Here is a 57,241-nt window from a genome sequence, read left to right as displayed (position 1 = left end):
CAAGGAACAACCAACACAAGCTGGAACCCAGCAGGTTCCACCTCAACAGGAGGAGAAACTCCCTTGGTGTGAGGCTGCTGGAGGCCTGGAGCAGGCTGCCCAGAGAGGTTGTGGAGTCTCCTCCTCTGGAGGCTTTCCAACCTCCCCTGGCTGTGTCCCTGTGTGCCCTGCCCTGGCAGGAGCATTGGACTGATGATCTCCAGAGGTCCTTTCCAACCTCTCCCATTCTGGGATTCCACTTTGAGTGCACAGTGCTGCAGGAAGCCTCTCCAGCCAGCTGCAGCCCAGGGCAGATGTGCAGCTGGGTTTCCACTCCTCTTCCCAGCAGGGAGCCTCCTGCTGGCTCTTGTTTGTGCAGGATGAGGCAGTAGCTGTACAGAGCCCAACCAGCCTGCATTGTATCCCCTCTGGAAGGGGCAGGGTGAGTGATCCCTCCTGAGATGCCACTCTCTGCTCTCAAGGAGCTGTGGCATCTCCAGAGGGCTGTGGTGTGCTTGAGGCACAAGGATGTAGCTGAAGTGGCCAATGTGGGTCTGAGCAGCTGGATCCTGAAACTCACAAGTCTCAAGCCCTGGAGAGAAGCAGCTTCTGTGGGGTTCAGTGTAGGAGCCAGTCCAGCACCAGCAGCAGCCTGAAGCCCAACCTGTGCAAGGAAGCCAGAGCTGTGCCTGCAGGAGCTGAGTGCTGCTTGCTTTGCCCTTTGCAGGCCTCTGGGACTCGAGCAGCAGCTTGGAAAGCCACAGCCACAGGCTGCCTTTGCTCTCTGGTGCCAGCACGGGGGGGGCTGGCCCCCAGGCAAGGTTGAGTTTATGGCTGCAGGCTTAGGCTTTGTGTGACACCTTCAGTGGCTCCCCAAGTGTCCTGTGCAGCTGAGCAGGGTTTGAACTTCTCCTCCAGAGCCAGATCAGGTGGGTGGGCAGCTGAGGAGGTGTTTGCTGCCCTTTCTCTGCCCCCTCCTCCTCCAAGCCAGCTGCAATAAGGGAATGGGGGGACCCCCAGCTTTGTGGGAGTGAGGTTCTGCTCCAGCTCCCAGCTCAAAGCACCAAGCAAAGGCATTCTGAAGCCTGGCACCTGCCTGCCAGCTTCTCTTAGGAGGAAGTCCTCCAGCTCCCAAAGTATTTCAAGTGTGAGACAAAAATCTTTTGCCCTCTAGAGCTTTCTTTTCATCTTTGCCTCTGGCAGTGAGGAGCTGCAGCCCTCTCCAAGCCCTGCCTCTCCCCACCAGTGATTCATTGATGAGGTTGCTTGCTTTACTGAGGCCTTAGCAGGGGAATGCCCAGCAAGGTGCTGTGCTGGGGCCCTGCAGGGGCTGTGGTACCTGTGAGAAAGGTAAGGTTCAGGCTGCTGCAGGAGGAAGCTCAGCCCTGTGGAGCTGCAGGAGAAGCTGATGTGGAGGGATGGTGCTGAGAGCAGCCCCTGGAGCCGTGCTGGGGGAGGATGCAGGAGTGGTGCACCCAGCCCTGCTGCTCTCACTGCCTCGTTTCTTGCATGAAGGACCTGCTGCAACCTTCTCTTGCTCCACCCAGCTCCATCCAAGTGTCCAAAACTCCTCTTGCTGGGAGCTGCAGCCTTCCTAGAGCTGTGCCCAGGCAGGAGCTGTGAACACAGCAGAAAGAGCGGTCAGACACTGGCACAGGCTGCCCAGGGAGGTGGTGGAGTCCCCATCCCTGGAGGTGCTCAAGAAACCTGTGGCCATGGCACCTGGGGAGATGGTTTAATGGCTGTGGGGGTGTTGGGTTGCTGGCTGGACTGGATGATCTCTGAGGGCTTTGCCAACCCAAATGATTCTATGACCTTTGGGCACTGAGGTGCCCCAGGAGCCAGTTTGGAGACCTCCCTGGAAGCGCAGCAGAGCCTGGCCAGGTACCAGCTGGAAGCCCTCAGTGGTGCAGAACTGGAGCCCAGGGGTCAGCACCAAGAACAGGAGCTGAAGAGCTGCTTCGGGAAGGGCTGGGTTTGGGCTCTCCAGGAGGCGTCAGCCGCTCTCTTCGCTCCGTCCCTCGGTGCCGGTCGGGGCGGATCTCGGCTGCGGCTTTCTTCCTTAACCTCCTCAGTTTCGGCTGGTGCCTGCCTGAGCCCTTCCTGCCTCAGTCCCCTCCGTCCCCGCACCTCCCCTTCCAGCCTCACGGTGTCTCCGGGCTGGCTCTGCCCGTGGCCGCTCCCTCCCCGGGGAGGCGGTGCCGGGGCCGGGCTGGGCGGCTCCGGGGAACCACCTGCGGCTGCCGGGCTCCGGGTACCGGCTCCGGGCGTCGGCACCGCCCGGGCTCCTCGCAGCCCAGCAGCAGCGGGACAGGGCTCGGCTCCCCCGGTCCGGCTGGGGAGGGGAACGGGACGGGACGGCCCCGGCGGGGAGGGACCCGGGGCCGCCTCTGCGGGAACTCCCGGCCCGAGGATGAGCTCCTGAAGCCTGGGACCTGCAGCATCCTCCTGTGAGTAGCTTGGGCAGCCCCGGGAGGGGAGAAGCTCGCAGAGGGGTGGGCTCAAAGCTCTGTTTGTATGGATTTAAGTTTCCTGCTGCAAGGCTCCTGCGGGCAGGGAAAGGGCTGGAGGTGGTTTGAGGAGGGGATACGAGGCACGGAGAGACCTCGGCGTGCAGCACAGAGCTTCACCGGGGGCTCTAAAGCCGGAGGAAACAGCGCGGAGGTGTCCTCCAAAGAGCGTCTGCTAAGGTGGGGCTTGGGCAGCTGTTTCACAAGCTGGGAGAGCCTCCAGGTGCGGTGCAGGGACCGGAGCTGAGCTCTTGAGTTGTTTCCTCCCCGCAGAGAAGTTTCGCAGCTCTGCCGCAGGATTGTCCTCTCCCTGGCAGTGTCCTCTCAGCCCTGGGCGCAGGCTGGAGCTCCTGTCCTGACTGAGTCACCCCCAAGGAGATCGCAGCGGGAGGCTGTGTGTTGGCTTTGCTTCTGCGGGGGCTGTTTGTTTGCGGTCGGGTTTGGGTTTGCCTCCCCCAGCTGTAGTTAGTTTCGGGGTTATTTGGCTTGGAGTTGTTTGGTTTTGAGGTGGTGCTGGGGTTTGGGTTGGGATTCTTGGGGGGGTTGGGGTTTTTTTCTGGTTGGTTTGGGGTTTTTTGGGGTCGTTTGGAGGTTTGGGGGGGGTGGGTTTGTTGTGGTGGTGGTTTGGTTTTATTTGGGGGTCTTTGGGGGGGGTTTGGAGGTTTGGTTTGGTTTATTTGCTGTTGGTTGGGGTTTTAGGGGGGGGTTGTTTGGAGGCTTGTGGGAGGTTTGGGTTTTGCTATTGGCTTGGTTTTATTTGGGGGTTTGCTTGGAGGTTCGGGTTGGTTTATTTGCTGTTGGTTTGGGTTTATTTGGGGTTTTGGGGGTGGTTTGGAGGTTTGGGTTGGTTTTGTTGTTGGTTTGGGTTTATTTGTGGGGTTTTTGGGGGTTGTTTGGAGGTTTGGTTTTGTTTTGCTGTTGTTGGTTTGGTTTTATTTGGGTTTTGTGGGGGTGGTTTGGAGGTTTGGGTTGGTTTATTTGCTGTTGGCTTGGGTTTATTTGGGGGTTTTGGGGTTGTTTGGAGGTTTGGTTTTCTGCTGTTGGTTTGCTTTGGGTTTTTTGAGGTTTGTGGGACCTTGGTTTTGGTTTTCTGCTGTTGGGTTTGGTTTTATTTGGGTTTTGTGGGGGTGGTTTGGAGGTTTGGGTTGGTTTATTTGCTGTTGGCTTGGGTTTATTTGGGGTTTTGGGGGGTTGCTTGGAGATTTGGGCTGGGGTTTTGCTGTTAGCTTGGGTTTATTTGGGGTTTTGGGGGTGGTTTGGAGGTTTGGGTTGGTTTATTTGGGGTTTTGGGGGTGGTTTGGAGGTTTGGGTTGGTTTATTTGGGGTTTTGGGGGTGGTTTAGAGGTTTGGTTTTCTGCTGTTGGTTTGCTTTGGGGGTTTTTGGAGGTTTGGGGGGGGGCCTTGGTTTGGTTTTGTTGTCGGCTGTGTGGTTTTATTGGGGTTTTTCTTTTGGTGGTGTTTGGTGGTTTGGAGGTTTGTGGTGGGGTTGGTTTGGTCTTTTGGTTGGTGGTTTGGTTTCAGTTGGCTTTTGTGGGGGGAGTTCTATGTGTGGGGTTTTGCTCTTTGAGGTTTTTGACTCTGTTTGGATTTGTCTGGGATTTCCCCCCCCCCTCTGCCGAGCCTGGCTGTTAGAAAGGAGCTGTCAGAGCAATTATTGAAGCTGAAAAGCTTGGAGCATTGTCTGGCAGCTCGGCCAGCAGTCTCCAGCACTCAACAAAACCATCCTGGGTCTCACTTGGGACCACGCTGAAGCTGCTGACAGGTTTGAAGCTGTGATTTCTGGGGGGGGGTTGTGGTAATTCTTGTGCTTGATGCCCCAGGAAGCCCTTGCTGGAGGAGGAGGCACAGCCTTTAGCACCCAGCTTTCCCTGATGTGCTGCTTTGTGCTGCACGGAGAGGTCGATTCGGGGATTGGGAGCCAGGAGACAAAGGCAGAGCAGCAATCAGTGGCTTCATGGCCCCATGAGACTCATCGAGGACAGGGCACCAGGCTGTGGGGGCCAGGTTAGACACCAAGGGCTTGCCAAGGGCTTTCAGCACGGAGGTGGAGCAAGCATAGGGCATGGCAATGCCTCTGGGTTTGCCTGCAGTGCTCTCGGGCCAGGGGAATTTGCCTGATGGGTTCAACAAGTTGCTCTGTGCAGCACTTGAGGAAATCTGGTGAGTGCAGCACAGGAGGAGCTGCATCTCCCTGCTGCACACAGGATTCTCTCTCTGTTTGCTTGGGGCCTTGCAAAACGAAGGGTCTGGAGCAGGCAGAGGCCCTCACAGCACCTGTGAGGCTCACATGCTTCTGGCAGAGCAGCTTCAGCTGCAGAGGATCCAGTCCAGGAGCTGAGGAGCAGGCTGCACCCCACGCTGAGCTGCAGGCAGGCAGAAAGCAGCAGTCCTGAAACTCCAATCCACAGCTGGCAGGGGACTTGGCTCCCTTCTTGGCAGCAGTTCATGGAGGTTTCCTGTCCAGCCTTGCTCCTATCTGTCTGCTGCTACTGCAAACACAACTTTTATTGGTTACACTAAATTCTTCTTCTTGCTCCTGGCCATAAACAGAGAATCAGTCAGGACTTAGTGCACAAGGCAGCTGGAGGAGCCCAGGAGCGAGTTGCTCGAGTGCCTACAGCGCTCTCAGACCAGCACCCACTGTGCTCCCAGAGTAAATCCATCAGTGCTGAACGCCCTGTGGGGTGCTGGCACCTGCCCCAGGCAGCTCCTGCTCCCCAGGGTGGTGTCTCAGCAGCTGGGCTCTCATCTCTTTGTGCCAGGCGGGGATCAGTGCCGCTGGAGTGCAGCTGTGCTGGGAGGAGGGTTGGTCGTGGGACAGCCAGGCAGCCCTGGTGGGCATGTGGGAGAGGGAGAAAAACGTCGTGGGGGCGATTGAGCTGCTTGGAGCGAGAGGCACAGGAGCTGGGAAGCGCAGCCCAGACCTGTGGCGTTCCACAGGCAGGGAGAGGTGATCCGTGTGAGGCATGAATGGAGATCAGAGAGGAGGAAAGCAAGAGAAAAAAACCCGCTGCTGGGATGTCTGAGTCATGCAGTTTCCCAGTGACATACATAGCTTAATGTTTGCACAACCACCTCCGCGGAGCAGCGCTCCTCACCTCATTGCAGGGGCCCTGCACTCGGGGTGCTGCTGCACCACCAGCTGCTCAGGGCCAGCTGCCGGCCGGGGATGCCCCAGCCTGGCTCCAGGGCTGATGGTGCAGCTGCTGAGTGAGCGCCGAGGAAGGAGGCTCTGCCCCCACTGCAGCGAGCACAGCTCCGCGCTCGGCCCCTGCGCCGGCGGCGCTCGGCCCCGGGCTTGCTCGGAAGGCGCTTTCCGGTGGGGCTCTGGCAGCGGAGGGGAAAGGAGCCCATGGGTTGCACTGGGGGGGCTTGGGCTGCCCACCCTCTGCTGAGGGCTGCAGCCTCGTGTGCTGCACGGCAGCTTCCCGCTGCTGCCTGGAGCAGGGTGGAGAGCCAAAGAATTCCTTGGAAAGACTAAATCTTGTGTTTGTTTATTAGCCTGCAGCAGCAGCCTCCGGACTCTGACCCAGCAAGAGCATTTGTGTCTAGCAAAGCAAACCCAACCCCCCCGCTGCCAGCAAACGGCAGCTGGGCTGCTGCTCTGCCATCCCCCCCCCCCCGGCCCGGGAGCTGGGCTGCTGCTCTGCTCCCCCCCCGGCCCGGGAGCTGGGCTGCTGCTGCTCTGCGCCCCCCGGCCCGGGAGCTGGGCTGTGCTCTGCGCCCCCCGGCCCGGGAGCTGGGCTGCTGCTCTGCGCCCCCCGGCCCGGGAGCTGGGCTGCTGCTGCTCTGCGCCCCCCGGCCGGAGCTGGGCTGCTGCTCTGCGCCCCCGGCCGGAGCTGGGCTGCTGCTCTGCACCCCAGGCCGGAGCTAGGCTCCGACAGCAGAAGCAGCTCGGGGGCTGAGCTCACTCCAGGCTGCTGCAGGTCCGGGTGTGAGCCCCGGGCGTTGGCTCCACCCCGTGGGAATCTCGGTGCAAGGTGACCCCAGGAGCTGTTGGATCGCTCCGGTGCTGCTGGGCACAGCCAGAGGGCCCTGAAGGCACATCTGGGGTTGCCTCCTTCCTTGGTGTTGCTCCTGGCATCTCCATGCCCTTGGCTGACACCTGGAGCCTTGTGACCAGCTCTGGGCTGCCCTGCTCCAGAGGGGCTGGGAGCTGCTGGACAGAGCCCAGTGGAGGCTATGAGGATGCTGAGGGGCCTGGAACAACTCTGTGAGGAGGAAAGGCTGAGAGCCCTGGGGCTGGGGAGCCTGGGGAAGAGCAGCCCCAGAGGGGCTGTGGTCAGTGGTTAGGGTGGGGGGCAAGCAGAAGGGGCCAGGCTCTGCTCAGAGCTGCCTTGTGATGGGCCAAGGGCCAGGGGACACAAACTGGGTTGGAAGGGCCCCCCAGAGGTCACCTAGTCCCTGTGCCCCCCTACCCTGCTGGCCAGTGTGATTTGAGGGCTGTGTCACAAAGCCTCTGAGTGCTGCCAGGCTCTAACCTGAGTGCTTTTTGCTGCTTCATTTCCCTGCTTTCCACCTGAGTGCACACAGGGCTGGTTCCTAGCATTTGTCACCTTGACTCTCACCCACCCTCCCCCATGAGTCATTCATCCAGGTGCCTGGAGGTATTTTTCTTCTCTCTGAATCAATTTCTCCTTTTTTTTTTGCCTGGGTAATATTTAACTGCTGATTACACATCCTCCCAGCAGCACCCAGCCTGTGGGGGACCTTAGCAGCCTGCCCTGGGGAGAGCTACCTCACTGCAAGCAGAGAGCCTGGGCTGGGCCCTGCCTGGGGAGCTCCTGTCCTGCTCTGCTCCTGCTGCAGCACCCAGGACTGCTTTTGTCGGCCAGGGATCAGAGCAGGCTGCCCAGGGAGGAGGTGGAGTCCCCATCCCTGGAGGTGTGCAAGAACTCTGTGCCCATGGCACCTGGGGCCATGGTGGGGCTGGGTTGGACTGGATGAGCCCAGAAGGCTTTTCCAACCCAAGCAGTTCTGAGGTCCTCAGTGCTGAGTGTTGCAGACTCTCCAGTCCCAGGCTGCCCTCCTCAAGCTGCCATCCATTGCCTCTCACCCCAGGGCTACAACCCTTCTGAGAAGCCTTTTCTGCAAGGCAAAGGCCAGGCAGTGCAGTTCTCCTTCTCCTCTTTGTCCTGAGAGGGTGGCTCCTGTGAGGAAGGACCTCTCCTGTGCCAGCTCTTGGGGGCACCACTTGTAGCTGCTTCATTTGGCATCCCCTGGCCACAGTCAGGAGTGCAAGAGGCAGCAAAAGAGCCTCCAGAGAGCCTCCTCCCAGCCAGCAAAGCAAGCTGCCAAGGAAAGAGCCCTCCTGGAAGGAGTGCTGGACCTCAGCTGCCAAAGTGCTCTCAGGTTTCTCCTGACACCTGATCTAGCACTTGCAGGGTGCATGCAAAGGGCAGTTTGGGTTTAAAACATCCCATCCCAGTTTCTCCTGAAGTGACTCAAGTCAGAGCTAAACAATGGAGTGACTCCAGCCCCTGCAAGTGGAACTGCAGGGCCCAAGTGGCTTATTGCAGGTGGCTTGTAAAGAGCTTTGCTGCCTCCCAGCACACTGAGCAGCTCTTTCCTTTGGGATGGTCAGAGGGCCAGAGAGTTGTCTGGGCTGGAGGGGCCCTCTGAGGTCATCCAGGCCAACCTCCAGCCCAACCCCACCAAGGCCACCAAACCCTGGCCCCAGGTGCCATGGCCACAGGGTTCTTGCACACCTCCAGGGCTGGGGACTCCCCCACTTCCCTGGGCAGCCTCTGCCAGAGTCTGACTCTGCAAAGCAGCCCCAGAGGGAGGAAGCTGCCCTGGCTCTCCCTCCCTTCTGAAAGGAGTGTCCTGGGGCACTTCAACCCCATCAGTTCAGGCTGTCTAGAAGCTGTTTGGAGGAGGTGCTAACCACAGACTGTCCATACCTGGACTGGAAGGGACCCAAGGAGAGCCCAGGAGGTGGCTTCTGCTCTCCCCAAAGCCTGGGGGGGTTCCAGTTTCAGCATTGCTCAGAGTTTCTGCCTGGAGGGAGTGTTCTTCATCCCAGCTTCCAGGGCTCTGCCTGGAGACTCAGCCAAGTGTGAGGGGAAGCCCAGAGCTGGTGGGAAGCTGCAGGTGGCACAGGGGACATTTGTCAGTGAACAAAAGATGAGAGAGAGAATTAGGAGGGGTGAAAACCAAGAAGCTCAGCCACAGGCAGCTGAGCTCCACCTGAGAGCCTCCCCCCCAGGGCTTCCCTAGCCCGGCTGCAGGCTGCAGGGGGGCAGTGCGAGCTGCTGGAGCCTCCGCGGTGTGCTGGGGGCACGGTGGAGGTTTCCCATTTTCAGGTCAAACCCAGGTGCTGACAAACATCTCCCAGCACCCAGGCAGGGCCTCTGGCTGAAGCAGTGGGGAAATCCCTCTGGCTTGTTCTGCCTCCCAGCCTGGCTGGTCCCACAGCCGGCAGCGCCTGCAGGGCTGTGCTGCTCTGACCGCCGTGGAGCTGCTGCGCTCCCCGGGCTGGGCTGAGCTGAGCTGAGCTGAGCTCACACGGGGGAAGAGGAGGAATGTGTGTGGCCCAGGGCTTGGAGGCTCACAAGCACTTCACAGCCTGCTTCAGACACTGCTCCTGGGCAGCTGCTTCTGCTTCACACTCCCAGGCTTCTGAAATGAGCTCCCTGGGGACCTGTCCTCAGCTCCTGTCCTCTGTGTGAGCTGAGGGGGAAGAGAAGGCTCCAGGGGGACCTCAGAGCTGCCTGCCAGTGCCTGAAGGGATCCTGCAGGAAGGCTGCAGAGAGACTTCTCATGAGGGTGTGAGAGCCAGGCCAAGGGGGAAGGGTTTGGAGCTGAGGCAGAGCAGGGTGAGAGTGGAGCTGAGGAAGAAGTTCTGCAGCAGGAGGGTGCTGAGGCTCTGGCACAGGCTGCCCAGGGAGGCTGTGGCTGCCTCCTGCCTGGGGATGTTCAAGGCCAGGCTGGATGAGGCCCTGAGCAGCTGAGTCTGGCTGAGAGGTGTCCCTGGGCATGGTGGGGAGCTTGGAGCAGAGGAGCTCTGAGCTCCCTTCCAGCCTGAGCCCTTCCATGATGCTCTCAAGACAAAAGCCATGCAGGCAGAACCCCTCTTTGCTTTGGGTCTGTTTGGGGTTTGTTGCTTTCCTCTGCCTGCAGCCTGTGTGGCTCTCTCTGCCTTGGCAAGAAGATGAAATGCTCTGAATGTGTTTTAGCAGCAGCTCAGCCTGGAGAGCTCCTGCCAGAGCCCTGAGACAAATGCTTCCATGAAGCTGCTGCTCTGCCACCAGGGCACACAGGCTCCACACAGAGCAGGTTTGTTTGCCTGGGGCCTCGCTGCTGCCTCAGCTCCTGCTAACCAGTTGGAGCTGGGTTGGTTTTTCCTCCTTCCTCCCTCTTTAGAGCCTCACAAGGTAACTTCAGGCCCATTCAGGTCTCACTGAGGCACATTGTGTTCCTGCTGCCTTCTGAAGCGACAGCTTGCCTTGGAGCACCGAGGGGCTCCTGCTGCTCAGCTCCTGATCAGTTCCCAGGCTGAGAGCTGGGGCTGTGCAGCCTGGGGAAGAGAAGGCTCCAGGGAGACCTCAGAGCAGCCTTCCAGTACCTGAAGGGGGCTGCAGGAGAGCTGGGGAGAGGCTTCTGACAAGGGCTGGGAGAGATAGGATGAGAGGGAAGGGATTGAAGCTTGAGGAGGGGAGATTCAGAATGGAGATTAGGGAGAAATTCTTGCCAGTGAGGGTGGGGAGAGCCTGGCACAGGCTGCCCAGGGAGGCTGTGGCTGGCTGCACCCTGGGGGTGTTCAAGGCCAGCTTGGATGAAGCCCTGAGGACCAGTGGGAGGTGTCCCTGCCCATGGCAGGGGGTTGGAACTGGATGATCATTTAGGTCCTTTCCAGCCCAACCCATTCTGTGACTCTGACATTCCTGCTGCTCCTGGCTGCTTCTCCTGGCCCCTGGCTGTTCTCCTGCCTCATGCTGCTGCTGGAGGCTGAGAGCAGGAGTAAGTGGCTGCTCTGCCACCAGGCTGTTGGGCTGGAAGCTGAGCAGCCCAAACTCCAGGCTGGTTCTAAGCAGAATGTTCATTCCCTTTCCCAGCAGCTCTCCTGGCCAGCACACCGAGAAAGAAAACCAGGGATGAGGCAAACCCAGCCCTGGGGTTTGGAGTTTAAGACCCTGCCCTGCTGGGAAGGGAATCAAGCCCCAGAGCAGCAGAAGTGGCAGGCAGCTTAGACCTGAACAAGCAAGGAAGGGAGGGGGGGAAGCCCCAGATCAGCAATGCCCCAGGCTCTGTTTGGCCCCAGTGTGAGATGAAACCCAAAGCCTGGGCAGGAGGGGCAGCTGGAAGGATGGATTCCTGCCTCAGCTGAACTGGAGGGTCCCAAGGAGAAGTGATTCCTGCTGGGGGATTTCCCAGTGGCTGATTCTGTGTCTGCAGCACAGCCTCATGCAGAGCCACCTTGCACCAGGTGGCAAAGCCCTGAGCTTGTGTCCTGCCAAGCAGCACCTGCCTGCCCTGGCAGGGAGCTGGCTCTCCAAGCCCAGCTCCTGGGGGGGGGAGGGGAAAGCTTCAACCAACCTTCTCTGCTCCCTTTTCTCCCCCCTCCCACACCTCTGCTGTAATTGCCAGGTGCTGCTTGACAGATGAGCTCTGATCCTCATCTCCTCCCTCTGCCTGCAGCTCAGGGCAGGAAGGGCTGCAGGAAGGGAGGATAAATGTGGCCCCACTGCCAGAACAACCTCCAGGCTGTACCTGCAGAGCTGTTGGCAACGGAAGCCTGCCCAAAGCTTCCCTTCAGGGAAACACTTCCAGCTCTGGGGGGTGCAAAAGGAGCCAGGCCTGTGTGCCCCCCAGCCCTGGGGTGACTTAGTGGCTCTCCAAAGCCCAGGCAGGTGGGCAGGGAGGGCTGCGCAGTGTGTGTCATAAAGGGAAGAATTTCCTCTGCTTGCTGGACCAAAGCCCACTTCTGCCCTGCTCCACAGCTCCTGGTGAGCACCCCTGGGCTTTCCAGAGGCTTTTCTTTCCCTCTAGCCAGAGCAGGACCCAGCCTGCAGCACCCTAAAAAGCCTCTTGAGCCCCTGCTTGGCAGCGGCACAGCCTCCAGCGAGGTGGTTTCGGGTGGGTGGGGAAGCAGCAGGTGAGACCAAGCTGCTGGCTGAGCCCTGGGTGCCCCTCACAGCTTCCTGCTGCTCTGCTCCACAGCGACCTGGGCAAACTGGAAAGGCAAAAAGATCTCTTTCAGGGTGGAAAAAGCTCCACAGCTACAGCTGGGGATGGTGAGCTGAATGAGCTGGGCCTGGGCTGAACAAAGGACTCATTGAGTCAGAGCAGAATGCCTCAGCCCCAGGCTGCAGCCAGGGGAGGTTCAGTCCTTTATTATTGTTTGGTATTTTAAAGAGGAAAAAACAACAACAACAGCAACAAGAAGTTGTTTAAGCTGAGGGGATCAAAGCCTCTGCTGGATCAGCCATGCAGGCATTGATGTTTCCCTTCCAGCTGGGTGCTGGTGCCCTGCAAGAGTGCTCAGGGGCTGGCAGAGGCTGCCCAGGGAGGTGGTGGAGTCCCCATCCCTGCCCTGTGGCCGTGGCCCTTGGGGCCAGGGTTTGGTGGCCATGGGGGTGCTGGGCTGGAGCTTGGACTGGGTGACCTCTGAGGGCTTTTCCAACCCAAACAATTCACTGCTGCTGTATCTCCTTTTATCCTCTGGCCCCTGAGCTGTGCATGTTGTGAGGCTCAAGGGCCAGGTGGTAGCAGAGCTGCCACTGAACGCAGCAGGAGCAGGTTTCCATCCTCCCTCAGCCTGCACTTAGGAGGCTCTGAGTCTCTCCTGGGCAGCTGCCTGAGGATCACCCTCAAGTTGTCCTTTTCACCACCCTCCCTGTCTGGGGTGGCTGATGGGCAGAGATGATCTGCTCTGTGCACACTCCAGAGAGTCCTTCTCCAGTGGCCTCTGCTCACCATCCCCTCCCTTGGCAGCTGTTGTCTGGGCCAGGAGCAAAGGTGGTTTTACCTTTGTGGATTCACATCAAGAGAGACAAGACTGAGTCTCACACTGGCTGATGAGCTCCTTGCCTTTCCTTTCCTTTTCTTCCCCTCCTGCAGCTGGATCAAGATGACCACAGCCTCACCCCTGCTCAATAACACCCTGGCCTCAGCGAATGTCACCACCAAGTCTCAAGAGCAAAGCCTCTACCAAAGTAAGGAAAGCAGAAGGCTGCTGCCTTTTGAAGTGGACCTTGAGCTTAGCAAACTTCCAGCAGCCCAACCACAGCTTTGTAAATAAGACTTTTCTTCCCCCCCTCCCCTCCCCTCCCTTCCCCTCCTCCCTCTGCCTCCCTGCCAGGCTCTGGAGCAATCGTTGCTGCCATCGTGGTCGGCGTCATCGTTGTCTTCACGGTGGTCCTGCTCATACTGAAAGCCTACAACAGGTGTGTGGCCAAGCTCCTCTGCTGCCCTGGGCTGGGAGGGGGAACCAAGAGCACTGCCAGGAGGTTTGCCAGTGGCTGGTGCTGTGCATTGCCAGGAGAATCTAAAGGATAACCTGCTGGAAGTGTCCTGACTCCGTCAGCCTTCTGGGATGGACTTGCTGGGAAGCACAAAGGGCTTCCTTGAGGGAGGGTCCCTGAGGGAGGGTCCCCAATGGCACAGGGTGCAATGGAAAGGGCCTCATGGAGCAGCCCACACAAAGGTCTGCTCAGCCCAGGCAAGGTGCAGCAGTCACACCAAGCAGGAGAGCATCCTCCAGAGCAGGAGAAGGAAGAGGAGCAGGGTCAGGAGGAGGCCAAGCAGGAAGCTGCAGCAGGAGGCTTCCCTCCTCTCAGCAAACTCCTCCCTCCACCCCAAGTGTGGTGGTGATGCTCTGGGATGCAGCTGGAGCCAGCTGCTCCTGGCTGACTCCACACTGCTGGTGGCCTGCAGCCCGGGGCTGGCCTGGGGCTCTGTCCCAGCAAACCAGGAGAGGATGAAATCCTGATCTGTGCTGACTGCAGGAGCTGCTGGGTGTGAGCTGCTTCCACAGGAACCTTCTTAGGGTGTCAGGGAGGGACAGGACTGGGGGGGATGGAGCAAAACTAGAAGTGGGGAGATTGAGATTGGCTGTGAGGAAGAAGTTGTTCCCCAGGAGGGTGGTGAGAGCCTGGCACAGGCTGCCCAGGGAGGTGGTGGAAGCCTCATTCCTGGAGGTGTTTGCAGCCAGGCTGGAGGTGGCTGTGAGCAACCTGCTGTGGTGTGAGGTGTCCCTGGCCATGGCAGGGGGTTGGGACTGGCTGAGCCTTGAGGTCCCCTCCAACCCTGACAGTTCTGTGACTCTGTGATTGCCAAGGGGAGAGACCACAGCAGCTGGCAGCTCTGACAGTGTCCTTGTTCCCTTCACAGGCACATGAGAGTGAGGAGGGAGCTGGAGCCCAAGGGCACCAAAGCATCAATGTCAACTGCTTCGGGGCAGGGCAACAGCCTGGCTCAGCACCCTACAGTGACTTTCATACCTGTGGATATCCACATGCAGAATAGGTAACTGCTGGGAGAGGAGAGGTGGAACTCTTGCCATGGACCTGGGACTCCTCAGCAGAGCAGTGCTGCCTTTGGAGGAGCAATGAGCTCTGGGTTTGTCTGCAGCCTGGATCCCATCCTGCTTCGGGAGGAGGAAGCAAAGCTCTGGACCCTCTTGGTGTGGCTGAGCTCAGCTGGTGGAGCTGCACAACCCCCCAGAAAGGCAACAAACCTCCTGACAGAGCTCTGGGGATGGAGAGACTGAATCCATCCCTGGGAGAAGCAAAGCAGAGCCCTGGGTGGTGGAGCTGTGGCTTGGAGAGCTGAAGCCTTTCCTGCTCCCTAATGCCTGAGGGTAAAAGCTGGAGGGAGGCTTGGGCTGTGCCAGCTCCCAGCTCAGCCTGGCCCTGGCTCTGCCATGGTTCATGTGAAACAGGGCTGTAGTTCACCCTCTGCACGGTGGCAGCACAGGAAGCAGCACAACTTTGGCCTCACTCCTGTCTCATGTTCCTGTCCCACATAGGTTTGGTTGGAGACAAAAGGGGGCGGGGGGGGGAACCCCACCCTAAACCCAACACAACCTTTTTGTTCCCAAGGGTTTTGAGGAGATGAACTTGGCCCCAGGGCCACTTGCAAATGAATGCAGTGTCTGGGAGGCCTCCACTCCCAGCAAGAACTGCCTTGGGCTGGCGCTGGAGTTGTGTTTGAATCTTTTGTCTTAGGCAGGGCTGAGGCTTCAGGCAGCTCTTGAGCTCAACAAGCAAGGCTGGGGAGGTGGCACCAAGGGAGCAGCCCCAAGCCAGCCTGGCTTTCCCCAGCTCCCGCACACGGAGCACCTCGGGGATGCTTTTGTTCCCCCGAGCTATTTCCAGCCCTTTCTGTGCCTGCCCGGAGCGCTGCTGCCTGCCTGTGGGCGTGGAGCAGTCGGAGGCAGCGTCCCAGGGCTGCTCCCGGCCCGCGGAGGGGAACAAGCAGCAGCATTGTCAGCTCTCAGTGCCCGATTGTCTGCTCGGTGCCTGCCCGAGAGCAGCCCTGGCCAGCCGGCAAGGGTGAGGGAGAAGCTGAGGAGCTGAATCCTGTGTGGAACAGAAATGTGTGAGGCTCCGAGAAGCATCTGGGGAGGCTGCACCCAGGGACCGGGTTGGGGACCCTCACTAAAAGCAGGGTCCAGAGAAGGGCACTGAAGCTGGGGAGGGGTCTGGAGAACAGGGCTGGTGAGGAGCAGCTGGGGGTGTCTGGGCTGGAGAAGAGAAGGCTCCAGGGGCACCTCAGAGCTGCCTGCCAGGACCTGAAGGCATCCTGCAGGAAGGCTGCAGAGGAACTTTTCCTGGAGGCAGGCCAAGGGGGAATGGTTTGGAGCTGAGGCAGAGCAGGGTCGGACTGGAGCTGAGGAAGTTCTTCAGCAGGAGGGTGGTGAGAGCCTGGCACAGGCTGCCCAGGGAGGCTGTGGCTGCCTCCTGCCTGGGGGTGTCCAGGGCAAGGTTGGATGAGGCCTTGAGCAGCTGAGTCTGGCTGAGGGCATGGTGGGGAGGTTGGAGCAGAGGAGCTCTGAGCTCCCTTCCCACCTGAGCCATTCTGGGATCTGCTCCTGGCACACTTGGTCACCTTCCCAGTTCCAGTGCAGTGCACTTTGCCTGGCTGGAGCAGAGTAAGCAGTTCTGGGCTGGTGGAAGTGCTGCTGCTGGCAGCAGGATCACAGCTGGGAGCAGGCTCAGTCTGCAACACCCAAACCCTGCTGCTGGCACAGCCTGGGAGGCCTCTCCAACCCTTCCAGCTCCTGTCAGCAAAACCCAGAGCTTCTGCTGACCAAGCAAAATCAGCTTCTCAAGGAACACAACTCCCTCTTGTTGCCCCTGCACTGCCCCTGCACTGCCTGAGGAATTCCCTGTGGGCTCAGCAGCTTTCCAGGAACAGCCCCAAGCTCTCCTTGTGCAGCTGCTTCAGCACTGACTCCTCCTGCCCTGGCTCAGCACCTGGCTTCCAACTTCCAACCCCCCAGGCCCTGGACAAGCTCCACTGTACAGAGCCCCAGCAGGGAGGGGCTGGAAGGGACCTCTGCAGCTCACCCACTCCAAGCCCCTGCTGCAGCAGGGCACCCACAGCCCTGGAGCCCAGGGGCACAGTGGCCAGGGGGAGGTGGAAGCTCTCCAGAGCAGGAGACTTCACAGCCTCTCTGGGCAGCCTGCTCCAGGCCTCCAGCAGCCTCACAGCAAAGAAGTTTCTCCTCTTGTTCCCTTTGTGCCCCTTGGCCTGTCCCTGGGCACCACTGAGCAGAGTCTGGCCCCAGCCTCTTGCCCCCCAGCCTTTAGCTCTCACTGAGCACTGCTCAGCTGCCCTCTGGGGCTGCTCTTCTGCAGGCTCTCAGCCCCAGGGCTCTCAGCCTTCCCTCCAGGCCCCTCAGCATCTTTGCAGCTTCTGTTGGTCTCTCTCCAGTAGTTGCCTCTTGACCTGGGGAGCCCAGAACCAGGCACCTCAGCTGCCTTTGCCCCCAGCCTTGCCATCAGCTCATCCTGCTGGTTAAAAAGGCCCCAACCAAGCAACCCCCAACCCAGCTGGAAGCTGATATTGCAAACTGGCTCTGTTAAAGGCATCCCAGACCACATCAGCCCCTGGAGAGAGCAGGCAGAGAGAGTGTAACACATTCATTATGCTCAAACCAACTCAGCAGGGATCTGCAAATGACTCCAAAGTGGATCCCTCGGTGGCACAGCTCCTCAGGGTGGCTTTTCCCTCAGCAGTGTGGTGAAAGCAACGTTTTAGTTCCTTGCTCCAGCTTCTCTCCTCCCAAGCCACCAGTGGGGCTGCCTCCAGCAGCGTGGGTGAGAACATTTGGTCTGCAGGCCACAGGAGGTCTAAGGGCTGGAGTGAGGCTTGTCAAGAATTAGTTGGGTTTTATTCTTGCTTCTGAAAGTCCTCTACAGTCGATGGCTTCAGCAGGTGGGATCCCTCAGCCTGACAGCTGGCACTCTACAGGAGTAAAAGGTGTAAATTCTCATTCCAGGGTGAGTGCTTGCCCCAAAGGGCAAGGTCTGGATCCCTCCCTCCCCTTGTTTCAGCAGGGAGCTCGGAGCTCCATCTAGTGTCCTCCTCCCCTCCAAAAACCTCTTGGACTGCTCTGCTCCCAAGACAGGCTGGGAGTTGGGGTCCTTCAGCCCGGAGAAGGCTCCAGGGAGACCTTTAAGCAGCCTTCCAGTACCAGAAGGGGGCTACAGGAGAGCTGGGGAGGGACTTCTGACAAAGGCATGGGGTGACAGGATCAAGTGGAAGAAGCTGGAGGCATTAGGAAGAAATTCTTCCCCACCAGGCTGCTGAGGCAGTGGCTGCCCAGAGAAGTTGTGGAGGCTCCAAGCCTGGCAGTGTTGACAGCCAGGCTGGATGAGGCCTTGAGCAGCCTGGGCTGGTGGGAGGTGTCCCTGCCCATGGCAGGGGCTTGGCAGTGGATGATCTTTAACCCAAACCCTTCCCACCCAAACCCACTCCGCTTCTACCCATAAAATAATCTCAAGCTTAGCTGTCAGCTTGACTGAACTCCAGGAGCTTGCACCCTCAGCCCAGGCCACCTTCTCCCCACTCCCCAGGGCCAGGACTGCTAAGTGTCTGTCCCCACCCCTGGACGTGCAGAGGGCAGAGGCACAATCAGCTGCACCCAAGCAGGGGCAGGGCCTCAAGTCCCATAAGCAAGGAAGGGATGGAAAATCAGCTGCCTGTCACATGTGGCACTTGTGGTGGCTGCTGCCCAGGCAGGGCACGGCTGAGGCAGGGCACGGCTGCTGAGGCAGGGCACGGCTGAGGCAGGGCACGGCTGAGGCAGGGCACGGCTGAGGCAGGGCACAGCTGCTGAGGCAGGGCACAGCTGCTGAGGCAGGGCACGGCTGAGGCAGGGCACGGCTGAGGCAGGGCACAGCTGCTGAGGCAGGGCACAGCTGCTGAGGCAGGGCACGGCTGAGGCAGGGCACGGCTGAGGCAGGGCATGGCTGAGGCAGGGCACGGCTGAGGCAGGGCACAGCTGCTGAGGCAGGGCACAGCTGCTGAGGCAGGGCACGGCTGAGGCAGGGCACGGCTGAGGCAGGGCACGGCTGCTGAGCTCCAAACACAGCCCAACTTTATTGAAACTTCATCCACCCTCACAGCAGTCACTCCCCAGGCCCCAGCCCCTCACAGCAGTCACTCCCCAGGCCCCTCACAGCAGTCACTCCCCCAGGCCCCAGCCCCTCACAGCAGTCACTCCCCCGGCCCCAGCCCCTCACAGCAGTCACTCCCCCGGCCCCAGCCCCTCACAGCAGTCACTCCCCCGGCCCCAGCCCCTCACAGCAGTCACTCCCCCGGCCCCAGCCCCTCACAGCAGTCACTCCCCCGGCCCCAGCCCCTCACAGCAGTCACTCCCCCGGCCCCAGCCCCTCACAGCAGTCACTCCCCAGGCCCCAGCCCCTCACAGCAGTCACTCCCCCGGCCCCAGCCCCTCACAGCAGTCACTCCCCCAGCCCCTCACAGCAGTCACTCCCCCGGCCCCAGCCCCTCACAGCAGTCACTCCCCCGGCCCCAGCCCCTCACAGCAGTCACCGGCGCAAGGCCGCTGCGCTGCCGCAATCCTGCCATCCTCCGTGAGGCCGCGTGCGCCCAGGACTCCCTGTTCTGCCGAGGAGGAACGGGGCCGAGCTGCGGGAGCTGTCCCGAGGGGGCTGAGGGCGGGAGGCGCCGCCCGGCCCGGGCAGAGCGGCCGCCGGGGGTTGCTGCTCCCGCCGGGGGTTGCTGCTCCCGCCGGGGGTTGCTGCTCCCGCCGGGGGTTGCTGCTCCCGCCGGGGGTTGCTGCTCCCGCCGGGGGTTGCTGCTCCCGCCGGGGGTTGCTGCTCCCGCCGGCGCGGCAGGGGGCGCTCGCGGCCGCCACTCCCCAGCGCGTTCGCCGCCAGCGGCGCGGTCACCTGACAGGCGCGCTGCGGGCCGCGCGCGCCGAACGTCAGCATCTCGCGAGAAGAGAATTCATTCGCACACCACCCCGCCCCGCCCCCCTCGCCGCGGAAGGACGTTTCCCAATCGCCCCCTCACCCCGGCCGAACGCCGCGCTTTCTGATTGGCCGGCTCCCGCGCGCGCACCGACCCTCCGCCGCCTCCTCCACCAGTCAGCGAACGCGGAGGAGCCTTTGCGGAGGGCTGGGCTCCGCCTCCTCCTCCGCTCCCTCCCCTCCGCGCGGCAGAGCGTGCGAGGAGGCTTGCGGGCTCGCGGTGCACGCCGGGACGGCAGTGCGCTGCGACCAGGAGGAGGTGGAGGAGGCAAGATGGACGCGGGGTTCTTCCGCGTAAGTGCCGGCCTCAGGGCGGGTCGGGCGGGCAGGGAAACAGCGGGGCAGCTCCCGCTACGGGACGCGCGGCTGAGCCGGGCCGCTACAGGCCCCTACCGCCGCGGGCGAAGCCGCTGGCGCCGCGCTCCCTCGAGGAGGCGCCGCCGTGCCCTCCCCCACCCCCCGCCCTCGCCCTGCGCAGGCTCCTGTGGGGAGCTGCCGCGAAGAAAATGGCGGCGGGAAGGAGGCCGGTGCGGCTCGGCCTACCCGCGAGGCGGCGGCGCCCTGGGGCTGCGGGACACGGTGGGGAGCGGCCGGGAGGGAATTCGGCTCCCCGGGCCCAGGCTCGCCTGGTGCGCGGCCGCTGCGTGCGCGGCGGGGACACGCGTGCGCCTAGGATGCGCTCTGTTGCCATCCCCTAGGCCTCGCTCTCCCGTTCCGGCCCCGCGTCCCGCTGCGGCCTGGCACCGCCGGTTCTTGGGGCACGCCTCGGTGTGGTCGGACCTCTGACCACGCTGGGGGAGTCTCCCTGCGGTGGGGCCTGCTCCGTGCGGGCTTGCGCCACCGCTGCCTCCTGAGTTAGGCTCCGGCGGCCCCTGAATGCGAGGAGGTGTGGGAGGAAAGGCCGAGGGCAGAAGGGAGGGGAGCCTGATTTTTGTAGTGGAATGTCCACTTTCAAAGCAATTAAACAAAACTGCCCCTTTTTTACGAGGGACTTTGACCCCGTGGCACGTAGGGCGCTCAACATATGCAAAGCAAAAAGCCATTATGCTTTATTTTTGTAATCATTGAGCTTTTCTTTAGGGGGTCTCTCTAAGGTATATTTCTTTTCAGCCTTTTCTCCCGTTAATTAGAACCAATCTAATTTTTGGGGGGGGAGTGGGATGGTTCTTGAGGATTTTGAAAACCCATTCAATTTCCCAAGATTCATTCATTTGTTCAGCCCTGTTATTTTCCATTCATGCAGCTGGGATGCTTCTAAACCACGAGGGCTCACCTAACCTTTCACTTAATTCCATGTTGTGTTACCATCCTAGCCTGAGATAAAAACAGTTGCAAGCTAAAATCTATGCTTGCTGTAATGCAACTGTTAAAAGAGTCTACAAGTCGAAGTATTTCTGACAGCAGTTACCTGAAGCTAAAAACACTCAGTGAAAAATCTCTTATTCTTTTAAACAGACCTGTGAAGGGTAGCTTGATGAAAACAAAAGCACTGTGGCACTGGAGCTGGGCTGTGAACAGTGCTGTGGCTTCAAGAGAAGCCAAGGGTCTCGTGGAAAGTGCAGCAGGGCAGCAGTTTGGCCTCAAGAAAGCTGCTACCAACCATCCCTTTTTTTTTGACACTTCTGTAGAGTTGCCAGCACAAACTCATTTTGTCTCTGCCTTGGAATTGCTGTGGGGCTTGTTTGGTTACCCTCTGTGCTTGCTGAGGACAAAATTAATTCCTTTCCACTTCTGGATTGGGGAAGAAGTAAAGAAAAAGTACAGAAGATGAAATTTTGGAGTGCTGTGACCAGTGTTGTGTTTGGTGCTGGTGTGGAAGCCACAAAGCAGTTAGGCTGCAAATAACATAAAGAGTTTTAAACTGATTTAATCCTTGCCACAGTCAGGTTTTAGAGTAGCTGTGTTCCAGAACAGTAGATGGGAATCAGAGGGTGCTGCACTGGGTTGGAATGGGCTGTAAAGATCATCCAGTTCCAACTCCCTGCTGTGGGCAGGGACCCCTCCTACCAGGCTGGGTTGCTCTAGGCCTCATCCATCCTGGCTTTCAACACCTGCAGTCCTGAAGCCTGGCAGGGCAATAGTTTTGTTTCAAGTTCTGAGGAGGGTAGCATGTTACCTTGGTACTTCAAGGTGCCTGCTGATCAGATGCAGTAGTTAGGTGGTGTTAGAATTTGAGCTTTTTGTTATTTGTCATCTTTTGGTTCCTCAGCAGCTTCTGCTACTGCTGGTGCTCAGCCCCTTCCCCTGTGCCTAGGAAACTTCATGCATTAAATTCCTGATCTCCCCCAGCTGGGTTGGCTTGCTGCACAAACTTCACTTCAGGTGTGGCCTGTGGGTTTGGTTTGAATCACCAGCACTTGGCTACATAACTGGGGATCCTGTGTGGTTCTGTTGGCTTCTCTGCAAGTAAATTTTCCAGAACTGGACTTTCAAGCCTTTCAATTCCAGATGAATTCACCTATAGTTTCTGTTCATGTAAGTGGAACAAGCTGGTGAACTTCAACAGAGCATGATCAATAAACCACAATTCTTTGTGCTGCTGCTGCTGGCTTCACCTTGGGTCATTTCCTTCAGAGTCATTTACCCAAAGGCTTTGTGGGTGTCACTGAACAAATAGGATGGGTTTGCTCTTGGCCAGGGGCAGAAGAGCTTGTTCCTCCTGGGGAGTCTGTGAATTCCAGCACAAGTCCTTTCCCCAGCAGTCTGATGCCACTGTGCTGTTAAATTGATAAGCAGGGAGATTAAATGATTAAGGTGTCGCAGCGTGGAGCTCGGGAGCCTGCTGACCCCATGGTGATCATCAGGCTCTGGTGCTGGAGCTGAAAGACACCTGCAAAGGTGTGTTTGCCTGCAGAGTGCTGTGAGTGCTGGTGGTGTCCCCTCTGCAGGTGGGAGAGTGATGCTTGCAGGCAGTTGTATGTCCCAGCCTAAAAATGCTCTCTCCTGTGCCTTAGGGAACGAGCGCAGAGCAGGACAATCGCTTCAGCAACAAGCAGAAGAAGCTGTTGAAGCAGTTGAAATTTGCAGAATGCTTAGAAAAGAAGGTAAGTTGAGGAGGGTGGGAAGAAGACACAGCAAACAAAGGCCATTTTCAATGGAGTCATTTGGTATCAGGTGGGACTTAGAGGAATGTGACAAAGGTCTTCTCTAAAACCATTGCAAAGCATGGAGCTGGTGCTTCCTCAGGCTGTATTGGCCCTCACCTGCCAGAGGAGCAGCTGAGTGAGTCCAGAGGAGGCCACAAAGATGATCCAGGGGCTGGAGCAGCTCTGCTGTGAGGACAGGCTGAGGGAGCTGGGGTCATTCAGCCTGGAGAAGAGAAGACTGCAGGGGAGCCTTAGAGCTGCCTTCCAATAATGCCTGAAGAGATGCTACAGGAAGGCTGCAAAGGGACTTCTCATGAGGGAGTCTAGAGACAGGCTAAGGGGGAATGGTTTGAAGCTGAGGCAGAGCAGGGTCAGACTGGAGCTGAGGAAGAAGTTCTTCGGTAGGAGGGTGGTGAGACTCTGGCACAGGCTGCCCAGGGAGGCTGTGGCTGCCTCCTTCCTGGGGCTGTTTAAGGCCAGGTTGGATGAGGCCTAGTGTAGCTGAGAGGTGTCCCTGGGCATGGTGGGGAGGTTGGAGCAGATGATCTGTGAGGTCCCTTCCAACCTAAGCCCTGCTCTGATTCTGCCCAAACTTGTGTGTTAATCAAAGTGCCTTCGTTGGCAGAGTTTGAAACAAAACCCAGGCTGGGATAATGTGTGGCAGGGTCAAATTCAGTCCCTACAGTGAGAGAGTTGAAGGTGAGGTTGCCTGTCTGGTGACAGTCCACGTGCTGAAAAGGTGCCTGTTTCTCTTGGCTCTCCAAACCAGGTGGACATGAGCAAAGTAAATCTGGAAGTAATCAAACCATGGATAACAAAACGAGTAACAGAAATCCTTGGCTTCGAAGATGATGTAGTAATTGAGTTTATATTCAACCAGTTGGAAGTGAAGGTAACGACTTTGCTGTGGATAATTGCTTCTAGATGTGTTGACAGAATTATGCTAAGTTGTATGGAAGCTGTGAATTTCTCAAGTACAATTTTAGGAGGGTTTTGGTGTTTTGGTTTGGTTTTTGGTTTGGTTTTTGGTTTGGTTTGGTTTTGTTTTTTTTTTTGTTCGTTTGTTTTCTTTGGTTTCTTTTATTACTTTTGTATGTTTTTTGGAAAGAAATTCACTTTGCAAACAGCTCTAAGGCTGGAAGTGTAGCGAAGGTGGCAATGGTTTGCAAACTGCTCAGGTGGAGAGAGGAAAAAAAAATGAAAGAAAAGAGAGAGAAAAAAAAAAAAGAGAAAAGAGAAAAAAGAAAAAAAAAAAAAGAACTCAAAGTTGCTGTTTTGATTTTGCTGTTACATGTTAAGTTCCTTTGACAGCAATTTTTTTTCTAATGATGATGTGATTTATGATTTAAAAGGCCTGAACCAAAATGGAAGTTATTCCTTGCGTCTGAAGTATAGCACCATCACCTTATTAGGTCACAGCAGAGTGAGTGTCCAAAGTCGCTCTGACCCAACTCCCTTGATGATGCAGTGTGTGTTTGGAGGTGAGTTGTGTAAAGTGGCCGAACCAAAGCAGCCAGGAAAACAAAAAACAAAGAGCAAAAAATAAATTGGGCAAAGCTTTACACTGCTCTTGGAACTTTGAACTGTAAAAGTAGCTCAGGGTCTTTGGTGTGAAGCAGGAGGGGAATTCTGATTTGGTCTGGATGGTATTTTAATGGAGAGTGCTGGAGGCAGAGGTCAGATCTTGAGCTATGTTAATGTTGTTAATGACTCTAGGCTAGCATCTGCCCGTTTGCCCTAATTAACCTTCAGCCTGCTAGAGTGTGAATGTTACTGAGATCGCTTAGAGCAGTCAGCTTCAAAGAGCTACCAACCTTCCTGAGATCATTTAGCCAGCTATGAAGTAATGTCAGGTGGTGAGAAGCTCAAGTTTTGCTTAATATCTGCCACCGTGCCACTGCAACCCAAGGGACAGTAAAAGCTGTATGATGAACTATTGGCAAACATTCTCATGCTGATGTACTTTCCACTTAATCTTTTCTCCTAAGAGTCCAACCTTGTGTTTTGAGAGAGCAGTTGACATTTCAACTGAGAAAGGTATTGCTGTTTATAAAAAACCAACCCCAAACTTTTAAGTTTCACTTTGCTCTTGAAGTATCTATTTGGTTCTTAGCACCTTAGTACCTGTTTCATTGCATAATTTAGATGCTTTGATATAGAGAGAGAACAAAAATAAGGGGAAATAAGTTTTTAACTACTAAAGCTAGGCTTTTGTGGCAGGAAATGTTTTCTTGATGTGTTAGCATAATGCAAGCTGAATGCTCATTTGAATTCCCCTTGTAAGCTAAGCATGATTAAAGTGTAGAGCTGTTTTGAAAACAATCTTTTTCTTTTCTTGTGGTTGTGTACTCATTATTGCTTGTTCGTCTTTTGCAATTTAGATAAATGATATAACATTAAACTCAAGGTGGTTGAGTTGCAGTAGGGAGTCGGAAGCAAGCCAAGGGAACATCTTTCTCTACAGGGGACTTGGCGATTCCAAAACCCCCCCCAAGGTTCCAAGAAGAAACTGAAGACACCTGGAATCTGTACTTGCTTTGTGCTGTTGAGCTGTGCTTGTTATTATGGACCTTGTTGCTTGACCAACAACCGACATTAGCATTTAAAAGCCCACTTTAAAGCTGAGCCTCTCTTTGACCTCTTAACCCTTTGTGGACATGATGTAATCGCTGTGAGGGGGAAAAAACCAAACCTGTAAGGCCACCTACTTTAGGATGCTCTCCCTCAGCTCAGCCTAGTCCCAGTGTTTTGGAGGCAGTCAGAAAGATGCATGCATGAATCTTGAACTTTCACCGCAGGGTGTGAGGTGCTTAGCAGGATGTCCTCGTCAGTGGTAGGCAATTACACAGCTGCTGTGCATTGTGCAGATGTTAAGAAAGGTTGCCAAGCAAGGAGAATCAAAACCATTTGGGGAACAGCACCAGCAGCAGCAAAAGGAAAATGCTTAGCAAATAATTCTATCCACTCCTAGCAGGGTTCTAGTGGTGTCTCTGTGATTTAAGGCCCCCGAGTTGCTGCGTGGCAGCAGCCACACAGTCCACAAATACTTAAATCAAACCCACAAAGGATTAACAGGCCTTGCTCTGAATATTTTGATGGTAAGACACAGAAGGCAAATTAATAGTATGATAAACTTAGATGGCTGAGAAATCATTAGGGAAAGATTTTTAAACCTAAAAAGAAAGAGGAGGAAAAAAAACCAAAGTAGTTTTTGAGTGCTATCTGTACTGTAGCCCCCTTGGTAGCTTTAATTTAAGTTTAAGAGAGACTGCCTGTTGTTTTTTGCAGATAACCTGTTTGTCTTCCTGTCATATCTCTTTGCAGAACCCAGATTCCAAAATGATGCAAATCAACCTGACTGGTTTTTTGAATGGGAAAAATGCTAGGGAGTTCATGGGAGAGCTGTGGCCTCTGCTATTAAGTGCACAGGAAAACATTGCTGGTATTCCAACTGCCTTTCTGGAGCTGAAGAAAGAAGAAATCAAACAGCGACAGGTAGGGAGGGGACAGTAGGACTGGGGACGAGTTGTGGAGGTTGTGGAGTCTCCTCTAGAGACTTTCAGGACCCATTTGGATGTGTTCCTGTGTGACCAGCCCTAGGTGATCCTGCTTTGGTAGGGTGGACTCAGTCTTGAGGTCCTTTCAACATCTACTCCTGCTTTGGCAGGGTGTACTCAGTCCTTAGGTCCCTTCCACATCTACTCCTGCTTTGGCAGGGTGGACTCAGTCCTGAGGTCCTTTCAACATCTACTCCTGCTTTGGCAGGGTGGACTCAGTCCTGAGGTCCCTTCAACATCTGCTCCTGCTTTGGCAGGGTGGACTCAATCCTGAGGTCCCTTCCACATCTGCTCCTGCTTTGGCAGGGTGGACTCAATCCTGAGGTCCCTTCCACATCTGCTCCTGCTTTGGCAGGGTGGACTCAATCCTGAGGTCCCTTCCACATCTGCTCCTGCTTTGGCAGGGTGGACCTCAATCCTGAGGTCCCTTCCAATGTCTACTATTCTGTGGTCCCATGAGTTGTGACCCCTGGGCAGAATTGTACAGCTGCAGATATTTAGTGTTCAGCAGAAATCTTCTGCCTGGGCAACATTTCAGTCCTGAAGCATTGTGGTGGTGGTCAGCATGCACGTGGGGGAAGGTCTTTGTGGTGTCTCTGAGTTAAGTGATTGTATTTTGTTGCATAGATAGAGCAAGAGAAACTGGCTTCTATGAAGAAACAAGATGAGGACAAGGAGAAGAGAGATAAGGAAGACAAAGACAACAGAGAAAAAAGAGACAGATCCAGGAGTCCAAGAAGGTAATGGAAATGCAGAGGCCAAGTGTCTGCCTTTGCTCCAGAACAGAGTGTGGAGCACATGGCAGAGAGCAACAAGTGGGACTTTGGGAACATTCCCCTTAGCCATTTTTTGGAGGCTGGCCTGAGGTACTGAACAGGTCCTGCAAGGGAGCCAGAGCAGCTTTGACCTTGGTGGTGGTGTTTGTAGTGGGAGCTGTCTGTGGTTTGGCTGTCCCAGGCTTTGGTGGGTTTCCTTTCGTAAGGGTTTGGTTTTCTTCCATGTGTTTGACCTCTCAGTTCAGCTGTCACAACCTGGAGCAGTCCCACCTGTGCTCCTGTAAAGGCTGCTGAGACTCTCCCTGGTTCAGAAGAGCTTTTAGGGGCTGAAGATGAGGTTTTCATTCCTCTCTGCTTTCTCCTCCTCCTCTTCCCAGGCGCAAGTCAAGGTCTCCTTCCCCTCGCAGGAGGTCGTCGCCCGTGCGGAGGGAGCGGAAGCGCAGCCACTCGCGCTCCCCCCACCACAGGACCAAGAGCCGCAGCGCTACCCCTGCGCCCGAGAAGAAGGAGCTGACTCCTGAGCCAGAGCCCTCTGTGAAGCCAAAGGAGACTGTTGTTCAAGAGGCAACTTCAAACAGGTGAGAGTGTGTGCAGAACTAGGGATAACCCTGTGATAAATGGGCATGGTCTTGTTACCTGTCTGCAGTGTCACCTGGGGGAATGCCTGCTTCCCCCTGCAGTGGCCAAAAGAGTTGTCTCATGATCTTCAGTGAGAGGACACAGAGCTGTTGCAGTTAGTCCAGAGGAGGGCCACAAAGATGAACCAAGGGCTGGAGCACCTCTGCTGTGAGCACAGGCTGAGAGCTGGGGTTGTTTAGCCTGGAGAAGAGAAGGCTCTAGGGGGACATTAGAGCTGCCTTCCAGTAGCTGAAGGGATCCTACAGGAAGGCTGCAGTGGGGCTTTTCCTGAGGGTGGCTAGAGAGAGGACAAGGGGGAATGGTGTGAAGCTGAGGCAGAGCAGGGTTAGACTGGAGCTGAGGAAGAAGTTCTTCAGTAGGAAGGTGGTGAGACTCTGGCCCAGGCTGCCCAGGGAGGCTGTGGCTGCCTCCTGCCTGGGGGGTGTTCAGTGTCAGGTTGGATGAGGCTGTGAGCAGCTGAGTCTAGTTGAAAGGTGTCCCTGCCCATAGTGGTGAGGTTCAGGCAGGGCACTTCCACCTTGAGGCCCCTGTCAACCTGAGCCATTCTATGATTTCTTCATTTCCTTCTGGAATTCTAAAGGCCCCATGCTTAGCTGCCACTGTGGTGGCACTGTGCTGCCACTGTGCTGATGATCTTTTCCACTTTGGACAATGCCATTTTGTTTTGTAGCAAGCTGATGCACAGCCTCTCTATTACTTTTTGTTCTCTTTGAATCCTTGTGCCATGTTCTGATTCTTTCCACAGGTTTGGACTAGGCTGACTTCCCATCTGCTTGGAGGCTAGGCAGGAGAACGTTCGTAGCTTCTCAAGTGTTGGCTCACTTGGGCTTGTTTGTGCTTACAAATTCTTTCCTTTTCACAGTGATATCCCAAAAGCTCCTAAGCCTGAACCTCCTGTACCAGAGACTAAGGAAAATTCACCAGAACGTAACTCAAAGAAGGAGAGGGAGAGGGAGAGGGAGAAGGAGAAGGAGAAGCCTCGGCAGAGGTCCCCAACTCGCTCCAAGTCCCGCTCCAGGTCCCGGTCCCGGTCTCCGTCTCACTCTCGACCCCGACGGCGTCACAGATCACGGTCAAGGTAGGGCTGCAGTTTGTCTTGAGTGTGAAGGCTCAGGACTGAAGGTTTCCTCCTGAATGTGCCACTTGATGTGGTGTGCAGTGGTGATGTTTTGAGAGGCATTGAGCTGGTTTAGGCCGAATGAGAAATGCATTCAATGGACGAAGCTGTTTGGGAGTGGTTCTCTTCCTGTCAGTTCATGAGAAGGTGCTGGGGGAGTGGGGTGCTCAGTGCTGGGCATGGCACTTGTTAGACAGTGGGAATTGTGTAGTCTTCTAGATTTCACAGAGTCAAAGGCTGGCTTGGAAGGGATCCTAAAGATCATCTAGTTCCAACCCCATGCCATGGACAGGGACGCCTCCTAACTCAGCTTGCCCAAGGCCCCATCCAACTGGCTTTGAACACTACCAGGCTTGGAGCCTCCACAACTTCTCTGGGCAACCTGTTCCAGTGCCTCACCACCCTCATGGGGATGAACTACTTCCTAATGTCTCATCTAGATCCAGCTTCTTCCAGTGGGAGCCCTCATCCTGTCACTGTTGGGGCTGATGGCTTTTGATTTGGTGGGTGATCCTGCTTTGGCAGGGGGGTTGGACTTGATGATCTCTGTAGGTCCCTTCTAACCTCTAATGTTCTGTGATTCTCAAAATCTGATGATGGTGGTGCTGTAAATGACTTTAGAATGTTGTTGTTGTCATCAGATTGTTATCACAAGGGTACTACATTGTTGTTGTTGTTACCTTGCCACTCAGTGGAGAGATCTCTGTAAACTCAAAGCGCTGATTGAGTCTCGGTGTGCCCTTTGCATCATCATCAAAAAGCTCCTTTTGATGTACTTGGAGAGAAGCCACTTGGCACTCCAGGGCCCTGAGGATAGAGCTCCTCAAGCTTGGAGGTTAGACAGCTGCTTTTCACGGGGCTTTCTGATCATGACAGGTCTTACTCCCCTAGAAGGCGACCCAGCCCCCGGCGGCGACCATCTCCGCGCAGAAGGAGCCCCCCCAGGCGAATGCCTCCCCCACCCAGACACAGAAGAAGCCGCTCCCCCGTCAGGAGGTAAGGTCCCCCCCGTTGAGATAAGCCACTTGGAAGCTGAAGGGAGCATGAGTGGTGAGGAGTGAGTGCCACCAGCGTGCCCTTGTCCCTCTTAGCGCTGGCAGGTGTGTGAGCGACTGTGGAAGCTGCAGGGTCGTGTTCCAGAGGGCTGTTGTGGGGGAGCTCAGTGGCAGCTGTGAAATGATTCCTTGTGAGCTCAAACAGTGCTGAGAATCCCTGCTGGAAAAGTGGCACTTTCACAGCTGGAACTCCTTCAGATGGCTCTGGATGGATAGCTCCCAGTGTAGATTGACATGATGTCTCCCAGGACTTTTTTTCCTTAAGTCTTAGTATGCTTTTTGTTTGTTTGGGGTTTTTTTGGTTGGGTGGTTTTGTTTGGCTGCTTTGGGGTTGTTTTTGTTGTTGCTTTAGGCTTGTTGTTGTTGTTTTTTCCCCCCTGCCTGGGGTATAAAGCTAGACCAACTGGATTTTATTGGTGGAGATATTCTTTTTATTATGACTTACACTTCCATCACACAAAAGATTGGAACAGGCTGCCCAGGGAGGTTGTGGCTGCCTCTTCCCTCGGGGTGTTCAAGGCCAGGCTGGATGAGGCCTTGAGCAGCCAAGTCTAGCTGAGAGATGGCAGGGAGGTTGGAGTAGAAGACCTCTAAGGTCCCTTCCAGCCTGAGCCATTGTAGGATTCTGTGAAAATCAGAATCCAATTTTGGCCTGAATTTTGCTTCTTCACATTCTGCTACCTAAAATCTTGGAGCTCTGCTCTGTGGTGCTGGAGGAGGTAACATAGTTAACAGAGTAAGCAACTGCCCTAGCAGCAGAGCTCTGAGTGGCCTTGCAGCAGTGGCAGAACAGACATTTGTCTTCAGAGAACAGGCTCCAGTCCTCTTCATAGGAAGAGAATTGAAGTGGTGCTTCCTGTGTCCAGCTGTTGCTCACTTCAGGAAGGATTTTACTGTTTTTTATGCCAAATTGATGCCTGTTCTTTGCTTTTTTCATGTTGTTTATGCCAGGGGTGATGACTGCTCCTTGTTTCCCACCCCCCTGACTTTCTGAGGAGGTTAATTTCACACAGTGACTTGGGGGACAGGTGTATGCTGCAAGATGTAGGAGAGCTCCCTTTCAGCCCATGTTTCTCTTGCTCAAGGCAGGGTTTCTTTTTTCCAGGTTCTCAGGGATTCTGCAGCCAAAGGTGGATTCTGCAGGTACACAAATTGCAACAGAACTTGCCACAAATCTTGCCGCAGAATTCTAGAGGCCCTTCCTTTTTCAGGTGCCCCAAGTAGAGCTGAGGGACTAAAGAGGGATGGACCAGATGGATCTTGAGCTCTTAAAAGTTGTTGTCTGGATTTTTTCCCTCCCCTGCTATAAGAACTTTTCAGTGTCCTTGCACACTAAACTCTTTTAAGATGTGTTCTGAAGGTCCTTCGGTCACACCTGCTAACACTCCAAAAGTTGAGAGCCCAAAGGAAAACTAATTGCTGCCAGGAGGAAGGCTTAGTCCTAGTCTGTAGCTTGACAGCCAGCCAGCAGAGGTGACACTAACCAGGTTTTGCTCACTGTGTAGTTAAAAGAGGAACGGAAAGGTCGGTGGTCGTTCTCCTCTCCTCCCTGCCGAGCGTGGAAGGCTGCCCACCACGCCTTGGGAGCGCTGCTGTCCGTGGCTCTGTGTGTGTGTGCTTGCAAACAAATGCAGCTCTGTGCTCGAGAGGCTTCTGCAGCTGCTGAGAGTCTGAGCTTGTGTTTGCTTTGCAGGAGAAGGAGATCGTCGGCGTCCTTATCTGGCAGCAGCTCCTCCTCCTCCTCCTCGCGTTCCCGGTCGCCGCCAAAGAAGCCGCCGAAGAGACCTGTGTCCAGCCCCCCGCGCAAGACTCGCAGGCTGTCTCCTTCCGCCAGCCCCCCCCGGCGCAGGCACAGACCCTCGCCACCAGCAAGCCCTCCTCCCAAGCCGCGCCGGTCGCCCACCCCCCAGCAGTCCAACCGCGCCAGGAAGAGCCGCGGCTCTGTGTCCCCCGGCAGAGCGGCAGGTACTGCGGAGGGGGGCCTCCGGCAGCTCTGCACGAGCACAGCAGCGGGCAGGGGGGGAATCATAGCATGGCTTGGGTTGGAAGGGACCCCAGAGCTCATCTGCTCCAACCTCCCCACTACGGGCAGTGATGCCTCTCAACTAGGCTGCTCGAGGCCTCATCCAGCCTGGCCTTGAACATCCCCAGGCAGGAGGCAGCCACGGCCTCCCTGGGCAGCCTATGCCAGAGTCTCACCACCCTCCTACTGAGGAATTCTTCCTCAGCTCCAGTCTGACCCTGCTCTCCCTCAGCTTCAAACCGTTCCTCCTTGGCCTGTCTCGACTCCCTTATGAAAAGTCCCTCTGCAGCCTTCCTGCAGGATCCCTTCAGCTATTGGAAGGCCTTGCTCACTGCAGGGGCCTTGTGATCAGATGACCTTTTAAGGTCCCTTCCAACCCATTCTGTGGCTCTGTCTTTCAGCACCCAAACACAAGAGTACTGAAAAAAGAGAATCTCCTTCACCAGCTCCAAAACCAAGGAAAGCAGAGCTGTCTGAGTCAGGTATGGCTCTCACTCACCCTGCAGTGCTGGGCTTGGGTGGGGTTTTTAATCCTACATGGGTGACAATAAAGGCAGTGACAAGGTGCTGAGCCCTACTGGCAAACTGGCACTGAACTCCAAGGGTTGTCAGAAGTCACCAAATGATCACTCAGGCTGCCTCAAATGTTTCTGCCCAAGCTTTGTAAGGAGAAAAAAAAGCTCAACCAGAGGGTGCTCCAGCCTCAAAGCTGCCTTGGCATTTGATGATCTGCTGTGACATGACTTTGCTTCTGCCTGAAAAAGGCAGACTCCTACCTTGTGTTGAATGCTGTGTCCTGCTGTGTACCTTTCAGAAGAAGACAAAGGAGGTAAACTGGCTGCAGCAGATTCCGTTCAACAGAGGCGTCAGTACAGAAGGCAAAACCAGCAGTCTTCATCTGGTATGGCTCCCAGGGACTTCCTAGCACTGGGTTGCAGTCTCCTTTTGCAGGGAGCAGTTTGGGAAGTTCAAACCCTGATTAAAACACTTTGCTCTCTGCACTGCAGTGCTGCTGTCAGCTTCGTTGTAGGTTTAGCACCCCTAATAAAGTCACTTTAATTACTGTTTATGAAGAAGAAAAGGTAACTTGTAAAGGTTATGGCAGATGTGTTGGCAGTGGGTTTGCTTCTTCAGAAGTTGCACTTCTGAACTCTTTAACAGCACACAGCAGAGGCTGTCTGCTGTGGATCATTTCAGCTGGCTCTGCAGTAGGTTATTTCTGAGCAGTTTGGACTCTGTCTTGCTTGAGATGAGTAAATTCACCTGGGCCTGGCACAGGTCTGTGTCCAATTACTTTATGTCCATGTAATGTTTCCACAAGTGACTGCAGCTCACTGTGTAAATAAGTCAGGCTTCCTGTGCACAGCTCAGCTGCTGCAGATCCTCTTCCCCTGCTCTGCATTTATTTACCACCTGACTTCCACCGGCACTTGGAGCTGAACTGCTCTTAGGCAGAGGCTGTTTCTCCTGCGGGAGGGAGGAAGTGAACAGCTCCCACTGCAGTGTAGCCCTCTCAGGAGCTGTGGTGATAGTGCCAGGAGACTCACTTTTCAGGGAGTGACTCTTCTTTCTTTCTAGATTCTGGCTCTTCATCCTCATCTGAAGAGGAAAGGCCTAAAAGATCCAACGTGAAGAACGGGGAGGTGGGGAGGCGCCGCCGCCACTCTCACTCCCGCAGCCCCTCGCCGTCCCCCCGGAAGCACCAGAAGGAGGCCTCCCCTCGGTAATTGCTGCTCTTACCTCTCACTTCTCCCTAAACTGAACATCTCCATCTCTTACCTCGCTGTCTGCTGTGCACCTGTCAGCAAACACAGCCCAGAGTTAAGTCATGCCTAGCTTGCTCAGTCTGGTTTCACGCCGGCGCGCTCGTCGTGCTCGTTTGCTGGGAGCTGCACTGAACTGTGTCTGATGAAGTTCCTTTCTGGCTTCCAACACCTGGCAGATAGATCTGTTTGTTTTGTTTTCCCTCCACTGCTGTCAGGATGCAGATGGAAAAGAGGTGGCAATCACCAGTGATGAAAAGGTTGGTTAGAAATTTATCTGTTCAGCAGGGTTTACATCCAGGGAATCGGTTTAGGCTCTCCTTTGTTTAGCTGTAGGTGGGTGCTGGCCATGCTTTGCCTTATGGACTCACACACTCAAGAGTATTAGAGAGGGAAATTCAGGCTGATGTCTTCCTTCACATGTGGGATGATCTGGGAGCATTTCAGTGGCAGGGAAATGCCCAGGGGAGCACCTGCCTTGTCCCTGTCATTGCTGCTCACTCCTTAATTCACAAAAGCCTGTAACAGCTCGGACATTAATGTTGTTAGCCTCTCCTGATGCCTGAAAACGACCAAATGCTTCCTCATTTCATCAGATATTGGCACCACTAGTAGTAAACAAGTAGCAGACTAGTGATGAACACCTGCTTTGTTTTCTCTTATGTATTGTCAACACTTGTGCAATTGTTTGCTGTGTGTTCTCACAGTCTAGGAGGGTGCAAGGAGCTGGGTGGGTTTATTAATCTGCTATAATAACCCCTCTGAGCAGCCTGTCACTAAGACTGAGCTAGAATAAACTTGCAGTGGACATCATGATGTGATGAGTGGAATAGGCTGCCCAGGGAGGCTGTGGATGCCCCCTCCCTGGGCATGTTCAAGGCCAGGCTGGATGAGGCCTTGAGCAGCTGAGTCTAGTTGGGAGGTGTCCCTGCCCATGGTGGGGAGGTTGGAGCAGATGAGCTCTGAGCTCCCTTCCAACCTGAGCCATGTGCAGGGTAAATACACATCAAAGATCTGAGGAGTCCCAACCTTTCAGAAGAAGATAGACTGAGCTTCCAGCACCTCTAAGGGAGCTGTTGCTAGACCAGGTTAAGCAGGAGCTGAGCTGCTCTCCTGGCTGCCCTGTGGGCTCTGACAGTGAGATAGGGCCTGGCCCACACTGCTTTTCCATCAGTGATACTGAAACAAGATGGTGTTGTACAGTGAGAGCAGACTTCCCCCCCCCCAAATGCCCTGAAGAGTCACCTGCAGCTTTTCTGAGCCCTCTCTCTGCTCCCCTAGCCGCAGGAGGAGGAGTCCCTCCCCGCCCCCAGCCCGGCGCCGCCGCTCCCCCTCGCCTGCGCCCCCTCCCCGCCGCCGGCGGTCGCCCTCCTTGCCCCGCAGAAGGTGAGTCTGGGCTGGTTGGCTTGGGGTGGGTTTGGCCTGGAGTGGCTGCTTTGGGCTTGTTGGCCTCAAAAAGAGATGCTGTGATGGCAGCTCCTTCATTCCCAGGGGGGTTGAGGGGGTAGGGGGGTGTGTGGAGCAGTACCTGGGTGACCCCCTGGAGGTGCTTCTCAAGAAGTTTGGTGTTAATCCTCCAGAAATTCTCTGGAACTTTAGTTTTCTCCTGCTTTGGCCAAGCTTTAGCCTGGAGATGAGAAGGCTGAGAAGGGATCTAACCAGTGTTTACAAATACTGCCGGGGGGGTGTCAGGAAGATTGGGGCCAAGCTCTTACTGCTGCCTAGTGAGAGGATGAGGGGCAGTGGATGCAAACTGGAACCCAGCAAATTCCACCTCAACGTGTGGAGAAGCTTTGCTGTGAGGGTGGTGGAGCCCTGGAGCAGGCTGCCCAGGGGGGCTGTGGAGTCTCCTTCTCCGGAGAGCTTCCGTCCCCACCTGGACACTCTCCTGTGAGACCTGCCCTGGGGGCTTCTGCTTTAGCGGGGGGGTTGGCCTGGATGATCTCCAGAGGTCCCTTCCATCCCCTGCCACTCTGACTCCCTGAGTTGTGAGCCCGAGGGCAGCTGAGCCTTTGTTGTCTCTGCAGGTCTCCCTCCCCGCCCCCGCGCAGACGCTCCCCCTCCCCTCGGAGGTACTCTCCGCCCATCCAGCGCCGCTACTCTCCCTCGCCGCCGCCCAAGAGACGAACGGCCTCTCCTCCTCCCCCGCCCAAGCGCCGGGCGTCTCCCTCTCCGCAGTCCAAGCGCCGAGTCTCCCACTCGCCGCCTCCCAAGCCGAGGAGCTCCCCCGCCAAGCGCCGCTCCCCCTCCCTCTCTTCCAAGCACCGGAAGGGCTCTCCCCCCAGCAGGTCCAACCGGGAAACTCGCTCCCCGCCACAGAACAAAAGGCATTCACCTTCACCACGGCCTAGAGCTTCCCATACCTCTGCAAGCCCACCTCCACCACCACCACGAAGGGGAGCTTCAGCTTCACCCCAGAGGAGGCAGTCTCCATCACCCAGCACCAGACCCATCAGGAGGGTGTCGAGAACGCCAGAACCTAAGAAGACAAAGTAAACCAATCCACCTCTGGGCTTTGGGGAGTCGCTTTCCCAGGGCCATTGTGGCTTGGGGTTGCTCAGGTGCTGCTGGTGGCTCCACTCAGCTTCCACCACTGAGTTTCTTGGTCCACCCCAACTGCCCAGCATGGCTGTGGCCTTGTTTTAGCATTTTGAAAGCCTTGGGGATGAGCTGGGTTGGAAGGGACCTTAGAGACCATCTCAAACCAAGGGGGGTTGGAAGTGCAGGCCTTGGGAGAAGCATTTAAAGAGGCTTCATGGAGGCTTTGAAAGGTCTTTTAATGGCACAAGAAAGCTTGAGAGAAGTTTTGTTTAAAGCAGAATGAGCTTTCTCTTAAGTTAAAGTTCATTGTGGGAGGTTCAGGAGCACTTCACCAGCTGCTAAGTGGACTCATCGGTGGTCATCCAGGATAAACTGCTGGCACTCTAGGGGCTGGGGTTTGTTTTTCCTGTAGTGTGAGGCTGCTCCCAGAGCAGATGGTCCAGAGTGTGGTGCTGGCTGCTTAATTTTTGCAGAGAGAAAACTGTAGCTGCCTGCCATGTCTGGCACTGTCTGCACTGGATGCTGAGAGACAGCATTGCTCTCCTCCTGGCTCTGCTCGTGCTGATAAATCAGCCCTCAGAAAGCAGCACTGGCTGGCTGCCGAGCTGCTTCTGTTTGACAGGCTGTCACCTTGCAGTGTCCCCACGCAGGGGCTGGGGGGTTGTGCCTTCAGCGTGGCCAATCAGACTTCAGGTGGCTCTCTTGCTATGTTTTGCTGTCTTGTTTTGTCTCTCAGTAGAGTCTAATCCCAGCTCTTGTGGTTCCCAGGGCCTCCACGCCGAGCCCGCGCTCCGCCCGGAGAGTGTCTTCATCGCGCTCTGCTTCAGGATCCCCTGAGCCAGCACCCAAAAAGCATCCAGGCCCTCCCTCTCCTGCTCGCTCTCGCTCCCCTTCTGCCAACTGGTCACCTGCAAAAAAGGCTAAAAGCCCAACTCAGAGCCCATCACCTGCAAGGGTATTTGTTTGCCTTGGAAAAGCCCTGCTGGCTTGGGTTAGATGGTGCAGATCCAGGCTGGGTGCAGGGTGGGTTGGGAGCAGCTCAGAAGAAAGAGCCTTGGGGGTGTTGGTTGCTAAGAAGCTCCCCAGCAGGCAGCAGTGTGCTGGGCTGCAGCCAGAGGAGTGTGTGCAGCAGGGCAAGAGGGGATTCTGCCCCTTGGCTCTGCTCTGCTGAGACCTCCCCTCCAATCCTGCACTTGGAATGAGTCCAGAGGAGGCCACAAAGATGAGCCAAGGGCTGCAGCACCTCTGCTGTGAGGATAGGCTGAGGGAGCTGGGGGTGTTCAGCCTGGAGAAGGGAAGACTCCTGATGGGAGAAGAACACTTCCATGTGGCTTCCTTATCTCTTCCCCAGGGAGCTTCCTAGGGACTCTTCCACTCTTTGCCAGAGGGAGTTGAGTCCACTTGGCAGTCTCAGTGAGGGGGAAGAGCTCTGCCTAGTGTTGCTGTGAGCAGCACATGGAGTTTGCATGCCCTGTTCAAGCAGCCACAGCACAGCCATGCATTAGGGCATCTCTGCTAGGATTGCTTCTGGGACAGCCCTTCTGACCCCTCTGCCACTGTGTGCCTCTGGGATTGTGACTTTCCCCTAGGTCTTAAGACAGTGCTGACTTCACTGAGTTTCTTGGTCCACCCCAATTGCCCAGCATGGCTGTGGCCTTGCTCTAGCCTTTTGAAAGCCTTGGGGATGAGTTGGGTTGGAAGGGACCTTAGAGACCATCTCAAGGTTCACCCAGTCCCGGCCTCCCCTGCCCTGGGCAGGGGCGCCTTCCACTAGGCCTCACCCTGTCTCTCTTGAATTGTTGTGTCACAGAATTCAGATCAAGAAGGGGGTGGAAAGAAGAAGAAGAAAAAGAAGGATAAGAAGCATAAAAAGGATAAGAAGCACAAGAAGCACAAAAAGCATAAGAAGGAGAAGGCTGTGGCGGCCGCGGCGGCCGCAGCCGCTGCAGTGGTGGCTGCCCCAGACACCACCTCAGCACAGGAAGACCAGGAGGCAGAGACAGAACCCAAGAAGGTAGGAACTGGGCAGCTGTGCTTTAACTTCTTAAGGGTCTGGTATGAGCTGGAGGTGAGTGTTCCCTGTGCTGATGTCTGAACAGCAGTGTGCTCACTGGCCAGCCAGTTGGGTGCTGCCCAGGCACAGGACGGGGAGCAGTGGCCACAAGCTGGAACCCCTCAACATGAGGAGAAAATACTTTTTGGTGAGGGTGCTGGAGGCCTGGAGCAGGCTGCCCAGAGAGGCTGCGGAGTCTCCTGCTCTGCAGACTTTCCAAGCCCACCTGGATGTGCTCCTGTGTGACCTGCCCTGGGCGGCCCTGCTTTGGCAGGGGGGGGTGGGACTGGCCGATCTCCAGAGGGCCTTTCTGTCCCCTGCCATTCTGTGATGTCACTCAGAGGTTTGCCATGCTGGGGGTGCTGCAGCCTGGCCCAGCCCTCTGGCACTGAAGAGCTGCTCTCTCTCTCTTTGAAGGAGACAGAAAGTGAACCAGAAGACAACCTGGATGACCTAGAGAAACACCTGCGCGAGAAGGCCCTGAGGTCCATGAGGAAGGCTCAAGTGTCCCCCCCCTCCTAGGCAGAGAGACCTCTTTGATATAATAATGTACATTTTGACTTTATTTTTGGGGGTTGGTTTTGGTTTTTTTTTTCCTGTTGTTTTGTTTGGGTTTGTACTCAGAATTCAATTTCCAGTTGCTAAATGTGTTTGAGCTTTAGGCTGTAACATTTGTCGTCAGAGTTGCTTAGGTCTGGAGGCTCGCCGTGTCCGGAGGGCACGGCTTCCCGTGACACGAGGTGTCCACAGTGTGCTAGTGACATTCTTTCATTGCCAGTCCAACATTGCAGCTAGAGGGGAGGCCTTTGGGGGGGTTTTTAGAAGCAGCAGGGGTTTGTTTGGAAGCTTTTCAACACCACTCTCGATTCCCCACTTCCTTTGGAAGGCAAACCAAAAAGCAGAATTCGGGGTGGGGGGTTGGTTTTTGGGGGGGAGGGCAGAGGAGGGTCTCGTTGGACTCCTCTGCTCTTCTTGTACCTACTTCCTGTTGTGCTGCTAACCTTCGTGGTTTGGAGGCTTGCCCAGAAGGCAAAACCACTGCAGAGCTGGGGGAGAAGTTCATCAGCTGGAAGGAAATTTGTCTGTTTGGAGGGGAAAGTCATCATCTGAGGGGAAATTCATCCGGTTTGAGGGGAGAGTAGAGCCACTGGGGGGGAGGGGAGGGAATTGATCCCATTGGAGGGGGGAATTGATCCATTGAGAGGGGAAACTGACACATTGGAGGGGGATTGAGTGCATTGGAGGGGGAAATTGACCCATTGGAGGGGGGATTGAGTCCATTGGAGGGGGATTGAATCCATTGGGAGGGGAAATTGATCCATTGAGAGGGGAAATTGACCCACTGGAGGGGGAAATTGATCCATTGAGAGGGGAAATTGACCCACTGGAGGGGGAAATTGATCCATTGAGAGGGGAAATTGACTGATTGGAGGGGGAAATTGATCCATTGAGAGGGGAAATTGACCGATTGGAGGGGGAAATTGATCCATTGAGAGGGGAAATTGACCCACTGGAGGGGGAAATTGATCCATTGAGAGGGGAAATTGACCCACTGGAGGGGGAAATTGATCCATTGAGAGGGGAAATTGACCCACTGGAGGGGGAAATTGATCCATTGAGAGGGGAAATTGACCGATTGGAGGGGGAAATTGATCCATTGGAGGGGGAAATTGATCCATTGGAGGGGGGATTGAGTGCATTGGAGGGAGAAATTGGCCCATTGGAGGGGGGATTGATCTCTTTGAATACTTTCTCCTCTTGCCTGTGTAGTTCTCCATGAAAGCAAGACCCCCCCCCCTCAGAGTGGCAGTTTTAGAGGGATCCACAAAAAATCCCCCCCCTACCAAAATGAAAGGATGTTGTTTAGCAGGACACTGTGGGTTTCTGTTGGCTGTGAGACCTGATTTGGAAACACTGGAATCTTTCAGTTGTAATTTTTTTGGTTTCAATGTTCTCTTAGTTGTTGTTTTGTTGTTTGTTTGGGTTTTGTTTGGTTTTTTTTTTTTAAGGGCAGTTTCCATTGATCAGCAGCCCCAGAGAGAGGGGGAAAAAAAAAAAACCACCATAGAAAAACACCAAAAAAAAAAAGGCAAAAAAAAAAAAAGCAAACAACAAAAGGAGGGAAAAAAAAAAAAGGCAAAGAAATGAAAAAGCAAAGAGAAAAGTGATCAAAAAGGAAGCAGAAAAAGCAATTGGAGAGGAAGCAAAAGTAACTGAAAAGCAGACCAAGCAGAGAAGTAATAAAAAGGCAAACAAGCAGAAAGGCAAAAAAAAAAGGAAAGAAAAGGAAATAAAAGGCAAAAAAAAAAGGAAAGAAAAGGAAATAAAAGGCAAAAAAAAAAGGAAATAAAAGCAAACAGCAGCCAAAAAAAAAGGAAAAAGGTAAATGACAAACAGCAAATAACAGAGGGAAAAACCCCAACCAAACAAAAGATTTCCTTCAGCTCCCTGAGGTTTTGTGTTGGAGATGTTGTTGCCCCCTCTCCCCTCCCCCTTGTTGCTCAATCTTTGTCTCCTGACGGTTCTTGGAGTGGCCCTGAGCCACCTCCCAGAGCTGTGGGCTTGGACTGGTCCTGAGGAGCCCTCCCCCCTCCCCTCCCCCCGGACTCTTTGGCTATTGTCATGTTCTGACTGTTCCTTGGGCTGGTTTGGGGTTGGGTTTTTATTTTTAACTCAGAAGCTCTCTAAAGCTTGTGGATTAAACAAATAAATTTCTAAATTTAAAGAGGTGCTGGCTGCTTTTCTGTGGGCATCTGCTGACCCTCGGCTTGCTTTGGTACAGGGCTGAAGGGATGCACCTGAGAGGAGGAACAGAGAAGTCCTGCACCTGAGAAGCCCTGGGGGAGAAGCTCTGTGGTCTGTGGGCTCTTCCGTGCCCCCTGCCCGTGCTGGGGGCGCAGCACAGCAGAAGCTGCTCCCTGTTCCTTTCCTGTTGTGTCTGGAGGGATGCTCTTGCAGAGCAGGAGCTAAAGCCAGCTCCGAGCTGGGCAGCACTCTGCTGGGCTTGGGGACAAGCTTCAACCCTTCTGGTGCTTGTCAGCAAGGGAAACCTTTGAAATGCAACTCGACCCCAAAAGCCTTTCCTGGCAGGTTTGCATCAGCCTGGTTCCAAGCTGTGGCTGTGGAGATGCAGGTCTGAAGGCTCCTGGGAAGGAACCCTGGGGGGTTGCTGCTGCCTTTGGGCACCTTTGCAACTTGCTGGGTTGCTGCTGCTGTCCCAGTTGGCTTCTGAATCTTCCAAGCTCTGTTTCTGGAAAGCAAATCCTGAAGCCTGAGCTTCCTCTGGGAGAGGAATGGGCTCTGCCTCTCCAAGGGGTGGTGTCCTGCACCTGCAGCAGATGTGATGTGCACACTGCAGCGCAGAGCTCTGATTCTGGTTCTTTGGGCTTGCCCTGCTTGTAGGGCTTGAAGCAGGAGGTGTGGAGGTGATGGATGGAAGGGGATAGCTTTGAAGTGGCTTCCTGCTGCACTTCCTTCTGTGCTGAACCTTTTGTCCCTCAGCAGTTCATTGTGTGCTACAGTGCTTGTAAACTCAGTTGTCCACCTCTGCAATGTTGAGTTCTGTTGTTAAATGTCTGTAATAAAAGCCAAGAGCTTCCTGCACAGCCAGTTGAAAAAGTCCCTCTGAGTGAATCTGGTGCTGGTGGAGCTGCAGAACCCAGCCCTCAGCTCTGAGCTTCCTCCTTTGCTTTCCCCCTGGGATGTGCCTTGGCAGCACAAATGCTGCTGGAATTCACTCTTAGGGCTGCTGTCTTCTCCAGGAGCTAACAACTTCATAGGTTCAGAGAATGGTTTGGGTTGGAAGGGACCTGAAAGCTCAGCCAGTTCCAACCCCCTGCCATGGGCAGGGACACCTCCCACCAGCCCAGGCTGCTCAAGGCCTCATCCAGCCTGGCCTGGAAGACCTCCAGGGAGGGGACATCCACAGCCTCCCTGGGCAGCCTGCTCCAGGGTCTCCCTGCCCTGCTGCTCTCCCTGCTTTGGATGCAGCCCAGGCCATGGTTGGCCTTTGCAAGCTGAATCTTGCTCTGCTCTGGGTTTGGTGACCTCTGTGAGCCTTTTAATCTTAGTCCCAGGAGAAGCTCTTCAAATACATCCAGTGCCTGAGTCACCAACTGCTTATCTCCACTCCTATCTGCTTTTCACCCCCTGCCTCCTGGAGCTCCCAAGGCTCTGAGCACCCTGCTCTAGTGGAGGCTCTCCCTGCAGGGGCATGGGACTGGGTGTCCTTTGGGAGGTCCCTTCCAGCCCAAACCATTCTGTGATGATTCCACGGCAGGGAGCTGTGATTCCAAGGCAGGGAGCTGTGATTCCATGGCAGGGAGCTGTGATTCCATGGCAGGGAGCTGTGATTCCAAGGCAGGGAGCTGTGATTCCAAGGCAGGGAGCTGTGATTCCATGGCAGGGAGCTGTGATTCCAAGGCAGGGAGCTGTGATTCCATGGCAGGGAGCTGTGATTCCAAGGCAGGGAGCTGTGATTCCAAGGCAGGGAGCTGTGATTCCACGGCAGGGAGCTGTGATTCCACGGCAGGGAGCTGTGAGTCCAAGGCAGGGAGCTGTGAGTCCAAGGCAGGGAGCTGTGATTCCAAGGCAGGGAGCTGTGAGTCCAAGGCAGGGAGCTGTGAGTCCATGGCAGGGAGCTGTGAGTCCATGGCAGGGAGCTGTGCTCGGTGCTCTGAGCTGTGCTGTGCAGCAGGCTCTGAGGAGCAGATGCCCATCAGGCCTTGCCCCGTTGCTGGATGCCAGGTAAGTGTGCAGCTGGGCTGGCACAGCGCTGGCAGCACTCAGCTTGCTCTCAGCTGGAGTCAAAGCTGCAGCAGAGGCTGTGGCAGGGAGAGGGAGAGCTGCTGTCGCCTCCCCGTGTGGCTTCCCACAGCAGCTTCCTCGCTTTCCCTCCTGTGCAATCCGCGCTGCTGCTCCTCTGCCGCGCTGCCAGAGCTTGCTCAGGCCTCGGTCAGTGGCTGTGGTCCCTCCTCAGGGACAACACAAAGGTGATTAACTCTGAGCAGCGGCGCTGGCAGCTGTGCACTGCCAGACTTTCATCGGCTCTTTGACTTTTGAGCTTCAGCTCTGCTCGGAGGGAGCTGTTGGACCAGCGGGAGTCCATTCAGCCAAGAGGAGAGAGATGGTTCCCCACCCCCTGGCTGCCGGTAGGTGATGTCCTGTGACAGAGGCTCTTATCTGAGCTCTTCCTGGCAGGGAAATCAGATAAGCAGCTGCTGAAAGTACAGCAAGAACGTTGCCTCTGTCCTGCTCTGCCGCTGAACACACACACACACAGGGAGTTTCTCTTGCAGCCCCTTCCTGGCTTCCAGCAAGGTTCTGGCTGCCAGAAGCAGCTGGATTTATGCTTTCTCTTGCTCAGGCTTAGCTCTGCCTTGGCTCTGCAGCTTCCAGCCCAGGAGGTTCCACCTCAGCCTGAGGAGAAGCTTCTTTGGTGCTGGAGGCCTGGAGCAGGCTGCCCAGGGAGGTGGTGGAGTCTCCTCTGGAGAAGGGCCCCTGGAAGGCAGAGGTTTGGTTTCGTTGGGTTTGATGTTTTTCCCCCCTCAGTCTTTCATATCAAGCCATGAGCTGAGCTGTGCCTCCCGTGGGCATTGCTGGTGCCTCCTGTAGCTGCCAGGGGGCTGTGCCCGAGGGACTGGCTGCCACAGAGCCACCCCCAGCGTCCCAGGGAGGGGAAGTGCTGCCAGAAGGCTTCCTCAGCCGGGAGTGCCCAGGTTTATAATGGGAGGTGGCTGGCACCCAGGGCTGGGGAGTCAGCATCTGACGCCCTAATCTGGCTGGGTGAAGCTGGGATTAGAGGGCAGAGTGACTCAGGGTGACAGCAGCCACCCTGTGCCACAGGTGCCCCTTTGTTCAGCTGCCTTTTGCTTTTGTTTGCTGCAGAGGTCGTTCAGGGTAACAGAACCCAAAGCCAGCGCTGCAGGGGAGGCTTTGTTGGCTGCCACCCTGGGAGCAGTGTCAGTGCTGGCAGTGTGGCCTGGGGAGATGGTTTGCCCCAGGTGGGGCTGACACCTCCGGTGCAAGGTGGTTTCATTGCAAATAAACTCTGACTGGAGCTTGCCTGGGCTCTGCCTGGTGGCACAGCTGCTGCCTGGCATGACGTGGAAAGCTCATGGAAGAGCAGCAGCCTCCTGCAGCTGGCTCAGTTGGAGAGGGTCCAGAGGAGGTCACAGGAGGCTGGAGCTCCTCTCCTGGGAGGACAGGCTGAGGGAGCTGGGGCTGTTCAGCCTGGAGAAGAGAAGGCTCCCAGGAGCAGATCCCTCAGGAATGGAGCTTCCTCTCCTCCAGGATCAGGCTCTTGGGGGGGTCACACGGTGACCACCAACTGCAGCTGGTGCTGTGGGGCTTGACCCCTGGGCCCTGAGCAGGGGCCATGGGAGGCTGCACAGCCTGGGCAGGGGGGACACAGGAATCCTTTCAACTCCCACATCTGCTGCAGCCTGCTGAGCTGCAGGGCAGAAGGGATGTGAGCTCCAGCCACCTGCTTCCTCCTGCACAAAGGCAGGATGCAGTTGCCCCTGGGGCACAGGGAGCCAAGGGGGGCACGAAAGCAGCACTGCCTCGGTGCAGGGTGCTGGGCACACAGCCGCGGAGCAGCTGCGTCCCGAGCCAGAGGCAGCGCAGCAGGAGCGGGGCCCGGAGCAGGGAGGGGAGAGGGCAGCAGGCAGGGGCTGGCAGGGGGGCCCGGAGAGAGGGAGGGGGCAGGAGGAGGGAGGGGAGAGGGCAGCAGGCAGGGGCTGGCAGGGGGGCCCGGAGAGAGGGAGGGGGCAGGAGGAGGGAGGGGAGAGGGCAGCAGGCAGGGGCTGGCAGGGGGGCCCGGAGAGAGGGAGGGGGCAGGAGCAGGGAGGGGAGAGGGCAGCAGGCAGGGGCTGGCAGGGGGGCCCGGAGAGAGGGAGGGGGCAGGAGGAGGGAGGGGAGAGGGCAGCCAGCAGGGGCAGGCAGCAGTGCCAGAAGGAAGGGATGGGGCAGGAGGGGGAAAGGGAGAGGGCAGCCAGCAGGGGCAGGCAGCAGTGCCAGAAGGAAGGGATGGGGCAGGAGGGGGAAAGGGAGAGGGCAGCCAGCAGGGGCAGGCAGCAGTGCCAGAAGGAAGGGATGGGGCAGGAGCAGGGAGGGGAGAGGGCAGCAGGCAGGGGCTGGCAGCAGTGCCAGAAGGAAGGCATGGGGCAGGAGGAGGGAGGGGAGAGGGCAGCAGGCAGGGGCAGGCAGCACGGCCGTGGGCGCTGTGGCACCGGCGCCTGGCAGCGGTACGGTGCCTGCCCTGAGCCCTTTGGAGGCAGGTAAGGAATCCAGGGAGCAGGAGGTGCTTAGGGAGAAGGATATTGTCCAACAGATGCTGAGGTTCCAGCGGCAGGGGGGGAGTGGGGCTGGTGTGAGCCTCATCTGCCCATGCTGGGCAGGCAGGGGGGGGCAAAGCTCCAAAGCCTTCCAGGAGAGAGCTGTTTTGGGAGGGCCCCTGCAGGGCCGGGGGGGGATTGCTGCGTTCCTCCACAGCAGCTTCGTCTGCAGCCAGGGGCAGAGCTGCAGCTTCAGGAACTTCTTGTGGCTGCAGCCGGCGGAGGTTTGGCTCAGCTGTGGCCCCTGGGCTGTGGCCCCTGGGGAGGGCTCTCGGCTCAGGCTGCAGAAGTCCCCAGCGCACTGCAGCCCTTATCTGCTCAGCCAGATCTTCCTCCCCACCCCTGACCCTTGCCGGTGCTGTGTCCTGCTCTGGGCTGTGCCCACAACACAAACCTCAGCTGCCTCCCTGCTGACCTGCACCACGCGGCGGGCAAAGGGACTGCCTGGTGGCACGGCTGTGCCCGGCTGCCTGGCACGGAGAGCTCATGGAGGAGCATTGGCCTGGGTGGGCAGCAGCCTCCTGCAGCTGGAGAGGGTCCAGAGGAGGCCACAAAGATGAGCAGGGATCTGGGGCACCCCCCCTGCAAGGACAGGCTGAGGCAGCCTGAGGAGAAGGCTCCAGGGAGGCCTTCAGCAGCCTCTCAGTACCTGAGGGGGCTCCAGGAGAGCTGGGCAGGGACTTGGGACAGGGCCAGGCTGGATGAGGCCTTGGGCAGCCTGGGCTGGGGGCAGCTGTCCCTGCCCATGGCAGGGGGCTGGAACTGGCTGAGCTTTCAGGTCCCTTCCAACCCATCCCACCCTGTGATCTGTTCCTCCCTCAGGCTGCAGCAGTGAGTGGCTTCCATGCTTGGAGTGGAGCAGAGCCCAGGGCAGGGAAAACTTTGCTCCCTTTTATGACCACCCAACCTCCCCCAGCCCTTCCCCACCGCAGGAGCAGGGCAGCTCCCGTTAGCAACTGCTCCTCCCCATGTCAGCTGGCTTGGAGTGCAGCCAGTGGGGGGCTGACCCCCCAGGTGAAAAGGAAAGGGGGGGGGGGGGGAGCCCAGCAATTGCCTTTGCCACTGCAATGATCATCTTTAATGAGCCAGAGAGGCTTTGGGCACCTGTCCAGCTTGTTAAAGTCTTTGCCAGTCCCACATGCAGCAGCACAAGAGGACAAGGAGGGGAAAGGACATCAAGTGCACGAGTGGCAAAGCAAAATCCAGCCCTTAATGATTTATTTAGGTTTTAATCTCTTACAGGGCTGTGGATGAAGCCTTCCATTATTCATGCAGGAGGAGAAAGGGAGCTGTGCTCACCCCAGACTCCACTTTCAGCTTCAACTCTTCTTTCCAGCCAAGGAAAGTGGACACCTCGCTGGGATCCAGGGCAGAGATAAGTGAGGGGAGCTGGGTGAGGAGGGAGGAAGTGTGGGGTGGCTGCCGTGGGAGGGCAGGAGCCAGCGGCAGCCCAGCCCCGTGCCTGCAGGGCTCATGTCAGTGGTCTGGGGGCTCCTGGGATGCTGCAGGGGCGATCTTGCTGCTGAGAACAAGCTCTTCGCCCTCCCAGGGGGCTCGGGCTTGCAGCCGGAGCTTCAATCAGCGGAGTCCCCCCAGTGGCTGCTCACGGCTCTGGGCTGGCCGATGGGGTGGCTCCAGCTGGCAGCCCGAGCTGGGGCTGCTGCTCTCCAGCTCAAGGCTTTCACAGAGTCGAGAAGCTTGGGAAAGCTTTGTGAAGGTCAGGCCCAGCACCACCACGGCCCCAGGAGCCATGGCCACAGGCACCTCCAGGCATGGGGACCCCACCACCCCCCTGGGCAGCCTCTGACCACTCTTGCAGGACAGAAATTGTTCCTAATCTCCCACCCAGACCTCCCCCGGTGCAACCTGAGGCCATTTCCTCCCATCCTACACCCCCCTGCCCTGCAGCCTGCACACATCACCTTGTCTCCAGCCTGGCCACGTTGCCAGCAGGGGCTTGGCCCTTCTCCAGCTGCTGCTTCCTTCCTCCCAGCCTCAGCACAGCGTTTGCTGCCTTCCATTGCCTGTGTGGCAGCCTGCAGGAGCTGCAGCAAATGTTAAGCTGATTTACTGCTCCGTGGTGGTTTTTAGCTGGGGGGGGGGAGGAGGAGGGAGATGAGGTTGGTGCTGAGCTGGAGCTGCTGGCTCACTGTGGAGAGCTGGGCAATGACTGGGATCCCTCCCTCCCTCCTGCCCCAGCTGTGCCAGCAGTGCCTGGGGGTGCAGGGAAGGATCCCCCTGGCCCAGGCTCCTGTCATGGACAGCAGTTTCTGCTGAGTGAGGCTCTGTTGGCAGGTGAAGAGGTGAGTGCTGTGGTGAGGCCCAAGGGAGGGCCCCTGGGCAGAGGAGCAGGAGCAGCCCAAGGCTTTGGGATGCATTCACAGCCTCCCAGCACCGAGGGGGTTGGAAAGAACCTCTGGAGGTCACTGAGTCCACTCCCCCCTGCTCAGACCCCCTCTGGGGCTGCTCTTCCCCACACTCAGCACCCCCAGGGCTCTCAGCCTTTCCTCCTCACAGAGATGTTCTGTTCCTTTCCTCATCCTCATGGCCTCCTCTGGACTCTCTCCAGCAGATCCCTGTCCCTCTGGAGCCCAGAACAGGACACAACACTCCAGAGGAGTCCCCTCCAGGGCAGAGCAGAGTAACAGCTACCCTCATGCCAGCCTTTCCCTACGCCCCCCCTGAGGCACCTGGTGCTGGGATCCAGATCCCAAATCTGGATGGAGTTCAGGGGTGGAGGGAAAACAGAGGAGGGGAGGAAGCTTTAGAGCTGCAGGGCTGAGAGCAAGCAGCAAACACAGAACCCTCCTGGCTGTGCCAGGGACTCCAAAACCAGCCCAGGGCAGCAGGGTGAGACAGGCTGAGGCTGGCTGAGTGCTGCAGCTCCCTGTGCCCAGCTTGGCCTTGCGCTGGCACCAGCACTGTGCTGGCTCCACCAGGACCTTCCCCGGGCGGCTGCGTCTCTGAAAGCCTCCATTGTGAGGGGAAGAGGCCCAGCTCCCAGCTCCCTGGGGCAGCTGGGACAGTGCTGAGAGCTGCAAGTCCTGGGATGAGTCCTGCAGCCTCTGAGCTGTGCCCCCAGCCCTGTGCCCCCCAGCCCGGTGCCCCCCAGCCCCGTGCCCCCCTGCCCGAGTCTGCTCAGCAGGGTTTGGATCATCAGCCCTGAAGTGAACCCCCAGCTGCTAAAGGGGTCAGGGGCTGGCACAGGCTGCCCAGGGAGGTGGTGGAGTCCCCAGCCCTGGCTGTGTTTGAAGGTGGTTTGGCTGTGGTGCTTGGGGCTCTGGTCCAGGGGTGGCCCTTGCAGAGCAGGGTTCTGGGTTGGACTTGGTGGTCCTGAGGGTCTCTTCCCAGCTGAATGTTTCTGTGACTCTGTGCTGCCAGCTCCTTCAGGAGGCAGCTCGGAGGCCACGGTGGGGTTGGGCTGCTGGTTGGGTTTGATGATCTTCAAGAGCTTCTCCAGCCTTCATGACTCTGTGATTCCCACCCCCCAGGGCTCCCAGAGCCAGCTGCCATCAGCCTCCTGAGCGTTGGACATTCCATGGCTCAGCACCTGCTGCTTCTCCACAGGAAGCCAGAAGGGCTCCGAAGGTCCTGGCCACACCAACCCAATTTGTCTGCAGTGGTTTTTCCCTTCCCCCTCCCTGGGCTTTGCCATTGTGGCTGAGAGGCTTTTCCAGCCCCCACTTGTGCCTGTGCTGGACAGCTGGCTGAGCAGGTGGCCAGATCCTGGCGTGGTGCTGTGTGGGTTCCCTCAGTAGGGAGGATCTGCTGTGGTGCTTGGGTGCAACCAGCTGTGCAGGTTTCCCTTGGCCAGCTGCAGGTGGAGATTTGCCTGCAGCTCCTTCTCCAGCTCCTCCCATGCTGCCCTTCAGGCTGTGCTGCTGCTGTGACCTGTGGCAGCCACCCTCAGCCCCCTGCCCAAACCTCCCCTGCAGATGGAGACGCCGAGGATGCAAAAAGCAAGGGGCAGAGCTTCCCCCTCAGCAGCCATGGAGGCCCTCAGGATGATGCTGGGCCCCATGCTGGGCCTTGGGGGAGGACAAGTGAGCTTCCAGCAGCCTGCACTGGGGTGGCCTTGGTGCTGCAGCTCTCTGTGGTGTGCAGGAGCTGGGATGGAGCTGGCCAGGAAACAGCCCCTTGGAGCCCTGGCTTTGGGGGGCTGGGGCTGGGGCTTCTCTGGGGGTGCCAGAGCAGGGGATTGAAGTGGGTCTGGTTGTAACCCACTCAGGTTTGCTGTGCTAGCAGTGAGGACTTGCCCTGCTGGGCTGAAGCCTGAGCAGCTCTGCATGGGGCAATCCTCCCCCTGGTGATGCCCACTGGTGCTGTGCCCCATGAGGAGTGGCCTGGCAGCAGGATGCAGATGGGGTGGCACTGGGTGGATGCAGAGGGAGGTTGCCAACTATTCAGGGAGCCCTGGATGTGAGGTGAGTCCCCTGAAGGCAGCCTGCTGTGGCTGGATGTGTGACCCTGCCCTGCTGGGAGGGGGGCTGGGGGGGATTTCTGCCTCCTGCCAGGGAGGCTTTGGGTTTATTGTCTCAACCTGCACAGCCCTGCCGAGAGGGAGCAGCCAGGGGGACATTTGAATTTCAATGAGATGCCAGCTGCAGCCCTGCTAATTGCTCATTTGCTTACCCAGAGTTAAGTGTTACAGCAGTGACAGAAACCTCAGCCACAGGAACCTCTCCTGCACCTCATTAGGGTGGCTGTGGAAAGCAGCCCATGGTGGAACCACCTTTGCCTGCTGCCATGACCAGCTCCAGCTCGGTTCCATCGCTCTCCTCACTGCCATGAGCAGCCAGGGAAGTGATGGAGGCCACCCAGGAGGTCATGGCTGGGAGAGGTGCAAAGGATTTAGAAGGGGCGGGGTGGAAAATCTCAGCACAGTCTTGGTGCTCAGAGAGGGGCAGGCTGTGGCTGCCCCCTCCCTGGAGGTGTTCAGGACCAGGCTGGATGAGGCCTGGAGCAAGCTGTGCTGGTGGGAGGTGTCCCTGCCCACGGCAGGGGGGTAGAACTGGGTGAGCTTGAAGGTCCCTTCCAACCCATTCCATGAATCCCTGCCCTGTGGAGCCTGGGTGGGCTTGGGCAGCCCATGGGCTGTGGGGCAGAGGGATGACTCCAAGCCCTCAAATCCCTGCCCCAGCTTTGTGCTTCAGCTCCTGGCTCTCAATGGCTCTGGCTGTAACTTAGGAGGCTGAAGAGTGTCTCCCAGAGATGGTGACACAAAGCCCAGGGGGCTAGAAGGGTGATGATTAGCATTGCAAAAGCAGGCAGGGCTCAGCCCTTCCTGCCTGTCAGCCTGAGCAGGTAGAGCAGAGGCTGCAGGGAGCCAGGTTCTGCTGGTGGCAAGGTCTGGGAGAGCTGTGCTCTGCTTCTGCCCCACAGGATTGTTGTTCTCCCTGTCTGCAGGGCAGGAGTGGCTTTGACAAGGACCACAGCTGCTTCTGCAAGCTGTTGAGCCATGGCTCAGGTTTGTGCTCAGATCTCAGCTCCCTGAAAGGAGGTTGAAGGGAGGTGGGGGCTGCCTTCTCCTCCCAGGGTAACAGGTGATAGGATGAGAGGAAATGGCCTCAGGAGGCACAGGTTGGACACTAGGAAGAGTTTGTTCACCAGAAGGGTCACCAGGCACCGGCCCAGGCTGCCCAGGGAGGTGATGGCAGAGTCCCCATCCCTGGAGGTGGTTAAAAGCTGCTTGGGTGAGGAGCTGAGGAGGGAGCTGTTAGGTTATGGTTGGACTTGATGACCTGAAAGCCTTTTCCAAGCAGGTGGTTCCACGATCTCCATCCTGCTGTGGCTACCTCTGGGCTGGGACTCCCTTGGCCTCACTGTGCTGCAAGGCTCAGAGGAGGTGGAGGAGCTCCTGCGAGCTGCCAGCGCTTTACCTGCTCAGGGTTTGATCACTGTGGTTGTCCCTAAGCCCTGCTACAACTGCAAGCTCTTGGCATCCAGACCACAGCTCCTCTTCTTGCTCAAGCCCTTCAGAGGGGAAAGCCAAACCCAAAACAACAACCAACCCAACCTGGCTCCTTCCACCGTGACTCAGAGAGCAGGAAATCAGCCGCAGGTTCCTCAGGCCACCGCCTGAGTCAGAGCAGCCTTTACGCCACAGTCCAGGGCAGGTTGGCTCCCTGCTGGCGTTTGCTTTGTTCCTTGTGATCAAAGTAATCAATCTGAGATGTGGACTTTGCCCAGGGAACCTCCTGGAGAGCTCAAGGGAATCTGGAGCCTCCTGTGTAGGGGTGCTCAGGGTCACCCCCTTGATAGGAGCTCCCTGGGTGGAGCTGGAGGGGCTGAGCTGGGAGGGACTCAGGGGAACTGCCACCTAAGCTCTGGGGCTCCCTGTGAGGCTTCATCCCATGCTGCCCCAGCACTGTGGGCTTGGGCTGGGCTGCCCTGGAGCAGCCCTTTTGGGGCTCCAGCAATCTCGGTGTCCTTACCTGATAAGGAGAGCACTGAAAGGGCACCTCAGGATTTTGCTGCCTGCCAGGCCTGCAGGAGCAAGCTGCACCCAGGCAGATCATTTGTGTCCCTCACTGCTGCTGAGAGCTGCTGAGGGATTTAGATGGTGTCTGATGCTGAGGGCTGAGCTCTGTGGCAGCAGCCAGAGCTCGGCGCCTGGGGAGAGGCAGCTGCTGGAAGGGCATCGCAGCGGCAGGGCTCCTGTGCCTGCGGCAGCAGGGTGTTTACCCTGGCACCACCCTCAGCTCCCAGCCTCAAAGCAGGGGCAAGAGGAGGGCACTGATGTTTTCCTTACCTGAGGCAGGACAGGAGTGTCAGGGGCACATCTCCACCCAGGCTGGAGCAGGAACCTGCCTCCCTCCTGGACGTGAAGGTGCTGGGTGAGTGCTCAGGGCAGTGAGGGGGAGGTGGAAAATCCTCCCTCCTGCATGAGGGTCTGGCCCTGACCACATCTGCTGTGCCTTGGTCTTGCCACCCACCCCAGGGCTACAGCAAGCCCAGCCCCAGCTGCTTGGTGTGGCTCCACTTGGACCAGCATAGACTCCTGAAGAGCAAATGCAGTGCTGAGGGCAGCAGGGCTGTGCTGGGGATGGGCTTGGGTTGGGGCTTGGGGGGAGCAAAGCAGGGCTGGGCACTGCAGCCTGGGAGGGAAGGGGAGATTGGCCCTGGAGAGAGGATGCTCCACGGACAGGGGTGGGCACGGCCCTGGGAGCTGGCAGAGAGGTGCAGCTTGAGCTGCTGCCTGCTTGATACCTGCAGAGCTGAATGAGTGCTGCTCTGCAGGACATCCTGGGGCAAACCACTTAACCTCGTGGAGCTGTTCCCCTAGGAGAAGGAATGAATGGAATGGTTTTGTTTGGATGCCCCCATCCTGAAGCAAGCTGACTGTGATTGCTGTTGATGCTCCAGCAAGTGCCAGGTCAGGAGAAGCCCTTTGCCAGTGGAGGGCAGGGGCCCATTTCATTCCCAGCATGCAGGAGTGGAAACAAAGAGATTTCAGAGCCTGGGTGCAAGCTGAGGCTCAGCATCCATCACAGTGAAGCAAGCTGCTGGCTTTGTCCTCTCCCTCCCCTCCAAGCTGGCTCCCAGCCCTGCTGGTGTGGAGCAGCACCACGCACCTTCAGCATCTGTGCCTGCTTGGCAGCCACCCAGGAGCAGGAGGCAGCTCCCTGCCCTCCTGCAGGGGTTCCTGCCACCCTTGAGGCTTTGCTGTGGAGCACAGAACTTCAGCAGCAGCCTCACTCCACAGAGAACTCTTCCTGTGGTTTGGGTTCTGTCAGGCCACAGCCTTGCTGCACACTGGGCTTGGATTATCAGGAGCCCAGGGTTTGGATCAAGCAAGCCCGGGGATAAAGAGGGTTTGGTGCTGGATTTGCTCTCTCTGATGTCAGCCTGCAGCCCGGGGAGAAGATGCCACTGGCTCGGGGTCATTACTTTAATTGGGCTGATCCTCTGCAGGTGTCATGTGCAGGCTGCTGGAGGAGCTGCTGCTGCTGCTCCCTCTCCGCTGGCACACAAAGGAGCCGGCAGGACGCGGGAGGCTGCCGGGGCCGGCTGCTCGCTGCCTTCCCGCACCACCTCCTCCCCCCGGGGGCTTTTGCAGACCATTTAAAGACAAATAACCCCCAAACAAACCACATCAAAGAGCACTTCTTCCACCGAAGCGTCACGGCAGAAGCCACTCCGTGGTGGTGAACCCCAGCTGGGAGCTGCTGGGACATCATGGGAAGGGCTCATTAGGGGAGTCCCCAGCTAGCAGCAACTTCTTCTCCGGGCTTTTGGGTTGCTAGAAGGGCAGGGAGGGAGCCCAGGTGGTGGCAGCTGATTGCTGTGCTGCAGGGCACTGTGGCTGGTTCCAGAACTCACCCAACCAAAGCCAAGCAAACCTGGGCTCTGCTGGGAGAGGAGCAGGCTGGGTTGTGCCATGGTGTGCTGGGTGCTGTGGGGTGGGTTGTTGTGCTGCTTGTGGTTCTGTGGTGTTTGGCTTGTGGTTGTGGTTGGGTTGTGGTTGTGGAGGTTGGGTTTTGGGTTGTGTTTTGGATTGTGGTTGTGGTTGGGTTGTGTTTTGTGGTTGTATTGTGTTTGTGCTGTGGCTGGGTTGTGGTGGTTGTGTTTTGTGTTGTGTGGTTGGGTTGTGGTTGTGCTGTGGTTGTGTTTGGGTTGTTTTTGTGCTGTGGTTGTCTTTGGGTTGTGTTTGTGCTGTGGTTGTGCTGTGGCTGGGTTGTGGTGGTTGTGTTTTGGGTTGTGTGGTTGGGTTGTGGTTGTGCTGTGGTTGTGTTTGGGTTGTTTTTGTGCTGTGGTTGTCTTTGGGTTGTGTTTGTATTGTGTTTGTGCTGTGGCTGGGTTGTGGTGGTTGTGTTGTGTGGTTGGGTTGTGCTGTGCTGTGGTTGTGGTTGTGTTGTGTTTGTGCTGTGGTTGTCTTTGGGTTATGGTTGTATTGTGTTTGTGCTGTGGCTGGGTTGTGGTGGTTGTGTTTTGTGTTGTGTGGTTGGGTTGTGCTGTGGTTGTGGTTGTGTTGTGTTTGTGCTGTGGTTGTCTTTGGGTTGTGTTTGTGCTGTGGTTGTGGTTGGGTTGTGGTTGTGCTGTGGTTGTCTTTGGGTTGTGTTTGTGCTGTGTTTGTGCTGTGGCTGGGTTGTGGTGGTTGTGTTGTGTGGTTGGGTTGTGCTGTGCTGTGGTTGTGGTTGTGTTGTGTTTGTGCTGTGGTTGTCTTTGGGTTGTGTTTGTGCTGTGTTTGTGCTGTGGCTGGGTTGTGGTGGTTGTGTTTTGTGTTGTGTGGTTGGGTTGTGTTTGTGCTGTGGTTGTCTTTGGGTTGTGTTTGTATTGTGTTTGTGCTGTGGCTGGGTTGTGGTTGTTGTGTTTTGTGTTTGTGCTGTGGTTGCATTGTATTTGTGCTGTGTTGTGTTTATAGCCCTAACCAACCATGTCCCCAGCCCAGAGCTCACAGCCTAACCTTAGCCTGAAAGGAAAGCAGGCAAAGGCCTCCACTGACTGCTTCCCAGGCAGCTCACCACAGAATCAGAGTCATGGAACTGTAGAATCACAGAATGGCCTCAGCTGGAAAAGACCTTTAAGGTCATCAAACCCAACTTCTGTACATAAGGATGGGCAAACGGAGATCTTTGAGGTCTCTTCCAACCTTGGTGGTTCTGTGGTTTCCCTTCAGCAGGCACAGCAGAGTCCTTTTTTCACCCCCAAATGGCTTTTCAACCCAGAAGTGCAACAGATTTTTCCTGAGGGCCCTCCAGGTGCTTGGTGTGGCTGTGCCTGTGCAGTGCTGCTGGAGGGATGTGTCCTGGGAGGTCTCCCAGCACCCAAACACAGCTTCCAGCTCCCCTCATCCTTAGCTGAGATCCAAACTGTGCCTCTGGGATGCAAGCTCTGCCTGTTGGTCCTTTCCAGGTTCTCTCCTCCAAGCAGGGTGAAGCTGGGGGCTTGGTTTGCTGATGCTCACTGTAGAGACAAGGCCAGGATCTGGTTTGTGAAAGTAGGGCAGGGAGGAAGGCAGGGAGAGGAGACAAGAGGCATGGCAACAGCCTCCTGCTGAAAGGGGAGAGCCTGGCATTCAATTACTCCTCTTGTCTGTGCTGTCTGTGTGCTCCTGAGAGCCAACTTTCCCTTTCCCCTCCTTGGATATCACCTCCAAAGGGGGGCAGATGCCAAGCAGCTTGACTCTGCCAGGCTTGCAGCCCCCCTGAGAGGAAGGGAGCTGCAAACTCTGCCTGGGTCAGCATTCCTGTAAACCTGCCCCCACCCTGCCCCAGTGCAGGGGGACCTGAAGCAGCCCAGGGAGACCTGCAGACAATGCCTGCTTTGTCCACCTCCCTGCTCCTCGGGTGCTGGGAGGTGCTGAGTCCAAACATTTAAGCACCAAATGCATTAATTACTGTCCAGCTCCCCCGGGGGAAGGACCAGACGCCAGTGAGCAGGGGGAAGAAAAACTCACCCAGTATGTTACTGCATGGAAAGAACAGCGATTGTTAAACCACCTCAGGCTGCAATTGCTGCCACTAAAAGGTCTTGATTAAGGGTTCCTAGAAACATTTAGTCCCTCCAGGCCTCGGTGCTGGGAGTGCTCTGAACTCAGACCCTGCCAAAAAGCCCCAGGAATGGTGAGATGAAGTCAGCTTCCCACGTCAGGCTCCGGGAGGTGTCCTCTGCTCCTCTAACTCAGAGCTGCTCTCCCCTCCAGAGCCCCAGCAGGGCCAGAGGTGTCCTGGGGTGCATCAGGAAAAGTGGCTCCAGCAGGTCCCCTCTGCTCTGCTCTGCCCTGCTGAGACCACACTGGAATTCTGTCTCCAGTTCTGGGCTCCCCGGTCCGAGGAAGGCAGAGATCTGCTGGAGAGAGTCCAGGGGAGGCTGTGAGGATGAGGAAGGGACTGGAACAGCTCTGCTGTGATGAAAGGCTGAGAGCCCTGAGGCTCTTCAGTGTGGAGAGGAGAAGGCTGAGAGGGATCTGATCAATGCCTATCAATAGCTGAGGGCTGGGGGTCAGGATGGAGGTGCCAGGATCATTTGGGTGATGCCCAGTGACAGGACAAGGCACAAGCTGGAACCCAGCAGGTTCCACCTCAGCAGGAGGAGAAACTTCTTTGGTGTGAGGCTGCTGGAGGCCTGGAGCAAGCTGCCCAGAGAGGCTGTCTCCTGCTCTGGAGAGCTTCCAACCCCCCTGGCTGTGTTCCTGGGTGCCCCTGCTCTGGCAGGGGGTTGGACTGGGTGATCTGCAGAGGTCCCTTCCAACCTGCACCATTCCAGGATTCTCTGTCAGCTCCAGGTCTGGTTCCACGCAGCTCTGCACGTCCTCAGCTGCTCACTTCAGCACCTTCTGGGACAGCTCTGGGAGCCTGCAGCTAATGCTCCAATTTGGCTCCCACCCCGGATGAAAATGAGCTGTCTGGGGACAGCTGGCCGGGAGCTGCAGCAAGCTGCAAGCAGTCTGACACCAGCAGAAGCCTGAGTGCCCCCACGCCGCCCGGCAGCCTGGCAGGCTAACACCCTCCCACCAGCTCCCACCCCCGGGGCTGCTCAGCACAGGGGAGAGAAAACCTGAATGAGGGATGAGAGAACAGCCCCTCCGAGGCGGCGGGGGGCGGATGGAGCCCCCAGACCCTGCTGGGTGCCTGGATGCGGGGCTAGAGGACGCCGGAGCCCAGGAGGTTACTCTGCACCATCAGGGCAGCGCATCTGGGACGCAGCCTCCCCGAGCCTGTGGTCGCTGCTCTTCCGCTTCCAAGTCTCCAGGGGAAGGACTTTGCAGCATCCCAGCCTGCAGGAGCCCGAATTAGCATTGGAATGGGAATGCTGGGCGGGGAGAGTTCCTGCCTTTCTTTTAATAGGTGTCCGTGGGCAGCTTCAGCCACTTGCTTTGAGGAGCCAGAAGGAAGCTGACCGCCAGGGCCAGGCTCCTGCTGACAGCTGCAGCCGGCACAGGATGGTCCAGCAAGGCTGCCCTGGTGCCTCCTGCCTTCCAAACCTCCCTCGGGACCCTTTCTCCTCAAAGCAATTTCATTAAGCTTAAAAGCTGGGATGTTCATACAGACCTGCTGAGCTGCAACCTGAGCTGTGTGCTGAGCTCCTCCAGTGCCTGGCTTAGAAACAGAGCTGAGCTCCCCCAGGGCCTGAAGAACCCCTTTAGAAACCAAGCTGAGCTCCCCCAGGGCCTGAAGAACCCCTTTAGAAACCAAGCTGAGCTCCCCTTGTGCCTGAAGAACCCATTTAGAAACCAAGCTGAGCTCCCCCAGGGCCTGAAGAACCCCTTTAGAAACCAAGCTGAGCTCCCCTTGTGCCTGAAGAACCCCTTTAGAAACCAAGCTGAGCTCCTCCAGGGCCTGAAGAACCCCTTTAGAAACCAAGCTGAGCTCCCCCAGGGCCTGAAGAACCCCTTTAGAAACCAAGCTGAGCTCC

General features: G+C 56.8%; 2 protein-coding genes across 4 annotated transcripts; both read left to right on the top strand.

Annotated features, from left to right (window-relative positions):
• The first annotated feature begins 2,264 nt into the window (after positions 1-2,264).
• NCMAP (non-compact myelin associated protein) lies at positions 2,265-14,272 on the top strand. Its single transcript, XM_054170951.1, has 4 exons — positions 2,265-2,429; positions 12,552-12,646; positions 12,793-12,877; positions 13,824-14,272. The coding sequence occupies exons 2-4, from the start codon at positions 12,562-12,564 to the stop codon at positions 13,960-13,962; spliced, it is 309 nt and encodes a 102-aa protein (XP_054026926.1). The 5' UTR covers positions 2,265-2,429; positions 12,552-12,561; the 3' UTR covers positions 13,963-14,272.
• A 4,857-nt stretch (positions 14,273-19,129) lies between these two features.
• Positions 19,130-38,124, top strand: SRRM1 (serine and arginine repetitive matrix 1). 3 transcript variants are annotated; one of them, XM_054170550.1, is made up of 18 exons: positions 19,130-19,231; positions 21,892-21,981; positions 22,793-22,915; positions 25,348-25,518; positions 26,208-26,320; positions 26,734-26,934; positions 27,858-28,073; positions 28,989-29,108; positions 30,861-31,132; positions 31,592-31,672; positions 32,005-32,091; positions 32,769-32,913; positions 33,172-33,213; positions 34,235-34,339; positions 34,981-35,445; positions 36,263-36,449; positions 37,305-37,508; positions 37,965-38,124. In XM_054170550.1, exons 1-18 carry the CDS (start codon positions 19,211-19,213, stop codon positions 38,067-38,069), a joined length of 2,748 nt encoding a protein of 915 aa, XP_054026525.1. In that variant the 5' UTR covers positions 19,130-19,210; the 3' UTR covers positions 38,070-38,124. The 3 variants fall into 3 exon arrangements, with proteins under 3 accessions (XP_054026525.1, XP_054026527.1, XP_054026526.1); XM_054170552.1 differs by lacking the exon at positions 33,172-33,213 and having other exon boundaries at positions 29,004-29,108; XM_054170551.1 differs by lacking the exon at positions 33,172-33,213.
• The last annotated feature ends 19,117 nt before the right edge of the window (positions 38,125-57,241 follow it).

This window comes from Dryobates pubescens, chromosome 20 (genome assembly GCF_014839835.1).
Source record: "Dryobates pubescens isolate bDryPub1 chromosome 20, bDryPub1.pri, whole genome shotgun sequence".
NCBI classification, from domain to species: domain Eukaryota; kingdom Metazoa; phylum Chordata; class Aves; order Piciformes; family Picidae; genus Dryobates; species Dryobates pubescens.
The sequence above is the reverse complement of the archived record's forward strand: the minus strand, read 5'-3'. Positions and strand labels throughout refer to the sequence as shown.

What these genes read in the sequence shown, in the direction of transcription:
- NCMAP (XM_054170951.1), top strand. Translation starts at nt 12,562, where the DNA reads ATGACCACAGCCTCACCCCTGCTCAATAACACCCTGGCCTCAGCGAAT. An exon ending in AGAGCAAAGCCTCTACCAAA is followed by an intron (nt 12,647 to 12,792) that starts GTAAGGAAAGCA and finishes CCTCCCTGCCAG; the next exon opens with GCTCTGGAGCAATCGTTGCT. An exon ending in ATACTGAAAGCCTACAACAG is followed by an intron (nt 12,878 to 13,823) that starts GTGTGTGGCCAA and finishes TTCCCTTCACAG; the next exon opens with GCACATGAGAGTGAGGAGGG.
- SRRM1 (XM_054170550.1), top strand. Translation starts at nt 19,211, where the DNA reads ATGGACGCGGGGTTCTTCCGC. An exon ending in AAACCAGCAGTCTTCATCTG is followed by an intron (nt 32,092 to 32,768) that starts GTATGGCTCCCA and finishes CTTTCTTTCTAG; the next exon opens with ATTCTGGCTCTTCATCCTCA. An exon ending in CAATCACCAGTGATGAAAAG is followed by an intron (nt 33,214 to 34,234) that starts GTTGGTTAGAAA and finishes CTGCTCCCCTAG; the next exon opens with CCGCAGGAGGAGGAGTCCCT.